This window comes from Trichomycterus rosablanca, chromosome 13 (genome assembly GCF_030014385.1).
Source record: "Trichomycterus rosablanca isolate fTriRos1 chromosome 13, fTriRos1.hap1, whole genome shotgun sequence".
In the NCBI taxonomy this organism is placed as follows: Eukaryota; Metazoa; Chordata; class Actinopteri; order Siluriformes; family Trichomycteridae; genus Trichomycterus; species Trichomycterus rosablanca.
Window position 1 is genome coordinate 38,065,331 of NC_086000.1, and position 71,063 is coordinate 38,136,393.

At 45.3% G+C, this 71,063-nt stretch overlaps 3 protein-coding genes across 7 annotated transcripts in view; 2 read left to right on the forward strand and 1 right to left on the reverse strand.

The window, feature by feature from the left end:
- Positions 1-25,691: 25,691 nt before the first annotated feature.
- On the reverse strand, positions 25,692-44,067 carry exo1 (exonuclease 1). The gene is made up of 13 exons (XM_063007271.1): positions 43,789-44,067; positions 42,725-42,844; positions 42,506-42,629; positions 41,326-41,463; positions 41,021-41,233; positions 40,746-40,933; positions 38,458-38,560; positions 37,640-37,862; positions 32,895-33,081; positions 30,822-31,290; positions 29,849-29,941; positions 28,863-29,050; positions 25,692-25,931 (listed from the first exon to the last, which is right to left on the reverse strand). Exons 1-13 carry the CDS (start codon positions 43,947-43,949, stop codon positions 25,862-25,864), a joined length of 2,277 nt encoding a protein of 758 aa, XP_062863341.1. The 5' UTR covers positions 43,950-44,067; the 3' UTR covers positions 25,692-25,861.
- A 1,819-nt stretch (positions 44,068-45,886) lies between these two features.
- yipf4 (Yip1 domain family, member 4) lies at positions 45,887-54,649 on the forward strand. Its single transcript, XM_063007214.1, has 6 exons — positions 45,887-46,080; positions 50,073-50,226; positions 50,382-50,553; positions 51,463-51,540; positions 52,259-52,372; positions 53,981-54,649. The coding sequence occupies exons 1-6, from the start codon at positions 46,023-46,025 to the stop codon at positions 54,116-54,118; spliced, it is 714 nt and encodes a 237-aa protein (XP_062863284.1). The 5' UTR covers positions 45,887-46,022; the 3' UTR covers positions 54,119-54,649.
- Positions 54,650-61,941: 7,292 nt separating this feature from the next.
- birc6 (baculoviral IAP repeat containing 6) overlaps positions 61,942-71,063 on the forward strand; it is a 145,469-nt gene continuing 136,347 nt past the window's right edge. For all 5 annotated transcript variants that reach the window (XM_063006839.1, XM_063006842.1, XM_063006843.1 and 2 more), the window contains exons 1-2: positions 61,942-62,312; positions 67,740-67,921. In XM_063006839.1, coding sequence (XP_062862909.1) covers positions 62,102-62,312; positions 67,740-67,921 — 393 coding nt within the window. In that variant the 5' untranslated portion in view covers positions 61,942-62,101. The remainder of the gene's footprint in view (positions 62,313-67,739; positions 67,922-71,063) is intronic.

The following is a 71,063-nucleotide window of genomic DNA, read 5'->3' on the forward strand; positions in this document are numbered from 1 at the left end:
ATTCTGTGTATAATTCTGTAATTCATTACAACATAATAAGCAAACTATGATATGAACTGATTGGTTGGTTATATTTGTCCTGGAGGAAGCACATGTCGGCCTCACCCACCCACACACAAAATAAAACGGGACATTTGTACGGAACTTATTCTTCATCAGATCGGGTCAGACCGAGCATGTTGTTCAGACTCAGCGAGAGTTTCCTTTGGTCGCCGTCAGCGTCCACGACCGAATAGTCCCTTTCTGCATCGGGATTGGTTATCTTAAACGTCCCTTTCTTCACTTTCATGGAACTGTCTGGAAGGTCGAGGCTTCCTGTGGACAGATCGTTGGCAGAACGTGCTGTAAAAAGCTGGAGCCTTTCTTTGATGTCGACGGGCTGCTTCTGTCCGTTCGGACTGTCGGTACTGTCGGGACCTGGGGATGTCTTCCACGAGCTCTTGTAGCGGAGGATGTTGGCGATCGATGAAGGGCTTTCTGCCTGTGGGTCCTTGGGGTCATAGCTTAGGCCGTCGTGGCGCTGCGAGGCTTTGTTCAGGAGGTTGTCGATGCAGCTGGTGGGGAGTCTGTGCGTTTTGAAGACTGGTATGTTTCCCGGAAGCTCCACCTCTGCATCAGCGTCGACGTCTTCATCGTCAAAGTCCGGTACATTGACCGCGTTTATACCCACTTCCTTCGGGGTTTTAATTTTTGGAGTTTTGCCTTTTTTAAAAGTGAAGAACTTAAACTTTCCAGATGAAGTCTCTAATTCTGGAGTCTTCACGTTGACATCAGCTTTGGGTGCTTTGACATCAACGTTTGGTGCCTTGATTTCTGCCCTCGGTAGTTTCACGTCAAAATCTGGTGTGTTTAGATCACCTTTAACCTTGGGAACAGAAAGGTTTAAATCTGCACTGGTATTTAGATCAGGCTTATTATATTCTGGCCCAGAGATACCAAATTTGGGACTATTTATGGTCGGCATCTTCCACTTTAGAGAGGGTGCATCAGCATCTAAGATGTCTAGATCCACATCAGGGCCTTTCAGACTTCCCTTGGGCAGGTTTACATCAAGGTCAGGTGCATTCATGTTAAGATTGGGTCCTTTGAGGTCTGCGTCAAGATCAACGTTTGGGCCCTTGACTTTTGGCCCTGACATACCAAATTTGGGCAGTTTTAGGTTTGGGCCCTTTATCTTTCCAGACGGTCCATTAATATCTGGGATGTCTAGATCCACATCAGGGCCCTGGAGACTTCCCTTGGGCAGGCCTACCTTAAGGTCGGGTGCATTCATGTTAAGATTGGGCCCTTTGAGGTCTCCCTGTAGGTCTGCATCAAGATCAACGTTTGGGCCCTTGACCTTTGGCCCTGACAGACCAAAATTGGGAATCTTCACATGTGGCATTTTCCATTTTCCAGATGGTCCATCAACATCTGTGATGTCTAGATCCACATCAGGGCCTTTCAGACTTCCCTTGGGCAGGTTTACATCAAGGTTGGGTGTATTCATGTTTAGATTTGGTCCTTTGAGGCCCCCTTGTAGGTCTGCATCAAGATCAACGTTTGGGCCCTTGACTTTAGGTCCAGAAATACCAAAATTGGGAATCTTCACATGTGGCATTGTCCATTTTCCAGATGGTCCATCAACATCTGGGATGTCTAGATCCACATCAGGACCTTTCAGACTTCCCTTGGGCAGGTTTACATCAAGGTTGGGTGTATTCATGTTTAGATTGGGTCTCTTGAGGCCCCCTTGTAGGTCTGCATCAAGATCAACGTTTGGGCCCTTGACTTTAGGTCCAGAAATACCAAAATTGGGAATCTTCACATGTGGCATTGTCCATTTTCCAGATGGTCCATCAACATCTGGGATGTCTAGATCCACATCAGGACCTTTCAGACTTCCCTTGGGCAGGTTTACATCAAGGTTGGGTGTATTCATGTTTAGATTGGGTCTCTTGAGGCCCCCTTGTAGGTCTGCATCAAGATCAACGTTTGGGCCCTTGACTTTAGGTCCAGAAATACCAAAATTGGGAATCTTCACATGTGGCATTGTCCATTTTCCAGATGGTCCATCAACATCTGGGATGTCTAGATCCACATCAGGGCCCTTCAGACTTCCCTTGGGCAGGTTTACATCAAGGTTGGGTGCATTCATGTTTAGATTGGGTCCTTTAAGATCTGCATCAAGATCAACGTTTGGGCCCTTGACTTTTGGCCCCGACAGACCAAATTTGGGCAGTTTTAGGGTTGGGCCCTTTAGTTTACCAGACGGTGCATTAATATCTGGGATGTCTAGATCCACGTCAGGACCCTGGACCCTTCCCTTGGGCAGGTTTACATCTAGGTCAGGTGTATTCATGTTTAGATTGGGTCCTTTGAGATCTGCGTCAAGATCAACGTTTGGGCCCTTGACTTTAGGTCCAGAAATACCAAAATTGGGAATCTTCACATGTGGCATTGTCCATTTTCCAGATGGTCCATCAACATCTGGGATGTCTAGATCCACATCAGGGCCCTTCAGACTTCCCTTGGGCAGGTTTACACCAAGGTTGGGTGCATTCATGTTTAGATTGGGTCCTTTGAGATCTGCATCAAGATCAACGTTTGGGCCCTTGACTTTTGGCCCTGACAGACCAAATTTGGGCAGTTTTAGGGTTGGGCCCTTTAGTTTACCAGACGGTGCATTAATATCTGGGATGTCTAGATCCACATCAGGGCCCTTCAGACTTCCCTTGGGCAGGTTTACATCAAGGTTGGGTGCATTCATGTTTAGATTGGGCCCTTTGAGATCTGCATCAAGATCAACGTTTGGGCCCTTGACTTTTGGCCCTGACAGACCAAATTTGGGCAGTTTTAGGGTTGGGCCCTTTAGTTTACCAGACGGTGCATTAATATCTGGGATGTCTAGATCCACATCAGGGCCCTTCAGACTTCCCTTGGGCAGGTTTACATCAAGGTTGGGTGCATTCATGTTTAGATTGGGTCCTTTGAGGCCTGCATCAAGATCTACGTTTGGGCCCTTGACTTTTGGCCCTGACAGACTGAATTTGGGCAGTTTTAGGGTTGGGCCCTTTAGTTTTCCAGACGGTGCATTAATATCTGGGATGTCTAGATCCACGTCAGGACCCTGGACCCTTCCCTTGGGCAGGTTTACATCTAGGTTGGGTGCATTCACGTTAAGATTGGGTCCTTTGAGGTCTCCCTGTAGGTTTGCATCAACCTTTGGGCCCTTGACTTTTGGCCCTGTCAGACTGAATTTGGGTAGTTTTAGGTTTGGACCCTTTATCTTCCCAGATGGTGCGTCAACGTTTGGGATGTTTAGATCCACATTGGGACCCTGGACCCTTCCCTTGGGCAGGTTTACATCTAGGTTGGGTGCATTCATGTTAAGATTGGGTCCTCTGAGGTCTCCCTGTAGGTCTGCATCAACTTTTGGGCCCTTGACTTTTGGCCCTGTCAGACTGAATTTGGGCAGTTTTAGGTTTGAGCCCTTTATTTTTCCAGACGGTGCATTAACATCCAAACCAGGGCCCCTAAGATCACCTTTTGGAAGGTTAAGGTCTACATTTGGGGCGTTGACGTTTGCTTTCACTTTAGGTGCAGACAGGTTCACCTCTGGAGTCTTAACATCTGCATCGAAGTCTCCTTTGTTTTTCCTAAATTTGGGCCACTTGATTTTACCAGATGGGGAGTCCATGTTGAGTTTTGGAGCATCAACGTCAAGTCCAGGACCTTTCAGGTTAACGTTAGGTGAATTTATACCAACATTGGGGGTCTTGAGGTCTGCCTTTGGCAAAGAGAGGTCAACCTCTGGTGTGTTGATGCTCGGTGACTTTACCTTAGGCATTGAGAGTCCCCATTTTCCTGCACCAATGTCAGCATCAGGAACATCTACCCTCAGGTTTGGGGCTTTCAGCTCTGCATTGGGTGCTTTGAGATCTACACCAGAGGCACTGCTGAAGCTCGGCATCTGAAACTTTGGGGGTTTAAAGGAAAGATCGGGCCTCTGAAGGTCTGCCGAGACGTCTGGAGAAGAGATGGTACCATCGAGATTAGCACCCTTGAGTTTGGGACCGGACATGCCGATGGTTGGCATTGAGAACTTGCCACTGTCCCCAATCGACAGGTCGGGGTGTCCTAGCTCAGGTGTGGAACCCTTCAGGTAAACATTTGGAAATTCTCCATTGATTGACGGAGCTGAAAGGTTCCCGCTCAGCCCGTTGAGTTCCGCTGATGGTCCTTGAAACGCTGGAGCTCTTCCTTTCAGAAGTAAGTCGGCAACGCTCTAAAGGAAGCAAACAGAGGAAGAGGTCACGGGAAGAAGGTCAAGTCGAGTCAGAAGAAACATTAGAGAACCTGTTTCAAGCTAAACAAGCAAGCCAAGGGTGACGATGCCAAGAACATCTCCCTAATGCTGAGACTCAGCCTGGACCTCCATCCTTTTTGATCTAATTTCACATACACAATTCAGAGGTTTATAAACGTCTCATGCTGACAAATTCACTGGCTGGTTTTAGCACCATCACTGCCAGGTTACCACTTTTGGGAGCCTAAGCAAGGCCCTCACTTGCAATAGTTGCATTTAAGTTGGTTACAACTGTAAGGTACAGGGCTAGAGAGGAGAAGGTTGCTGTTTCAAGCCCCATCACTGCCAAATTTGTCACTGTTGGGCCCCTCAGCAAGGCCCTTGACACTCAATTGCATTTTATTTGTCTTTAGTTATTATTTATTTGTCTATAAGTCTTTAAATAAAAGTGTCTGCTAAATGCTCTAAAATACGTCCATTGGGTTAAAGGAACCATGGAGCCTGTGGATTTCCCATCAATTTCTCATCAATTTTCCATTAATTTCCTATAAATTTTCCATCAATTTACTATCAAGTTCCCATCAATTTCCTATCGACTTCCTATCAATTTCCCATCAATTTTCCATCATTTTCCCAATTTCCTATCAATTTTCTATAAATTCCCAATCCATTTCCCATCAATTTACCATCAACTTCTAATTGATTTTCCATCAAATTCCCATCGATTTCACATCAATTTCCCAGTACTTTCCCATTTATTTATTTTTAGATCAATTTCCCAATGATTTCCCATCAATTTACCATGGATTTCCCATCAGTTTCCCTACAATTTCCCATCAATTTCCCAATTATTTCCCATAGATTTCTAGACATGCAATTCTACTGCTTGACCAACAACATGAACATGAATGGCAGGGCAGTTGCTTAGGGTCCCTAATCCACCTGGGGGGCAGTTAGTAATCAAACCTTCATTCAGTTCATCTCCCTCATATATTAAACCTCAGGATTTATTAGTGAGCCTGAAGATCTTTCAGAAGTTTCATTATAAGCTCTGGTGCGTGTTGGAAGCGTGTTCAGATGTTGCGTACCACGTTGGCCTGCGCTCCGGTCTTGGTCTTCAGTTCGAGGTTCTTGTCATACGGCTGAATGATCTCAAAGAACTTCAGCTGATCTTCTTTACTCAGCTGATCCAGTTTGATGGTGGCGGCCACGATCTGATCATCTGAAAAGCAGGCGGAGACATTCGGTGAGTGACGGGAACCACGTGGTACAGTACCGTGATAAAGCTGAGGTGTGATGGTTACCCTCGCCCAGGCTGACTGCTGACTTCCTCATTCCCATGTTCAATAAGTCGCTGGCTGAAAGGCCCGAGGTTCGAATTTCCCCGTTCTGTAAGAGAAAAGAACAGAATAGAGCGTCTTTATTTCTCATGTATAGAAATATACTCATGTTCAGTACTATAGTACTTTTACCACATGTACCAGCTTGTTTGGAAGCTGGGGTCAGAGCGCAGGGTCAGACATTAGATTACAGGGTTAATGACTGAATGAATTAATGCCTTTATTGTCATTGAATATAGAATACAATCAAATGTTCTGTGCAACTTCTTGCACACGACAATTAGGTCCTTAAATATTAAGGTCTTAAAGTATAAAAAGAGAAAGTATATAAAAAAAAGGGCGAGGTTTTGCATGATTTGTAAAGTTATTGCACTTTAGTTTTACTATGATATTGAAGTAGGGGGGTAGTAATTATTTAATACAACAATGGCACTTGGAAAAGCAGGAACCCTGTAGCGCCTTCCAGTGTTTCAATGGTTTTGCTTAAAAATCTAGCAGTGGTCAGAGCTGGGATTTAAACCCACAACTTTTCGATTGATAGCCCAAAGTTCTATCCACTGAGCTCGTACTGTCCAGCGTAATAATGAATTAATACAGCGTAGAATGAAACATTGGATTACATTTACATTTTCAGCATTTACAGTTGTGACAATATACAGTCTAAGCAATTGAGGGTTAAGGGCCTTGCTCAAGGGCCCAACCGTGGCAACTTGGCAGTGGTGGGGCTTGAACCATTGACCTTTCGATTACTAGTCCAGTACCTTAACCAGTAGGCTACAACTGCCCTGGATCAATGACATAGACGTACTTACCATTTTCTTTTAATTCTGTTTACATCTGCATATCACACAGGGAAGGTCCAAAAGCACTCTGGGAAAAAAATATAATAAAAAAGACTTTTAATTTAAGTACAAGCACCAAAATGCAAAGTCATGGTGCAGTAATCATGAATTTACTGTGGTATTTTAATAGATAGATTCGCAGTATATTTAATTGTTTTATTTGTAGTCTTGATGATTTAAACACAGTTAGAAAGTCTTACGGCGATCCCTATATTATACACAGATGAGCCAAAACATTAAAACCACCCCAAAAATACCCGTGTCCATGCCTATCCTGTCGCACCGCACCGGTGCACGAGAGTATGGAGAGGGATCAGCGGCAAATTAAAATGCAATACACACGTCGTTGCTTTTCCAAGGACACGTGCCAAAATGACAAACAAAATCCATCCTGTAACGTCGCCCAAGCTCTTAACTGAAAAACCACACGTGTAGGTTTGTATTTAAAAGAACGAAACGCTGAATTGGGGTCAGAATTGAACACAAAGCAGCTTAAAATGGTCCGACTCGATTTCAATGCAGTAAATTCATTGTATTTTAGTCCAAGCAGTGCTGTAACCAAGTATCTGTGCCATAATGACAAGTAACTGCTGTCCAGTCTTAATCCTAGATGGACATGCAATTCTGCTACTGGACCAACGATAAAAAAAGACTTTTAATTTGAGTACAAGCACCGAAGTGCAAAGTAATATCGAAAGATTCATAAATAGTTCAAAACTAAACCCTAAAATCCATTTTTTTTATACAAAATTAAAATTAAAATCTTCTACATGAACATGAAAGGCAGGGCATTTCCTAAGGTCCCCTGTCCACCTGATGGGCAGTTAGTAATCAAATAAAAAAGCCAAAACCCCAAATCCTGTAACTGCCCCGTATATTAAACTATAAGCTACGATGCGTGTTGGAATCAGCGTGTTTAGTTGTTGAGCACCACATTGGCTCCTGTTTTGGTCTATGTAGTATTTTACTGGGTATTTTAGTCCAAGCAGTGCTGTATTCGTGCCATAATGAAAAGTAATCACTGTCTGATTGCAATCCTATAGATTAATGGCCAAAGTCTGATGGACATGCAATTCTACTGCTCATGTAGCCAACATGACAAGATGGTGCCGGTTCCTCCTCTACATCAAGAAGTTTCGTCCATTTCTCTCCATGGAAGCTCCTCAGATTCTGGTGCAGTTACTTGTAATCTCACGGTTGGACGACTGCAACTCCCTCCTGGCAGGAGCTCCCACGTCCACGATTAAACCCTTACAGCTCATTCAAAATGCAGTTGCTCGCCTGGTCTTTAACCTAAACACTGCCACATCACCCCACCGCTGCCACCTCATCACCCCACCGCTGCCACATCACCCCACCGCTGCCACCTCATCACCCCACCGCTGCCACATCATCACCCCACCGCTGCCACATCATCACATCATCACCCCACCGCTGCCACATCATCACCCCACCGCTGCCACCTCATCACCCCACCGCTGCCACCTCATCACCCCACTGCTGCCACCTCATCACCCCACTGCTGCCACCTCATCACCCCACCGCTGCCACATCACCCCACCGCTGCCACCTCATCACCCCACTGCTGCCACCTCATCACCCCACTGCTGCCACCTCATCACCCCACTGCTGCCACCTCATCACCCCACCGCTGCCACATCACCCCACCGCTGCCACCTCATCACCCCACTGCTGCCACCTCATCACCCCACTGCTGCGTTCTCTACATTGGCTTCCTGTAGCTGCACGCATTCAGTTTAAAACTCTGATGCTCGCCTACAAAGCCAAAAATGGAGCCACCCCAAGCTACCTCCGTGGTCTAATAAAGCCCCGCTCTGTACCGCACAACCTCCGAGCCACTAGTCTCGCTCGACTTGATCCTCTACCCAGGACTAAAGGAAGACGAGCATCAAGGCTCTTCTCTGTTCTGGCACCCAAGTGGTGGAACGAACTTCCTTTGTCTGTCCGAACATCTGAGTCTCTCGCTGTTTACAAAACGATTAAAAACCTTCATCACCTTTTTACTGAGCACTTACACTGACTTGTACTTACTTACTAACACTCACTAATACTAATTCATTTCTTGCAAAATAAATAAATAATACACGTTGGTTCTAACAGGTTTTAGCAGATTTGTGTTCTTGGACTGTTGTACTTAAACTAGAGACGGGAATGTTTACTATGGAAGCACTTCTGTAAGTCGCTCTGGATAAGAGCATCTGCTAGATACCGTAAATGTAAATGTACTGCTTGACCAATTCTACATGAACATGAATGGCAGGGCATTTTATAGGGTTCCTAATCCACCTGTGGGTGTTAATAATCAAACCTTCATTCAGTTAAACCTTAATTCCACAAAAAATCCAAAACCTCAAATCCTGTAACCGCCCCGTATATTAAACTATAAGCTACGATGCGTGCTGGAATTACATGTTCAGCTGTAGTAGTATTTTACTGGGTATTTAAGTCCAAGCAGTGCTGTATTTGTGCCATAATGAAAAGAAATAACCGTCAAATCACAATCCTCTACCAGATTTGGGGCGCGATTAAGAAACCAGGCAGAAGTAATCGCTCAAAGCTGTAACCATTTTCTAATACAGAGAAAATGTCTTATTAGGACGGAGCGAACAAGGAAATAAAGGGTTGGTTTCCCAGACAGGGATTAAGCCTAGTCCTAGACTACACAGCATTTTGAATGGAGATTCTCCATTTAAAGCAAAATGTAGTCCTGGACTAGCCTTAATCCCTGTCTGGGAAACCAACCCAAAGAGTTTAATTCAACACGTTGAGGACGGTTCAGTTTCAGACGACTGAGAGGCGTTTAGAGAGCTGCAGAGGATTTTAATCCTGATGATGAGGTGAATGTGGCACAACAACTGGCATCAGAACTACTCATCAGAGCAACAGAAGAACGTTTAATGAGTCCTATTTTCTCCAAAACCTTAAGGACAGCAGGGAAACGGCAGCACCAGGACGTACAGCATGATGATCCCTAATATCAGATACCACAGGAACCCTGGAGACGTCAGCCTCAGTCCGTCCATGTGTAGGTATTTTGGGTGGTAGAGCAGGTTTATTCAGAACTTGGTGGCGTGTTCAGCTCTGGTTTGGAGTGAATCATTCAGCAATGCTGCACAGCCAGTTATAAAAATGCTGCAGGATGGATTCCTCACCCTTTCACCTCTCACATTCCTCTACAGCAGAAGGAACGTTTACACTATAAAAAAGCACCCAGTGCTCAGATCAGATCAAGTAGAACTAACAACAACTACCACAGATAAACAACCGGGTTCAAACCGAGCAGCAAACGTGGACTCGTACGTTATACATCCAAACATACACACGCTAGCATAGGTACTGGGCACTCAGGTGGCATTAAACCCACTACTGCTGAGATCTGAGCATCCAGGGTTCCAAATCTCAGCTGTGCTATCTGCCAGTCGGGCGTCTACATGGATGGACATGATTGGATGTCCGAGGGAGAGGATGGTGGCTGAAACGGTGCACTTGTCAGTGCTCTCAGTGCAGGTCCCAAGCCCAGATAGGACGAAATAGGACGGCATCGGGTATAAAAACTGTGCCGAGTCTGATATGAGGATCAGATCCACTGTGGCGACACCTAAATACAAGAGCAACCAAAAGAAAAATGTAAATGTATAGATATATACACCGATCAGCCATAACATGTTTCCACCTCCTTGTTTCTACTCACTGTCTATTTTATCAGCTCCACTTACCATATAGAAGCACTTTGTAGTTCTACAATTACTGACTGTAGTCCACCTGTTTCTCTACATACCTCTCCAATGATCAGGACCCCCACAGAGCAGGTATTATTCAGGTGGTGGATGATTCTCAGCACTGCAGTGACACTGACATGGTGGTGGTGTGTTAGTGTGTGTTGTGCTGGTATGAGTGGATCAGACACAGCAGCGCTGCTGGAGTTTTTAAACACCTCACTGTCGCTGCTGGACTGAGAATCGTCCACCAACCAAAAATATCCAGCCGACAGCGCCCCGTGGGCAGCGTCCTGTGCCCACTGATGAAGGTCTAGAAGATGAGCGACTCAAACAGCAGCAATAGATGAGCGATCGTCTCTGACTTTACATCTACAAGGTGAAACCGACTAGGTAGGAGTGTCTAATCGAGTGGACAGTGAGTGGACACGGTGTTTAAAAACTCCAGCAGCGCTGCTGTGTCTGATCCACTCATACCAGCACAACACCCACTGACACACCACCACCATGTCAGTGTCACTGCAGTGCTGAGAATCATCCACCACCTAAATAATACCTGCTCTGTGGGGGTCCTGTGGGGGTCCTGACCATTGAAGAACAGGGTGAAACGGGGTTACAAAGCATGTAGAGAAACAGATGGACTACAGTCAGTAATTGTAGAACTACAAAGTGCTTCTATATGGTAAGTGGAGCTGATAAAATGAACGATAAGTGTAGAAACAAGGAGGTGGTTTTAATGTCATGGCTGATCAGTGTATATAAATATATACAGTATATATACTGTTTACTGTTTATGTTGATGTTGTTTGTATTTGGTTTGTTTGTTGGTTTGTTTGTTTACAGGAACCTGGTCACTGCTGCTCAGTTTCAGCTGAAAGTTCATCCAGATGTTGGAATAAATCAGATGTTACTGACACATTCATACAATATCAACCGAGAGCTGCAGATCCAAACCCCGGTACTAACAAAAACACTCATTACACCCTCAGTTCTTACCTTTAAACACTAATTATACTGCGTGTGTGTGTGTGTGTGTGTGTGTGGGGATCATGCTGATGGAATGTGAGGTATGAATGTTGGGTGTTGTGTTGGAGGTAAAGGGGTAAAACTTGCCCGTGTAGATTATTGTGTAGAGTCCTACTGCATATTTTACACACACACACATTCATTAAAACTCGTTTATATAGAATAAAAAGGGTGTGGCTCATCACATCTCAACACCTGAGATACTTTCAACCATTGAAGACACGAACCGAGGCGCTGAAGCAGTCAGGTGGAAACGTAATGTTTAGAATGTGGAAGGAATATAAACAAACAAGCTGCTCCGGCAGTAAACAACAATGGACGTGTTAAGAGACGTGTTTACTGCAGCGTACAGTCAAGCTCTCGGGTTAAATATCACGTCCTCCACAGTGCACATCTGGGTTCGAATGGACCCTAGACATGATTGGCTGTGTGTGGGGGATGTGGGGGTATGGTCAAATCCCTATGATGACCTAGCGCCCAGTGTTCCTGGGGACCAGGATAACCAGTGGTGGTAAAATAATAAAATGGAAATGAAAGGCGCATTTTCACTGATCCCAAGGCAGCAGTGAGTTAGGTACTGGACTAGTAATCAGAAGGTTGCTGGTTCAAGCCACACCAACGCCAGGTCGTCTCTGTTGGGCCTTTGAGTGAGGACCTCAATTACCAGGTGGAACAGTAGCTGTAGGGTAACAAATACACACCAACCAATCCAACTTCTGCATGTTTTGGGAGGACTCACAGTGACCCGAGGTGAGACTCCAACCCGTGCCACCACGCCCTTCCGTAAACCGACTCTAACGTTCCATTATTGAACTGCTGTGTGAGCTGGTGTGGGTGTGGCATAATCCTTAGAGCTCCAGGGGTTCTAATCTCCAGTTGGGCACCTTTAGTGTTGCTCCCCGCCCAGATAGACAGGAGGGTCACGCCAGGAAGAGCCAAATTAAAAATGCGGACAAACATTTACATTTTCTGCATTTAGCAGACGCTTTAATCCAAAGCGACTTACAGTATACAGGCTGAGCAATTGAGGGTTAAGGGCCTTGCTCAAGGGCCCAACAGTGGAAACCTGGCAGAGGTGGGGTTTGAACCAGCGACCTTCTGCTTACTAGTCCAGTACCTTAACCACTAGGCTAAACTACAAACGATGAGCTGTGGCGACGCTTAACATGAGCAGTGGGATGTTTTTGAGTGCAAAACGTCTTGAAAATGATGAAAGTTCTACAGAAGAACTAGAAACCTTCTGATTCTGTGCGTCTCTAATTATTCATTCTTTCTGTATGGCCCGGTAATAAATGACCCACGCACTGGTACCGGTCCACGGCGCGGTGGTTGGGGACCACTGGTCTGAATCACTTTTGCTGGGGGTGTGGGTGGGCGGGGTGCATTTGTAAGATGAGATAAGATATCCTGTATTTGTCATATATACATGTGTACAGTACAATGAAATTCCTTCTTCGCATATCCCAGCCTGTTTGAAAGCTGGGGTCAGAGCGCAGGGTCAGCCAACGTACGGCGCCCCTGGAGCAGACAGGGTTAAGGGCCTTGCTCAAGGACCCAACAGTGGCTGCATAGCGGTTGACAGCCCAAAGCTCTACCCACTAGGCTACCACTGTACATACATAGTGAGCAGGACTGGACTGATGATGTCCCTCAGGTCCTTATGTGAGGTTTCTATCATGTCTGCTGTGTGTCAGAATCTTTCGCTTTTAGGGCGGAGCCTCCACGGTGTAAATCCACTGCCGACTACAGTAAAGATGGTGTGTGCCAGCCTAAGGGCACTCCTCGGCCAGCGTAGACGTTAAGCTTCAGACAGAGGTCACCGGAGAGTAGATGGGAATCGAGTACGTCCCAAAGTTGGATGCAAAAAGTGAAAAAATTGTGTTAAACTTGATAAAAATCATTAGAAAAGTCCCAGATTAGTCCTGATTGTCCTTCAATGAGCCCTAAACTCAACAAATACCTGCTGCAATCATAATCGTTCATTATAATTCATTATAATTGTTCATTAATTATAATTACATAACGTATGAATGCATGTCAATCATTTTTATTGTTTCATTTCTCCTAAATTTATATAATCATTTCCTCCTCCTCATTATAATTATCATCTCGCTGTGCTTTGGCTTTCCTCACCTCCCTTCTAAGAGGTGCACATGCAGAAGGTGGATTGGCTGCTCTAAACTGCCCTAGTGTGCCTGTGTGAGTGTGTAAATGGGTTGTGATGATTGCGATTCCCTCCAGCCGGTGTTTTTAGGTGTATTACGGCTGGTGACTTTGTGCTGATGTAAATAGGGCTAGTTTGACTGCAGCTCTATGTGGAACAGTGGTTTCACAGCGACCAGGGTCAGCATGTTCTTATTAACCCGTCAGATTGTCGGAAAATGAAAGAAGAGAGACGTTCGTAATACGATCGTTCAGTCACAGAAACCGACGCGCTGCAGCAATCACTCCAGTAACAAGAGTGCACGGATACTTAATCATATACACTGTATGGTCAAAAGTATCCGGACACCTGATAATAAGCTTTGTTGTTCCAAAACTACTGGTATTCATTCACTCTTTACATTTTTAGGAAGATTTTGTAGAGGGAGGAGTGTGCCTGTGGGAATCTCTGCCTGTTCAGTCAGTCATGTTAAAGGTCAGAGCTCTGTTTAATATCACCACACCAAACCTATTAAACCAAACCAAACCAAACCACGTCTTTATGGAGCTACTCTGTCATACTGAAGGAATGGGAAACAGCCTTCCCCAAACTGTTGCCACTTATTTGGAGGCGTATCATTTATTTTATAGAATTGATTTTATACACCTGATAGGACTGGGTGTGTTTGAAATATCTGAAGTGAATAATTAGGAGGGCGTCCCAATACTTTTGTCCATGTGGTGTGTAATAATAATGATATATATTAACAACAATAATAAAAATAATGATTAAATAATTATAGTAATTATGATAAACAATAGTAATAATTATCTGTAATTATAGTAATATAATAATAATGATATATAACAATAATAAAGCTATATAACAGTAGTAATGATATATAAAGGCATGGGTCTGACCTGGTGGTGCTGATGTTGTGAGCAGGTTCCTCAGCAGATCTTCTCCTCTCTAAACTCCTGCTGGTTCTGATTCAGTCCCTCAGATCCTCGATCACTCATAGTGCTGCAGAGCGAGCGACCAAACAGGTTCTACTGCGCGCACACACACACACACACACACACACACACACACCTACCGAAACCCAACACACACACACACACACTGAGACTCTAACAGGCTTTACGAGCTTCACTCTGTGTAACACATTCGGAATGAAACACATTTATTTGGTTCATAAATATACGGACGCCATTTAAGGAGCTCAAATGTCCATTATCTTCCAGCCCCGCCCCACCCCGCCCCCTTTCAATTTACCCAAACTGGTTCTGGTACCGGTTTGATGCTTCTGTACAGTCTCTCTTGGTTTTTTGGTGGGTTTTGGGGTTTACCTTTTATTGAGTAAGGTGAAACATGTTTTCTGAGATCTGTTCAGAGCTCCATAGACTTCTGGCTCAGTCTGACAAGTGCAGTCAAACTAGCCCTAATTATGTGGACACAAAGGAGAACTGTATTTAAACCTGATCACTGGTGAGGAATCTGGAGGCTTTCAGTGAATCAGATGGAGCTAAATCAGGACTATAAGCGTCTCTCAGACACGGGCAATTACTACGGAACAGAACCGAACAGAACAGAACACAATAAAACAGAACAGAACCAAACAGAACACAACCAAACAGAACGGGACTAAACAGAACAGAACCAAACAGACTAAACAGAACCAAACAGAACACAACCAAACAGAACCAAACAGAACAGGACCAAACAGAACAGAACCAAACAAAACAGAACCAAACAGAACATAACCAAACAGAACCAAACAGAACAGAACAGCACCAAACAGAACAGAACCAAACAGAACAGAACCAAACAGAACCAAACAGAACAGAACCAAACAGAACAGAACCAAACAGAACAGAACAGAACCAAACAGAACAGAACCAAACAGAACATAACCAAACAGAACATAACCAAACAGGACCAAACAGAACAGAACCAAACAGAACAGAACAGAACCAAACAGAACATAACCAAACAGAACATAACCAAACAGAACAGAACCAAACAGAACATAACCAAACAGAACAGGACCAAACAGAACAGAACCAAACAGAACAGGACCAAACAGAACAGGACCAAACAGAACAGGACTAAACAGAACATAACCAAACAGGACCAAACAGAACAGAACCAAACAGAACAGAACCAAACAGAACAGAACCAAACAAACTCGCCCTACTTATATGGACACAGAGAGGAACTGTATTTAATCCTGATCACTGATGAGGAATCTGGAGGCTTCAAGAAGATCAAATGAACTCTTTTATTTATGAACCACAATTCCAGAAAAGTTGAGACGTTTGTAGAGCTCAGTAAACAGAAGAATCAGAGGCGTGTTCATTCTCAGTGTATTTTATTGTATTTTGTTAATATAAACACATCAAGAATTTAACTTTACAAAATGTCCCAACTTTAATGGAAATTCTATATGTTTTGGGACACTTTCGTTCATTTAGATGTTTGAAATCTAAGGACTGATGCACGTTTGCATGTGATGTCACAGCACTGTAAGGCACTTTGAATAAAAGCGTACTGGTGCAATAATCAGAAGGTTGTCTGTTCAAGCCCCACCACTTTGCCTTCCCCGTGTGTGTGTGTGTGTGTGTGTGTGTGTGTGTGTGTGTGTGTGTGTGTGTGTGTGTGTGTGTGTGTGTGTGTGTGTGTGTGTGTGTGTGTGTGTAAAGTAGGCAGTTGTAGCCTAGTGGTTAAGGTACTGGTCCAGTAATCAGAAGGCTGCCGGTTCAAGCCTCACCACTGCCAGGTTGCCACTGTTGGGCCCTTGAGCAAGGCCCTTAACCCTCAATTGCTTGGACTGTATACTGTCACAGTACTGTAAGTCGCTTTGGATAATAGCGTCTGCTAAATGCTGAAAATGTAAATGTAAATGTAATGAAAGTACAGAATTGGGAGGCAGATGGGACGTCCCATCACTGTTGGCCCTTAAGCGAGGCCCTTAACCCTCAATTGCTTAGACAGTATACTGTCACAGTACTGTAAGTCACTTTGGTTAAATGAAGGAAAGGTCGATTCAAAAACGTGAACATTGGACACCGGAAACTCAGTGGTTAAGGTACAGGACTAGTAATCAAAAGGTTGCCAGTTCAAGCTCCACCACTGCCAGGTTGTCACTGTTGGGCCCTTAAGCGAGGCCCTTAACTCTCAATCGCTCAGACAATATACTGTCACAGTACTGTCAGTCGCTCTGGATAAAAGCATCTACTAAATGAAGAAGAGTTTGGTTGAAAGGAACGTGAACATTGGACACTGGAAGCTCAGTGGTTAAGGTACTGGACTAGTAATCAGAAGGTTGCCAGTTAAAGCCCCACCACTGCCAAGCTGTCACTGTTGGGCCCCTGACAGTCATAATTGTAAATCACTTTGGATTAAAGCTTCCATTAAATGCAGCAAATGTAAATGTAAACAAGAACTTGATGATAAACGTATGTTTAAAAAAAATCTGATTCTGGGTTCCGATCATCGCGGGTCAAGAGAAGTTCATGATCAGAATTCAGGAGAAACATCACGCCCATCCTGGTTCATCCGGTTCACACAGTCGTCCTGTTTATGAGAAATATCACTCATGCCTTCCAGGCTCAGATTTTAATACGGAGCACCATCAGCGCTCCCGTCCTGATGAGTGAAGGTGGAGGAGAACATGGATGAGACACACGTGTTCCTGCACGTTCATGCTCGGCGCTCAGCTTTAGCCTCCAGCTACCTCCCGAGCATCAAAGCTCCGGCGTCCTCGTCTGTCTGATCTCACGTTCGGGTCTGAGCGTCTGGAGATCAGGTTCTAACCTGCCCGCTGTACAGATGATGCCATGAAGTATCAGGTGTGAACGCGCAGGTGAGCAGGTGGAGGATCCACCACGTGAGGGTCAGATCGATACCATCATGATACAGTCTGATCATCGGTCCACAGAGTATCACAGCTTAATCTGACGTGCACAATAGGGCACATAAGTATGTGGACACCTGACCATGAGCTCAGACAACACATTTCGTGGAAGGCACTTCACAAAAAATTGGAGTGTGTCTGTGGGGATTCATGTCCATTAAAAAAAAAGAGCACCTCAAGTGTCAGTCACTGATATTAAACAAGAAGGCCTGGCTCACAATCATCGTCCCAATTCATCCAACCAAACTGTTCAAACCCTATTCACGGGGCAATGTTGGCTGGATATTTTTGGTTGGTGGACTATTCTCAGTCCAGCAGTGACAGTGAGGTGTTTAAAAACTCCAGCAGCGCTGCTGTGTCTGATCCACTCATACCAGCACAACACACACTAACACACCACCACCATGTCAGTGTCACTGCAGTGCTGAGAATCATCCACCACCTAAATAGTACCTGCTCTGTGGGGGTCCTGTGGGGGTCCTGACCATTGAAGAACAGCATGAAAGGGGGTAACAAAGCATGTAGAGAAACAGATGGAGTACAGTCAGTAATTGTAGAACTACAAAGTGCTTCTGTATGGTAAGTGGAGCTGATAAAATGGACAGTGAGTGTAGAAACAAGGAGGTGGTTTTAATGTTATGGCTGATCGGTGTATATATATGTATGTATATACACGTATATATATATAGTTAAAAGAAGACCGCATTTGTACGGCTGGGCGCTGATTTTTAGCAACTGATGTGGCTAAACCATATGAATTCAGTAATTAGAAGTGGGTGTCCTAATACTTTTGTCCATATAGTGTACATGAACCATATGTATGACATCCTACCGTTCGTGTTTCTCACATTGATCAGTTGTGCAGAAGTATCTGGACTCTTGTGGTTACGAGTTCCAGTAAATAAAAGGTTTAAACCCACAATGACGCCACCAAGAACAGAATTAGTCACAACCGATGGATTATAACCAACACACAGTCCAACACACCACAGGGTCATTAATAATGAAAGTAAAAGTTTATGGACACCTGATGTCATTTTAAAACCGTGGGTGTTAACATGGAGTTTCCTCCCCCTTCTTACCACAAGAACTTGGGTGTCAAATTGGGCACTGATGTTGGACACTGATGTCTTCTAATTCATCCTAAATTGGTGTATTCGTGTTGGTGTGAAGGTGTGAAGTTTGGTGTGAAATTCGGTTTGGTTTCATACACCCGAAAACAACGAACGTGACAGAAATACCCTAAAGTGTCCATGTACTTATATTAGATTTATATTTTGGGAAGCTGATGTTGTACGTTTCTTTATTTACTCTAGCGATGGTGGAGAACGTCAAGCTCGACGACCTGATGTCCATCAAACCCCCCGTGGAGGATCTCAGCAGTATGTATAGAAGTGCTGTCATCCAAAAAGAAGGTTTGCAGCACGGGGTGCACCTATACACGCCTGCAACACATTCCCAAAAAGTTGGGACAGAGGTGAATACGTAACAAGTGACGCCAATCCACATTCTGCACGTGTAACAACTAGGGATGTAACGATGCACCACAGGAGAGTTAAATATCGATTCACGTCGGTTTACATGTACAATTAATCGATATTCACTTTAAACAGCAGAGGGCGCTGGCGCTATTCACCTTGCCTGGTTGACGTCACTGCAGGGTTGCCAGGTTCTGAATTTTCCAGCCAAATTTATTTGTGCAGCACTGTTTTGCATAGTTTGCACCTACTTCAGAAATAAAAGGACATTCATTATTTAGATAAATAAAAGATAAGCACAAACACAGGACCCCCCCCCCCCAATTTTATCCCCTAATCTAGTCGTGTCCAGTTCCCCTGATTGCTCCTCTATACTGATTCGACCCTTCACCGCTGACTGAGGACGCCTCTCGACTGACATACGCCCCCTCCGGCACGTACAGTCAGTACAGGCTGCATTTTTCACCTGCACGAGTCAAGTTCATACACTTGACGGGCACTGTGTACGGAGGGCCACACCCCTATCAGCATTATTCCTCAGCCCTGTGCAGGCGCCATCAGTCGCACCAGTTATGAGGACCTATGATCCGACTTTCTTACCCTCTAACCCTGAACAACAGCCAATCGTTGTTCATGCAGCCGCCCCGCCCAGTCGGAAAGCAGAGCTGAGATTCGATACGATGTATTCGAAACCCCAACTCTGGTGCACTAGTGTACTTTACCGCTGTGCCACCTGAGCGGCTGTATTTTATTTTTTTAAAGAGAAAGAATTAAAGGAAACTTGGTCTAATTTGTCTTTAATTTAATTTTTCTTTTTAAATTCGGGAAAAAAATCGTATCATGAATCGCATCACATCGCATCGTGGGTAGAGTGTATCATTACATCCCTAATAGGCGTGTGTGTAGCACTGTCGCCTCACAGCAAGAAGGTCCTGGGTTCGAACCCCAGGTGGGGCGGTCCGGGTCCTTTCCGTGTGGAGTTTGCATGTTCTCCCCGTGTCTGCGTGTGTTTCCTCCGGGCGCTCCATTTTCCTCCCACAGTCCAAAGACGTGCAGTGAGGTGAATTGGAGACACTAAATTGTCCAAGACTGTGTTCGATATAATCTTGTGTAATGAGTAACTACCGTTCCTGTCATGAATGTAACCAAAGTGTAAAACATGATGTTATAATCTTAATAAACAAACAAACACACATCCTTAATAACAACTGTGTGGTTTTGTAGTGGAAGAGTAGAGGTGGTGTAACACTTTGGTGAACACGTCCCTGTCCCATATTTTTGGAAACATGTTTATATACTCAAGTGTTGAATATTTGTTTATTATACTTTATTATTAAGGTTTGTGTTTAGTGATTTAACGTTTTTTATTCGTGCAGCGTTCAAGTGCCTCACATTTACTGGTTAATCTGCACTATGAGGCATCCTAGCAATCCTACAGCAATTCAGTTAGCAATCGTTCAGTCAAAATGTTCAAGATGTGGAAGTGTAAAGCAGCTAAAAACACGACTCGGGGGAAATGAGATTGGAAAACTAACGGCCAATTGTGTGGATGCAGTGGGGGGTCAAAACACGGAGGAGTTTTTTAGTATTTGGGAACATGAAGCCTCGAACTGTCGCTGGATGTTCTAGGTTTACATTCAACTATTACTGTAGCTGTGCTGGTGAAGTTGAGTAGGGGATTGGACCTCGTTGCTATCGATCCTTCCAGCCTCGTGGCCGACTGTTGACTGATAGGAATCACGTAAGACAGATTTTTGGAATTGCGCCTGTGGACGTGCTCCTCTGAGATGCTGCCGGTCCGGTTATTGTGTCCCCACATTGTTGAGACGATCCCTGTGTGTGTCTGTAAATCAGAATGTCAAGAATGTCTCATATTTATGTGAAATCTGTGCAAGCAAACGGTGATAAACTGCTTTCTGAGGAGAACACACGTTTCACATTGTGATTAGGGCCGCCACTAACGACGATTTTTCTATCCATTAATCTATAGACAATTTTATCGATTAGTCGATTAATCTAAACGATTCATTTTTCTTCAAAACATATAATTCAGAATCTCATTTAATCTTCTTTTATTCTAACACTAAACTGTAGATGATAATAATCTAACCCAGAACTAAATGTAAACAGGGTTTATGTTCATATCATCACATTCTCCAGCGCTCCATATTAAACAGAGTGCAGCTCGTGTTAATGCTGTTCTGTACACACAGCAACGTGCTTCACCTTATAGCAGAGATAAAATAGTTAGATGTAGCCGCGTCTCATTAAGTCCAGCGTACGGTAACGACAGAACGATCCCAGATTCTAACCTCCACATTCACTCAACACTCACTGCACATTTTAAACCATGTAAACACGGTGCTGAGTGTTACGCTGTTACCGGCGCATTCACATGAGAAGATTTATGTGCTTTGAGCTCCACAGCAACCGTAAAAATCGCAGCTGTAAGGAATACGGTAATATAGACGTGCAGCACGGCGCCGGTGCTGCTGTGGTACCATCAAAGCTTTACACAGTGAACAAACCAGCTTTTAGTTCTGTACCAGTTTTAAGTATTACCAAACTTTGGATGATTTGGGTCGTGGAAAACTTTGATCTTTTATTTGAAAGCTCTACAATTGTCCTCTGACGGCTGCAGACGGTGTTTTTTAAGACGGCGCTTAATGCCGCCAACCAGTGACCGGAGCAGATACGACTGAGGTCCTGCACACGGCGAGTAGTGCTGAGGGAATCATATGAACGCTTATATGTGTGGAAATGAAAAAGGATAATTTATAAACATAGTTTTAAAACAATGCATCGACTAGATCAACCAATCGCGGCAGCCCTACTTATGATGTCCGTCTGACGCTCTTAGTGACTGTAAAGAGTAAACGAACGTGTCCCAAAATTACTGAACATCGCAAAGTGTGCTCGGATGAAGCAGATTTTCTACTCTTGGATCAGTGCACAGTTTTACAACCCAATTTAAAAAAAAGTTGGGACAGTAAGGATGTACAGTATATTTAAAGCATAATAAATTCACAGATTTCAGGGATTTTTAAAGAAAAGAGCCACATTTCACGTGTCATTAAATTATGCTTATAGATTAAATGATAGAATAAATTAAGCCACGATACACAGCACAGCTCCCTTACTAGATGCTTTACTTCCACATCTTGTACATTTTGACTAACCGATTGCTAACTGAATTGCCGTAGGGTCGCTGGTGTTACCGAGCGTCTTTAGAGTGGCCGAGTTACAGAAAACTTTACTGCTTTGTTCTTTTGAGGTGCAGCACAGAGACGATCACGTGTGAAGAGAAACACACCTTCATATTCATTATGGATCCACAAAGGGACAAAATTCTTCAATATGTAAACACACATCAAACACTACAGCACAGAATCGTCTGTTACACTAACTTCATTATCGTATGATCGCTCGGACGCCTCATACTTATTAAAAATGTTAAATCACTAAACACAAACCTTATATTTTGAATTTTACAGCAAATTGCTCATTGTGAATTAGGCTGTGAATTAGGTAGGGCCCTAAACATGGCTAAACGTTTCTAGGAATTGAGCTCGGGTGTTTCAGCCACACCCGTTTATTTATTTTATATCTATAATTTTGAGGCAACAGTTTAAGGAAAGTGCTTTCCTGTTTCAGCAGAATCCGTATTTACACATTTCCAGCATTTGGCGGACGGTTTTATCCAAAGCGACTTACACAGTATGAGCAATTGATCAAGGGCCCAACAGTGGCAACCTGGCAGTGGTGGGGCTTAAACCAGCGATCTTCTGATTACTAGTTCAGCACCTTAACCAGAATGGCGCAGTGCAGTACCATTTATCCAGTGTCCCCGGACAGGACGCCAATCAATCCCACATTCTCCAGTTACATTCCGATATATCAACCTTCCGTGTGATTTGGGACACGTCCCGGGTCGGTAACCGCGCTGACTTGGGCGTGGTCGCGACTGGAACGTGAACGTATGCGAACACACTGCGATGGAATGTCGCCGGGTCGCATTGCGATGCCGATGGTTCTCCCGACACCCAGACACAATCGTATCGCCCCAGTGGAACATCGGCGCACCAGCACTGAGCTGATACTGGTTTACAGGACTGGTTTACAGGACTGGTTTACATCCGTCACCACAGAGATCTACGTGCTGTGATAGAAAGTATGTGGACGCCGGAGGTTAGCGGGCGTCCTGGTCCGAATCAGTGAGCGAAGACGTCCTCCTTTCTTCTGCAAAGGGTTCTGTGCTTGGTTACTTAAAAGGGCCTCAGGACGGTCAGGTAGTGAAACCCTGGCTCACAGTCAGCATTCCAATTCTTCCCAAAAGTAGTAACCAGGCTTAAGGTTAGAGCTCTGTTCAGGTTATTCAGGTTCCTTCATACCGAACTGCAAATGACGTTGTTGTGGAAGCTGGAAGCATGTGATTAGTTATGTAATTCTCTGGTCTACTTGTGGGTGTGGTGTGCACCAAGAAAACAGTACAGGCCTGAATGATTGACCCCCTACTGTACAGCAGTAAATCTGCTACCCATCATGCTTTACGTCCACAAATCAATCCAGAAATATTCAGCCTGATCGCCGGATCAGTACGCTGTAACGTTTCTGTTTTGATGGGAGTGGTTTCATTCTTTCCTTTTTATTTTTGATGGAGTATAAACCAGCAGTTTGAGTGATCTCTAGACTTGACCTTTAGCTCGCCCTGATCCCCCCCTGACTTTTTCTTTCCGAAGGTGAAGTCTCGGGTTTGTTGTGAAACTTGTGGTGGAACGAGATGAAGGAATTCGTGGAATCTGTGAGGTCACCGCATTGTTTCAGGTAAGAGGAGAGAAGATAAGCATCACGCCGACTGATAAGAACGCTTCCTCTGAACCGCCAACAATGCAGCACTGACACACACACACACACACACACACACACACACACACACACACACACAGAGAGTTTTCTGTAAACATTCATTACTGAAAGTATTCTGCAGACGCCCCTTTAGCAGCAAATACAGTCCAAGTCTTCTTTCATCTTCTTCTCTGCAGGCCTGGATTTAGGCAGTTTATCCCTCTCTTCATGGCAGATCCTCATAACCTCGGTCAGATTGGACAGTGAGTGTAAACGGTACTCTTGAGGTCACAAGTCCAGACTTTAGCTAACCACTGTTGTTTTGGCTATTAAAGGGTCAACCGTCACCCCAAACTGAGTGTGTGTGAGTGTGTGTGAGTGTGTGTGTGTGTGTGTGTGTGTGCATGGTAGTAAAAGTAAAAGTGTTCCTGTATTTGGCAGGGATCATCCGCCCCCCAGGTTGTACCCCCAGGGACCGCCCTGCCACTGAGAAGCGCCTCTATAACCCCAGCAAATCTGTATGATCATCTTCAGTGCAGTCCACAAGGGCCGTTACACCAAACTGGTACCATTTGCATGCAGTAACTGGATGTAATGAAGCTTAATTTTTTTTTATCTTTGTTCAACGCTGACTCTAGTTACACGCACACTTAACTACTCAGAAGGTGTTTGGGTCGAATCTCAGGCACCTTTGTTTCATTTCTACAAGGTTTCTAAGTGGAAGATGAGCTGTACACTGATCAGCCATAACATTAAAACCACCTCCTTGTTTCTACACTCACTGTCCATTTTATCAGCTCCACTTACCATATAGAAGCACTTTGTAGTTCTACAATTACTGACTGTAGTCCATCTGTTTCTCTGCATGCTTTGTTACCTCCTTTCATGCTGTTCTTCAATGGTCAGGACCCCCACAGAGCAGGTATTATTTAGGTGGTGGATGATTCTCAGCACTGCAGTGACACTGACATGGTGGTGGTGTGTTAGTGTGTGTTGTGCTGGTATGAGTGGATTTAAACACCGTGTCCACTCACCGTCTATTAGACACTCCTACCTAGTCGGTCCACCTTGTAGATGTAAAGTCAGAGACGATCGCTCATCTATTGCTGCTGTTTGAGTCGCTCATCTTCTAGACCTTCATCAGTGGTCACAGGACGCTGCACACGGGGCGCTGTCGGCTGGATATTTTTGGTTGGTGGACGATTCTCAGTCCAGCAGTGACAGTGAGGTGTTTAAAAACTCCAGCAGCGCTGCTGTGTCTGATCCACTCATACCAGCACAACACACACTAACACACTGCAGTGCTGAGAATCATCCACCACCTAAATAATACCTGCTCTGTGGTGGTCCTGGGGGGGTCCTGACCATTGAAGAACAGGGTGAAAGCATGTAGAGAAACAGATGGACTACAGTCAGTAATTGTAGAACTACAAAGTGCTTCTATATGGTAAGTGGAGCTGATAAAACAGAAACAAGGAGGTGGTTCTAATGTTATGGCTGATAACACATGAGTAACAGGACTGAGAATACCTAGAATTAGTAAATAGATGAAATACGTATTTGTGACATGGGTGCCACTGTGTACAGTCGAGCCAGCTTTATATCACTATGGGTTAAAGCACTCTCAGACAGACGGAATCTCACAGAGAGCAGCATGGCGTACAGAATCACTAATCGCTATCCGTCAATCAACCATCTCTCGTGCAGACGCCTCGACCAGCCAGCAGAGGCCGCTGCTGCATCAGGAACCAAATCGTGTGTGTGTGTGTGTGTGTGTGTGACGTCAGCAGTCCATTTCTCAGCCGCCCTCATTCTCATTCCAGATGGAATCAGGCTAACCTGGATCATTAGCGTTCCTAGATAACTGTTAGCGCTTTAGCCCCGGATCTTCATGCCTGAGGTGCGGGTGACCAAACCAAAACCGTGTGCTGTTCATGCGACCAGAACGCAGACCTGGATCAGCCTGCTGCTGGATTTAATTCTGTGATCCAGGGCTCCACCTCCTGACCCTGCCTGGCTCACACACGCCTCGATGGGGGGAGCTACAGGATCAGAAGAACGAGAACGAGACGCCCGTGAGAAATAAGAGAGACTTTATTATTGAGTGATAAAAGAGTCCTGTACAGCAGTAGGAACATACACGGTATGTTCAGTAGAGAGAGAGAGAGAGAGAGAGAGAGAGAGAGAATGCAGAGTGATGCTCGCTCCACCACTCGTCCTCATCCTGAGCTGGTCCGGTCCGGATCTTACAGAACGTTCTCCTTCACGGGCGACATGGGTTCTGCTTTCTTACACCCGTTTAACTTCGGGTTCTCCCTGTACGAGAAATAAAGTCACATTAGTATCACCAACTTACACTACCAACTCAGTATCGAGCGGGGATCTATTAGATGGTGTGTGAGGGTGAGGGATCTATTAGACGTGGATCTGATGGTGTGTGTGAGGGTGAGGGATCCATTAGATGTGGATCTGATGGTGTGTGTGAGGGTGAGGGATCTATTAGCTGTGGATCTGATGGTGCGTGTGAGGGTGAGGGATCTATTAGATGTGGATCTGGTGGTGTGTGTGAGGGTGAGGGATCTATTAGATGTGGATCTGATGGTGTGTGTGAGGGTGAGGGATCTATTAGATGTGGATCTGATGGTGTGTGTGAGGGTGAGGGATCTATTAGCTGTGGATCTGGTGGTGTGTGTGAGGCTGAGGGATCTATTAGATGTGGATCTGATGGTGTGTGTGTGAGGGTGAGGGATCTATTAGATGTGGATCTGATGGTACATGTGTGTGAGGGTGAGGGATCTATTAGATGTGGATCTGATGGTGTGTGTGTGAGGGTGAGGGATCTATTAGACGTGGATCTGATGGTGTGTGTGTGAGGGTGAGGGATCTATTAGATGTGGATCTGATGGTGTGTGTGAGGGTGAGGGATCTATTAGATGTGGATCTGATGGTGCGTGTGAGGGTGAGGGATCTATTAGATGTGGATCTGATGGTGTGTGTGAGGGTGAGGGATCTATTAGATGTGGATCTGGTGGTGTGTGAGGGTGAGGGATCTATTAGATGTGGATCTGGTGGTGTGTGTGAGGGTGAGGGATCTATTAGATGTGGATCTGATGGTGTGTGTGAGGGTGAGGGATCTATTAGATGTGGATCTGATGGTGCGTGTGAGGGTGAGGGATCTATTAGATGTGGATCTGATGGTGTGTGTGAGGGTGAGGGATCTATTAGATGTGGATCTGGTGGTGTGTGAGGGTGAGGGATCTATTAGATGTGGATCTGGTGGTGTGTGTGAGGGTGAGGGATCTATTAGATGTGGATCTGATGGTGTGTGTGAGGGTGAGGGATCTATTAGATGTGGATCTGGTGGTGTGTGAGGGTGAGGGATCTATTAGATGTGGATCTGGTGGTGTGTGTGAGGGTGAGGGATCTATTAGATGTGGATCTGATGGTGTGTGTGAGGGTGAGGGATCTATTAGATGTGGATCTGATGGTGCGTGTGAGGGTGAGGGATCTATTAGATGTGGATCTGATGGTGTGTGTGTGAGGGTGAGGGATCTATTAGATGTGGATCTGGTGGTGTGTGAGGGTGAGGGATCTATTAGATGTGGATCTGGTGGTGTGTGTGAGGGTGAGGGATCTATTAGATGTGGATCTGATGGTGTGTGTGAGGGTGAGGGATCTATTAGATGTGGATCTGGTGGTGTGTGAGGGTGAGGGATCTATTAGATGTGGATCTGGTGGTGTGTGTGAGGGTGAGGGATCTATTAGATGTGGATCTGATGGTGTGTGAGGGTGAGGGATCTATTAGATGTGGATCTGGTGGTGCGTGTGAGGGTGAGGGATCTATTAGCTGTGGATCTGATGGTGCATGTGTGAGGGTGAGGGATCTATTAGATGTGGATCAGATGGTGCGTAAGAGGGTGAGGGATCTATTAGATGTGGATCTGATGGTGGGTGTGAGGGTGAGGGATCTATTAGATGTGGATCTGATGGTGCGTGAGAGGGTGAGGGATCTATTAGATGTGGATCTGATGGTGGGTGTGAGGGTGAGGGATCTATTAGATGTGGATCTGATGGTGCGTGTGAGGGATCTATTAGACGTGGATCTGATGGTGTGTGTGAGGGTGAGGGATCTATTAGATGTGGATCTGGTGGTGTGTGAGGGTGAGGGATCTATTAGATGTGGATCTGGTGGTGTGTGTGAGGGTGAGGGATCTATTAGATGTGGATCTGATGGTGTGTGTGAGGGTGAGGGATCTATTAGATGTGGATCTGGTGGTGTGTGAGGGTGAGGGATCTATTAGATGTGGATCTGGTGGTGTGTGTGAGGGTGAGGGATCTATTAGATGTGGATCTGATGGTGTGTGTGAGGGTGAGGGATCTATTAGATGTGGATCTGGTGGTGCGTGTGAGGGTGAGGGATCTATTAGCTGTGGATCTGATGGTGCATGTGTGAGGGTGAGGGATCTATTAGATGTGGATCAGATGGTGCGTAAGAGGGTGAGGGATCTATTAGATGTGGATCTGATGGTGGGTGTGAGGGTGAGGGATCTATTAGATGTGGATCTGATGGTGCGTGAGAGGGTGAGGGATCTATTAGATGTGGATCTGATGGTGGGTGTGAGGGTGAGGGATCTATTAGATGTGGATCTGATGGTGCGTGTGAGGGATCTATTAGACGTGGATCTGATGGTGCGTGTGAGGGTGAGGGATCTATTAGACGTGGATCTGATGGTGCGTGAGAGGGTGAGGGATCTATTAGATGTGGATCTGATGGTGGGTGTGAGGGTGAGGGATCTATTAGCTGTGGATCTGATGGTGGGTGTGAGGGTGAGGGATCTATTAGACATGGATCTGATGGTGTGTGTGAGGGTGAGGGATCTATTAGACGTGGATCTGATGGTGGGTGTGAGGGTGAGGGATCTATTAGACGTGGATCTGATGGTGCGTGTGAGGGATCTATTAGACGTGGATCTGATGGTGCGTGTGAGGGATCTATTAGACGTGGATCTGATGGTGCGTGTGAGGGTGAGGGATCTATTAGACGTGGATCTGATGGTGCGTGTGAGGGTGAGGGATCTATTAGATGTGGATCCGAGAGTGTTTATCCTTAATGTATCCGGGCTTGGGACCAGCACACGGACAAGTGCACCTCTAAATGCTTAGACATATCCAGTCATGTCTGTGTGCACGCCCAGTTTAATAGGGAGAAATGCCAACAGCTAAAAAGCTCTAGACGTTCATACACACTTGTTGAAGCTGAAGTTCCTCCAGAGGCCGCTGATAGTGGCCTGCAGTCCTGAACTGTTCTCATTGGTCACGCCGCTTTTCTTCCCCTGCGGTTTCTTCCTCAGGCCGCTGGGCCGGGCCGCGGCCGAGGCTCCGATCCTGGCGCCCTTCTCCTGCTCGCCGGGTCTGATCCGGGACAAACCCGACACCTGTGGGAGGAAAAGGAGGCGATCAGGAACGTATATCACAGACTCTAGTAACCCAGACAGGGTGCGAGGACACACTGAGTCATTATGAGCGCATGATAGGTAGTGGGGCTGCCCCCTCCCACCCACGCAGAGTTTGTGTGTAAATTCGGGGGCTTTCCCTGAAATCGGAATGTACACAACGTTCCACACGTTCAAATATAGCCGAGTCACGTCTGATCACCGTCGCCGCACGAGAGAATCGACTCGGACAGGATCCTGCACCCTCAGGAAGCAGTTACAGACTCTACAGGTTCACCTGTCAGCAGCAGCAGCAGCAGCAGGGAAAAAAAGCTCCATACCTTCCTACCTGATCAGCTGCCTCAGTAGAGAGGATTCTAATCATCAGATTATTTAGACGCTCTACTTAGAAAGTAGTTTTAGTCCGGCTAACGTCTCCCTCCGTGTACCGAAAACGCTTAAACCGTCCCTGACGCCCCAATTTACAAATAAACCCACACTCGTATATAATTACACTTTTATACAGATTACACATCAATGTGAATTTATCTACATTTATATGGAACTCCGTTGGTTGCTCCGCATCGATTCATCATTCGCCATGTCTGTAGTTTAGTGAGAAAAGTCGTGCCGCACTGAATGCTGGGATTGCCCTCGGCGCTCCCTCGTCATTCGGTCGGATCGTCACTCGGAATCGAGGCGCCTCAGTAGGAGCATTTTAAGGCATCTGAGGATTTAGACACGCCCTCTTCTCGGAAATGTGTGTGTAGAGAGAATAAGAGCTAGGGGTTTCACACGGACCTTGGTCCTCATGGGTGTGGGCTTGATCTCCTCGGTTACCATAGCGTCGCCGGGTGCCGCCGAACAGCCCGAGTCTCTCCACCGATCGTCCTCCTGAACATCGAACAAAGAGAACACGATGAGGAAGGGCGAATTTGGGTTGGACGCCAGTCAGGTTCAGTACCACACACGGTTCCTTGGACCATCTCTGTACTTCGTCTATTCGATTCATGTTCCAGACGCGGGTTTGGGTACAAATACCAGCTGATTAAGTGGCCGGTTACATCCATGACACAAGCAAAGTGTGCCAGAGGTCAAGGGGTGTGAATACTTTCTGTATCCGCTGTTCTGTATGAACAGAATTCAGTACACGACCCTGTACATCATTTATGGACGCCCCCCCCAATTTTCCTCCTAATTTAGTCATATCCAATTATCCAATTTCAGCATTTAGCGGACGCTTTTATCCCAACTATACTGTCTAAGCAGTTAAGGGTTAAGAGCCTTGCTCAGGGGCCCGACCTGGCAGTGGTGGGGCTTGAACCAGCGACCTTTCGATTACTAGTCCAGTACCTTAACCGCTGGGCTACACCTGGCCCTCTACACACACACCCTGTGCAGTACCAACCGCTTCTTTTCAGCTGCACCGGGGTTCATAGCGCACCGATCTCCATTATCCCCCGTCTCTGTGTAGCACCATCGATCAGCCAGCAGAGGGCGTCACTGCAGGCCTCCTCGAACAGAGCTGAGATACGAACTCAGACCCATTCGCTTCCCACTTACACCACACTACGAGAGGCGATGCAGTTTGAAGCTTGGGGGGGGGGGGGGGGGGGGAAAGTCACCCTCTCTGGGCGGTGGTAACTCAGTGGTTGAGGTACAGGACTAGTAATCAAAAGGTTGCTGGTTCAAGCCCCGCTGCTGCCAAGTTGCCACTGTCGGGCCCCTGAGCAAGGCCCTTGAGCAGCATAACAGTCATTTGTAAAACCGTCACCTCTGAGCGGGCGCCGCCGGGCGACTCCTCGGCTCCCGCCGCCACGCTGTTGTTCTGCGAGAAGTACGCGCTGTCCTGAGAGGGAGGAGAACCGGGAGGTGTTTCGACATCGGCGACCGGCTCCACCGGAGAGCGCTCGGGAGATTCCCCTCGCTCCCAGGACGCGCCCTCTCTCTTCCTCTGGAAGTGCCGCAGGGCCGAGAGTCCCGAGGGCAGGCCGGGGGTCCTGGGTCGCTCCGACGCTCCCGCTCTGATCCCGGAGTGGTCGGAGGAGCCGGAGCCGGAGCCGCCGGACCAGCCGAAGACTCCCGGTCTGGGACGGCGGGGCGTCGTCCGAGTCTCGGGGCTGGCTTCTCCGGGTTGCGAGGAGTCCGTGTGGTCGGATTTGTCCGAGTCTTTTGGTTCTTCCTGCTCCGAGGGTTTCGCTCGCTTCGGTCCGGCTACGCGGGGGTCGGAGTCGGCGAAAAACCTAAAGCGGGAGGAAAAATAAGATATAAAGATATACGTTTATTTGCTGATATATTAAGTATATTTGCGTCTGGATGATTTTAGACGTCGTGCTGCGTATTGTGGAATTTGTGTTTGTCTGGCAACCCGAACACAAGGGTTCATATCACAATATTTAACATCGTGTCGTTAATCCATTGTTTGTGTTCATTTGGGGTTTTTCGATGCATGTCTGTGGGAATTTGTGGCCATTCGGTAGTACTTTGAAGTGCGTCTGTGGGGATTTGGGCGCTTTATGCTCAGTAAAGCTGATCGATCAGTCGGTGTTCCGGTTCGTCCCAGAGCCGTTGAGTGGGGCTGAGGTCAGCGCTCCGTGCAGGACACACGTCTCTATAGAGCTCGCTCCTTCTGGAACGGTAGAGGGCCTTCCCTAAACTGTTGCTGCTTTATATGATGGATGTATTTTACCTGTTAGGATTCGTTGGATCCGTTGTTTGTGTTCATTTGGGTTTTCCGATGCATGTCTGTGGGAATTTGTGACCGTTCTGTAGTGCACAAGACTTTCTCACAAGACTCTAAAGTGTGTCTGTGGGGATTTGTTCCGGTTCGTCCCAGAGCTGTTGATTGGGGCTGAGGTCAGGACTCTGTGCAGGACACTTTCTTCATGTCATGCTGGAACGAGTGAGGACCTTCCCTAAACTGTTTCTGCTTCACATAATGGATGTATTTCACCCGTTAGGATTCATTTGGGTTTTTCGATGCATGTCTGTGGGAATTTGCGGCCATTCGGTAGTACTTGTCGCTTCTCACAAGACTTTGCAGTGCGTCTGTGGGGATTTGTGCCCTGTGTCTTCATAGAGCTCGCTCATGCTCGCTGGGACGGGACAGGACCTTCCCTAAACTGTTGCCGCTTCATATGATGGTTTTATTACACCCGTTAGTATCCGTGTCGGCTGATCTGACGGCGTACAGCCGACTCACCTCGGCTCTAGCGGCGCCGCCGGCTGCGTTTCCTGCGCCACATCCTGGATATAATCGCGGGTTCGTCTGAGCGATCGCATGTAAGCCGAGATGTGGCGCTGATAAACCCTGTTCGTTTCGCTTCGGGTATATTTTCCTCTCCCTTGAGCCGTGACGCACGTGGCGGCGCCCCTACAGAAAAAGTCCTGCCACCGGTAAAGATATTTATTATTACCGCGTCACGTTCCCATGCGCCTAATAAGGTCGCGCGTCGCGGTCACGGACCTCGCTCTTAAAAAAATCACAGATTGCACGGCGGAGCGGCTCGTTCCACGGTCCGTTTATTAGGCAGGGCCTTAGAGAGGATGCACAACGGGGCCAAAAGTACGTGGACACCCCTGCATTCATGGGTGGGGGCTGAAACACCTGACTAACAGGTGTATGAAATAAAGACGTGGTTTGATGGGATCGGTGTGATCAGCATCCTGAATGTATCCTCGTGGTTAAGGTACTTGACTAGTAATCAAAAGGTCGCAAAGCTCGCCAGGTTGCCACTGTTGGGCCCTTGACAAAGGCCCCTAACCCTCGATTGCTTAGACAGTATACAGTACTATCCAAACACTAAGTCGCTTTGAGTCCGTTTTGAATCAGAACACCCGACTCTACCTGCTGCGCGTGCCCTGATCGTCAGCGCTCTCCTCCGATTGGTTCCTCCGCTGAAGCAGGGTGGCGAAGCGGTTACGCGCTCGAGGCCGCTCGGACTCACTGGGAATGACGGGCGGGGCCTCTGTGCGCTGTCTCTTGGGGCCCGATGAGTACTGCTCCAGCACGTCCTCATCGGAGACACCGGAGTCTGACAACAGACATGAAACCATCAGATCCACATCTAATAGATCCCTCACCCTCACATGCACCGTCAGATCCACATCTAATAGATCCCTCACCCTCACATGCACCGTCAGATCCACGTCTAATAGATCCCTCACCCTCACATGCACCGTCAGATCCACGTCTAATAGATCCCTCACCCTCACATGCACCGTCAGATCCACGTCTAATAGATCCCTCACCCTCACACGCACCGTCAGATCCACGTCTAATAGATCCCTCACCCTCACACACACCATCAGATCCACGTCTAATAGATCCCTCACCCTCACACACACCATCAGATCCACATCTAATAGATCCCTCACCCTCACACACGCACCGTCAGATCCACGTCTAATGGATCCCTCACCCTCACACGCACCATCAGATCCACATCTAATAGATCCCTCACCCTCACACACACTATCAGATCCACATCTAATAGATCCCTCACCCTCACACACACTATCAGATCCACATCTAATAGATCCCTCACCCTCACACGCACCATCAGATCCACATCTAATAGATCCCTCACCCTCACACGCACCATCAGATCCACATCTAATAGATCCCTCACCCTCCCACCATCAGATCCACATCTAATAGATCCCTCACCCTCACACACACCATCAGATCCACATCTAATAGATCCCTCACCCTCACACGCACCATCAGATCAACATCTAATAGATCCCTCACCCTCACACACACCACCAGATCCACATCTAATAGATCCCTCACCCTCACACACACCATCAGATCCACGTCTAATAGATCCCTCACCCTCACACACGCACCGTCAGATCCACGTCTAATGGATCCCTCACCCTCACACGCACCATCAGATCCACATCTAATAGATCCCTCACCCTCACACACACACCATCAGATCCACATCTAATAGATCCCTCACCCTCACACACGCACCGTCAGATCCACGTCTAATGGATCCCTCACCCTCACACGCACCATCAGATCCACGTCTAATAGATCCCTCACCCTCACACACACCATCAGATCCACGTCTAATAGATCCCTCACCCTCACCATCAGATCCACGTCTAATAGATCCCTCACCCTCACACACACCATCAGATCCACATCTAATAGATCCCTCACCCTCACACACACCATCAGATCCACATCTAATAGATCCCTCACCCTCACACACACCATCAGATCCACATCTAATAGATCCCTCACCCTCACACACACCATCAGATCCACATCTAATAGATCCCTCACCCTCACACACACCATCAGATCCACATCTAATAGATCCCTCACCCTCACACACACCATCAGATCCACATCTAATAGATCCCTCACCCTCACACACGCACCATCAGATCCACGTCTAATAGATCCCTCACCCTCACACACACCATCAGATCCATGTCTAATAGATCCCTCACCCTCACACACACCATCAGATCCACGTCTAATAGATCCCTCACCCTCACCATCAGATCCACATCTAATAGATCCCTCACCCTCACACACGCACCATCAGATCCACGTCTAATGGATCCCTCACCCTCACACGCACCATCAGATCCACGTCTAATAGATCCCTCACCCTCACACACACCATCAGATCCACGTCTAATAGATCCCTCACCCTCACACACACCATCAGATCCACGTCTAATAGATCCCTCACCCTCACACACACCATCAGATCCACATCTAATAGATCCCTCACCCTCACACACGCACCGTCAGATCCACGTCTAATGGATCCCTCACCCTCACACGCACCATCAGATCCACATCTAATAGATCCCTCACCCTCACACACACTATCAGATCCACATCTAATAGATCCCTCACCCTCACACACACTATCAGATCCACATCTAATAGATCCCTCACCCTCACACACACCATCAGATCCACATCTAATAGATCCCTCACCCTCACACACACCATCAGATCCACGTCTAATAGATCCCTCACCCTCACACACACACCATCAGATCCACATCTAATAGATCCCTCACCCTCACACACGCACCGTCAGATCCACGTCTAATGGATCCCTCACCCTCACACGCACCATCAGATCCACATCTAATAGATCCCTCACCCTCACACACACTATCAGATCCACATCTAATAGATCCCTCACCCTCACACACACTATCAGATCCACATCTAATAGATCCCTCACCCTCACACACACCATCAGATCCACATCTAATAGATCCCTCACCCTCACACACACTATCAGATCCACATCTAATAGATCCCTCACCCTCACACACGCACCGTCAGATCCACGTCTAATGGATCCCTCACCCTCACACGCACCATCAGATCCACATCTAATAGATCCCTCACCCTCACACCATCAGATCCACATCTAATAGATCCCTCACCCTCACACACACCATCAGATCCACATCTAATAGATCCCTCACCCTCACACGCACCATCAGATCAACATCTAATAGATCCCTCACCCTCACACACACCATCAGATCCACATCTAATAGATCCCTCACCCTCACACGCACCATCAGATCCACGTCTAATGGATCCCTCACCCTCACACGCACCATCAGATCAACATCTAATGGATCCCTCACCCTCACACGCACCATCAGATCCACATCTAATAGATCCCTCACCCTCACACACCCACCATCAGATCCACATCTAATAGATCCCTCACCCTCACACGCACCATCAGATCCACATCTAATAGATCCCTCACCCTCACACGCACCATCAGATCCACGTCTAATAGATCCCTCACCCTCACACACACCATCAGATCCACGTCTAATAGATCCCTCACCCTCACACGCACCATCAGATCAACATCTAATGGATCCCTCACCCTCACAATCAGATCCACATCTAATAGATCCCTCACCCTCACACACCCACCATCAGATCCACATCTAATAGATCCCTCACCCTCACACGCACCATCAGATCCACATCTAATAGATCCCTCACCCTCACACGCACCATCAGATCCACATCTAATGGATCCCTCACCCTCACACGCACCATCAGATCCACGTCTAATAGATCCCTCACCCTCACACGCACCATCAGATCAACATCTAATGGATCCCTCACCCTCACACGCACCATCAGATCCACATCTAATAGATCCCTCACCCTCACACACCCACCATCAGATCCACATCTAATAGATCCCTCACCCTCACACGCACCATCAGATCCACATCTAATAGATCCCTCACCCTCACACGCACCATCAGATCCACATCTAATGGATCCCTCACCCTCACACGCACCATCAGATCCACATCTAATAGATCCCTCACCCTCACACACCCACCATCAGATCCACATCTAATAGATCCCTCACCCTCACACGCACCATCAGATCAACATCTAATGGATCCCTCACCCTCACACGCACCATCAGATCCACATCTAATAGATCCCTCACCCTCACACACCCACCATCAGATCCACATCTAATAGATCCCTCACCCTCACACGCACCATCAGATCAACATCTAATGGATCCCTCACCCTCACCATCAGATCCACATCTAATAGATCCCTCACCCTCACACACCCACCATCAGATCCACATCTAATAGATCCCTCACCCTCACACGCACCATCAGATCCACATCTAATAGATCCCTCACCCTCACACGCACCATCAGATCCACGTCTAATAGATCCCTCACCCTCACACACACCATCAGATCCACGTCTAATAGATCCCTCACCCTCACACACCCACCATCAGATCCACATCTAATGGATCCCTCACCCTCACACGCACCATCAGATCCACATCTAATAGATCCCTCACCCTCACACGCACCATCAGATCCACATCTAATGGATCCCTCACCCTCACACGCACCATCAGATCCACGTCTAATAGATCCCTCACCCTCACACGCACCATCAGATCAACATCTAATGGATCCCTCACCCTCACACGCACCATCAGATCCACATCTAATAGATCCCTCACCCTCACACACCCACCATCAGATCCACATCTAATAGATCCCTCACCCTCACACGCACCATCAGATCAACATCTAATGGATCCCTCACCCTCACACGCACCATCAGATCCACATCTAATAGATCCCTCACCCTCACACACCCACCATCAGATCCACATCTAATAGATCCCTCACCCTCACACACCCACCATCAGATCCACATCTAATAGATCCCTCACCCTCACACGCACCATCAGATCCACATCTAATAGATCCCTCACCCTCACACGCACCATCAGATCCACATCTAATAGATCCCTCACCCTCACACGCACCATCAGATCCACGTCTAATAGATCCCTCACCCTCACACGCACCATCAGATCCACATCTAATAGATCCCTCACCCTCACACGCACCATCAGATCCACGTCTAATAGATCCCTCACCCTCACATGTACCAGATTTAATGTAAGGATATAAATACAGTATTAATGATGTAAAGTAGATTTTGACGTTTATTCTGCATCACTGTTTCCAGCTCTCGGCTCTTTAAATCCACCTTCCGGCGTACGTGCTCACCTGGGTGAGATCTCTTGACCTGCGTCTCTCTGTGGGGAAGTTTGAGGCCACGCAGGGGAACAACTCTTAATTTACCAAGAGTCTGAGTAGGCCGGTGTGGGGAGGAAGTCGTCTGGCGCTGGGCGACGCCCACCACATAGTCTCTGCTCCAGATGCTGGCGTGGGAGGACCTGCTAACCGCAGGACCGTCGCCCCACCCTCGACTGCGCGGAGCTTTCACAGGCTGGGGATCGGAAGAGGGTGCGAGCGAAGGTACTCATGAGAAGTGTGAATCTGGATATCGGAATTAATTTTATGCATCTTCATATTGTTTAAAAGTAAACATACAGTTAGATTTCTGTCTAGTTATTGGTAATTCTAGCCTAAATATTTATTTATAAAATATTAATATACTGTATTCTAATTCTACTAGTCTCAGCATATGCAGTTCCACCATCCGCCACCAGATGTCACCAATAGCACAGCATTTACATTTATCAGGCACTTCAATTCACAGTGACTTACAATTGTGATTTAATGCATTACAAGCAATTGAGGATTAAGGGCCTCGCTCAGGGGCCCGGCGGTGGCTGATTAAACCAGCTACCTTTATATAAATATCCCAGTAACTTAACTGCTGGGCTAATCACATGGTCATACATGGTGCACTATATGACTATACCATCAACATAGAATCTAGGTGTTGTATACCTCAAACCTTTAATGACTGTCTGTGAGGTTTGGCATGTTCTCTGTTCGCATGTTTTAGCCAGAACTGAGTGTATACGTGTGTACAGAAGCTTATCGCACACAGTAGAGCGAGCGGTGCAGGTTCGTACCTGTGCCGGAGGAGCGTCGGGGTTGAAATTGTCGATCCTGTCCATGGTGTTAATGTCCAGGTTTCCCAGAGCCATCTGCAGCCCCTGCTTGTCCCCTACGTTCCTACAGTCGCGCGAATCAAGGAACGTTCTCCACACGGACGCACCAAGAGGACAGGTGAAAGAGGTAAAAAAAAACACCCTAACCTAAATCGATAGATAGATGTTGAGGACATTACAGCACCGGGACGTATTTACAGATTGGAGCCCTGGTGTCTAACGGGCAGAGCCGGTCGTTCCTGAGGGAGGGAGGGAGGGACGGAGGATTCCTCAACGCTGCAGCAAATACGACTTGAGCCACCTGCACAAGGGGTGGATCATTCATGGAGGGCATAGCGTGACTCTCATAGCGCCTTTCCACCAAAAGAACTCTGGTTCTTGAACCGGTTCTGCTGAGTTTTTTTTTTTTAAAGCAGCGTTTCCCAACCGTTTGTTCACCACGGACCGGTTTCATATTGTTGATGGATTGATTAGTTTATAGCGCCGTACCGACACACTGGGGTCGTTTATACGGCGGTACTCAAGTTGCTCCGTCACTTTGTGTCATTTAAAACGAATTATAAAAGATGTTTTACATTTAAATATGTTAAAAAATGCATTACTTTCCCTGGTGCTGTAGATTTAAGCCCGGTTTCATATAAGATATCATTTCAGGGATCGTCGGGGGCGGGAGGATTTAATAATATTGCTCACAAACGGTGTAAAATCAGCTTTTTCCGCTGCAGCGACACTCTGCTCCCACCTAGGGGTGATATGAGACAATAACACCCGAAACAGAAGCAGTGAAAACTGCTTTTCTAGCCATCTCTAATTATTCGTTCTTTCTGTCCGGTGTTGATCCGCGGCTCGCTGGTTGGGGAGCCCTGTTTTAGAGAACCGACCACGTTTCTACCAGTTTTTGGGAGCCAGGCGTGTCTCATCGATGGTGGGCGTTAAATAAAGAAAGTTTGTTTGTTTATTAGGATTATAACGTGATGTTTTACACTGTGGTTACATCCATGACAGGAACGGTAGTTACTCATTACACAAGGTTCACCAGTTCTAGTTTAAGTCACGGACAGTTCACCTCACTTGCACATCTTTGTACTGTGGGAGGAAACCCACTCAGACAAGCCCCGCCTGGGGATCGAACCCAGGACCTTCTTGCTGTGAGGCGACAGTGCTACCCACTCACCCACCGTGCCGTCTAAATAAAGGAAGTAAAGAGTAACATGATAATGGAGCGTGTAGATTACCTGTGGGGATTTGTGCTGCTGTTACAGGTGTTTGTGTTTATTATGGATCAGCTCTCTGTAGTGCGTCACGCAGCACAAATAGCCGATTTGCTCGGCGCTCGACTTGATCGATAAAGCATCACGAACGTTCCACGACACGAACACCCGTCTGTGTGTAATAACCATCAAACCCAGTCTAAAACACCACATGTATCTGTGTTTAGCTGGATTTACGTTACTGGGTGGTTAGGGCTGGGTGGTATATTACAAATATCGATATATTTGATAGTATTTTTACACTATACTGAACAATAAATAACCAGAGGTGGAAAGTGACCAGTTACATTTACTCGCGTTACTGTAATTGTGGAGTTTTTTTGTGTACTTGTACTTTTTAAAGTAGATTTTACAGCCTGTAATTTTACTTTTACTTAAGTATGTTTTGTATTAAGAATTGTAATAAAAACGCTAAAGAAAATCACGTCTGGGAAACTGCTGCAGTAAATTCTGCGATGGAGAGTCGGATCTTTTGTCTCGGTTCCTTTTAAAGAGCCGTATATGTAAATATAAAACGACTCCCAGAAGCGCGACTGGGTTCCTTTGTTTCATTTTAAAGGGCCGCTAAATAGAATCGAATCATTCTACGACACATCACTGGTGGTTATACAGTTTGAAAAGTTTTATGGGACTAAAATGACACATGACACATCCCTAAATGTTTTAAATGTTGTATCAACATGTTTCTTCTATTATATTTGAATTAAAAACAACTATTGTGAGATTTATATCCACTTGTCCTGTTTGCATTACACAGAAGAGACCCCCCCCCCCCCCCCCCCCCCCGGCTGTTAAACAAGTAACTCAGTAAAGTTTACTCTGAGTACATTTTAAACGAGTTACTTTTTACTTGAGTAGATTTTTAGACTAGTAATTTTACTCGCACTTAAGTAAAAATTCATTCAAGTAATAGTACTTTTACCTGAGTACAATATTTTAGTACTCTTTCCACCTCTGGTTGTTTGTGTGAAAGGATACACTCCGGCGTAGCCGAGCGCGGCGGGGTCGATGTTCTCCGGGTAGGGGTTAAGCGGCACCACTTTCCTTCTGACGGGGTCGAAAACCAGCTGATACAGGAAGGTGTTGTTGGCTTTCACGAAGCCCTCCACGTACTCGTCAGGTACGCTGATGTTCATCTTCAGGTACTGCCCGATCTTCCGGATCACCTGAGCAAAACGACGCGGGCGTCACCTTAACGCCACGTCCAGCCGGAACATTTATTTGTTTTTTAAATGCACGGAGCCTTATCGTACCTTGAGAATGTCCGGATTGTTGGCTATCTTCAGCAGCTTGCAGGCTTTGCCCAGGCCGATGCCGTACAGCGAGGCCAGGTAATCGCAGCCGGACAGGATGCACATGTAGCGGAACTTCTCCTCCGTGAAGACGTCGCCCAGCGAGCGGCAGCGGCCCAGGTGGCACTGCGCGACCTCCAGGCCGTTCCCCTGCTTATCCATCTTCAGGATCACCTGCAGACACCAGAACTCCTTACAGCCGCGTTTTTCGAACGACGGCATCATAAACCCAACGCGCCACCTCGGCCGCGCCGCGCCCCGGTTACCTTCTTGCAGCCGAACGCCAGCAGGTCCGAGTCCTCGGTGATGACGGCCTGAGCGACGTCCGTCTTGTTCAGGAAGGCCAGCTGGGCGTCCGCTTCGTACGGCGCCACGATGCAGTCCACGCCGCGCGCCCTTGCAGCCTAAATACACGGGTTATAGGATCAGAGAGACGCATGATAGGTTAGGAGGTCATTTTTAATTCACTATTACTGCTTGCACCACTCTGGTCATGTGACCCCCTTCAACATGCATGCAGTCTTACAGAGGGTCACGCTATGCCAAGAGTATACAACAATACTCTTTCTTCGCACAGGGTCAGCCATAGTAAAGCGTCCCTGAAACAGAGAGGGTTAGGGGCATCGCTCAAGGGCCCAACAGTGGCAGCATGGCAGAGCCGAGATTCAAACTCTCAACCTTTTCATTAAAAGTCCAAAGCCCTCCTGTTAAATAGAATAATAAAATAATCAAAGTAATGAACATTGATCATGATTTTGGTCCTGAACAAGGTGGACGTTATTAAAGACGTAGAAAAACACAAATTCGACGTTTGAGTTAAGACGTGACGGACCAGGCCACCCAAGAAGGACGACGGGGGTCCCTGCTGAGTCCGGTTCCTCTCAAGGTTCCTTCCTCTTGTAATTTTAAGGGACTTTTTCCTGCCACTGTCGCCCTCGGCTGCTCAACAGGAGGGTTTCTGGTCTGTCGGTCCTGGATTCTGTAAAGTTGCCTGAAAACAACGTTCGCTGTAAAAAGCGCTATAGAAATAAATTTGACTTGATTTGACAGAATGTGAGAGATTCAAGATCTGAAGGTTCAGGACCTTGATCGAAACGGGAACCTATTGATCATCAGTCCAATACCCTAGACACCCAGCTAACACTGCTCTTTCATATCGTTATCAATGTGAGAACACGGTCCAGACGTTCCCGGTTGAGTGATGGTTGGAACGCAGCACGCCGAGCGACAATAAGAGTAAAATCTCTCAACAGCAAGCCGTAGCCTAGTGGTTAAGGTGCTGGACTAGTACCCAGAAGGTCGCTGGTTCAAGCCCCTGCCAGGTTGCCGCTGTTGGGCCTTTGAGCAAGGTACTTAACCCTCAATTGCTCAGACTGTGACCACTATGACCAATGTAATTCGCTTTGGATAGAGGCGTAACGTAACGCAATCCCGTTCATCGTTCACCTTGACGAGTTCGTGAGCCATGGAGGGGGTGATGTTGACGCATCGCGTGAAGCACTCCCGAGCCTCGGCCAGCTTGCCCTCGCGCAGCAGCCGCTTCCCTCTCTGCAGGTTCGCCTGGCGTCGCCTGGGCACGTTACAAAAAAAAAAAAAGGTCACACTGAGAAAACGACTTCGTGTGCACGTAAACCCGTAGCGGTTTGGGATATCCGGAGCGCTTACTCTCGCCGGGCTTTTTCCACCTCTTGCTTGGACGGGAGGTTCCGTCCGTCGAACACCAGGATGGGTTTGATGTCGTAGGACAGGAGCATTTCTACGAATTTCATACAGTAGGACACGTACCTGTAGGAGAACAGAAATAGGAAGGTCATTTCCTGCCAGCTGTAGCTGGTTGATGGTCTTCTTGGGAAGTCCGGAAAGTTAAGAGACCATTACAATACACCACCCTACTTCAGCCATAACATTAAAACCTATCAGCTCCACTTACCATATAGAAGCACTTTGTAGTTCTACAATTACTGACTGTAGTCCGTCTGTTCTTCAATGGTCAGGACCACCACAGAGCAGGTATTATTTAGGTGCTGGATGATTCTCATGGTGTGTTAGTGTGTGTTGTGCTGGTATGAGCGGATCAGACACAGCGGCGCTGCTGGAGTTTTTAAACGCCGTGTCCACTCACTGTCCACTCTATTAGACACTCCTACCTAGTCGGTCCACCTTGTAGATGTAAAGTCAGAGACGATCGCTCATCTATTGCTGCTGTTTGAGTCGCTCATCTTCTAGACCTTCATCAGTGGTCACAGGACGCTGCCCACGGGGCGCTGTCGGCTGGATATTTATGGTTGGTGGACTATTCTCGGTCCAGCAGTGACGGTGAGGTGTTTAAAAACTCCAGCAGCGCTGCTGAGTCTGATCCACTCATACCAGCACAACACACACTAACACACCACCACCATGTCAGTGTCACTGCAGTGTTGAGAATCATCCACCACCTAAATAATACCTGCTCTGTGGTGGTCCTGATCATTGAAGAACAGACGGACTACAGTCAGTAATTGTAGAACTACAAAGTGCTTCTATATGGTAAGTGGAGCTGATAACATGGACAGTGAGGGTAGAAACGAGGAGGTGGTCATAATGTTATGGCTGATCGGTGTATATGTGTGTTACACTCACTGTATATGTAAACAGTGTGCATATGGCCATTATAAGCACATTATAGTTATGACAGTATAATGATACTATAATAAGATGATAGTAGAGTCATGTTATGATTATTTACTCACTGATCTGTCGGTTCTCCTTTAGCCAGTTTCTCAGCACAGCTGAAAGCTCCTTTATGCAGCCAGCAGTAAGTATCTACAGCCACACTCTGTCCTCTGTATTTCCCTACATGCACTGGTTCTCCTGCATCTTTTATAAACTGTAATAAACCCTGAATACCCATCCTGACCTGATCTAATCTGATCCAGCTACAGGTATCTATGCTAAGCTAACCTGATGAAGCTAAGCTAATCCAGTCAGAATTACCGTTAGTTCATAACAACCGTCGTTTCTCCAACACCTTTACACCAACTACACTTAAAAATAACAAAAAGTCACCAATTCATCTCTTAGTTCATTATTTTTTTGTTGTACAAAGTGTAAATAATCAGTAAGAAAAAACCTAAATGTACAAATGAGCCGAATGAACAGCAACCCCTCACTACGAGTACAGTTCGACTTTAGCGGCTAAATCGAACGTCACATAGTAACGCGAAGCTCATTGGTCGGTCAGCATCACACAGCCAATCAGCGAGCAGCAAGACGCGGGAAGAAAATAAATGGGACGTCAATACGTTACAGCATTGTGTCGACTCCGAAAATTTATGAACCGATTCTGAATCCCAGCCTACATTTCGAAGGCAAACTAACTCGATTCTGTGAGTCGGTTGAGGAATCGGTTCCTAAAATGCATTATTTGACCGCGCAATTTAGAATAGTGTTGTAGTGGAAAATGTTTAACACAGAGAAACAGTTTTATTTCAATTCCATTCCAAAATATTCCTTTAGATGTTAATGTATAGTAATAACATGAGTGATGATTATGCTTATTATGCTTTTATCAACGAGCAGCAAGACGCGGGAAGAAATTGAATGTGATATAAACGTCACACACAGAATTGTGTCGACTCCGAAGGTGCATGAACCGATTCTGAATCCCAGGCTATATTTCTAGAGAAAACTGACTCGAACCTACAAGTCGGTTGAGGAATCGATTCCTAAAATTCATTATTACAAAATTGCTGTACTAGAAACTGTTTAGTAAACAGAAGCAGTTTTATTTCAATTCCTTTCCAATAATATTTCTTTGTCAATGTCACACAGAATTGTGTCGACTCTGCAAATGCATGAACCGATTCTGAATCCCAGTCTACATTTCAATGGCAAACTGACTCAATTTTTTCGAGTCGCTTAAGGAATCAATTCCGAAAATTCATTGTTTGACGGCACAATTTATAAATTGTTTAATGCACAGAAACTGTTTTATTATAATTCCTTTCCAAAATATTTCTTTATTTTCTTTAGATCTAATCTGATCCAGCCACAGGATACCTATTCTAAGCGAACCTGATGAAGCTAATTCAGTCAGAAATACCGTTAATTCATAACAACTGTAGTTTCTCCAACACCTTTACAGTTTAAAACGAATAAAAAGGTCACCAAACAGTCACCTATTTTTCGGTGTAAAAAGGTTAAATAATCAGTTAAAAAAGAAATAAATTGTAGTCAATGTCACACAGAATTATGTCGACTCCGAAAATGCATGAACCGATTCTAACTCCCAGTCTACAATCCAAGGGCAAACTGACTCGATTCTTCGAGTCGGTTGAGGAATCGATTCCTAAAATGCATTATTTGACCGGGCAATTTAGAAAATGTTTAATGCACAGAAACTGTTTTATTTTAAATCAATTCCAAAATATTTATTTAATTTCTTTAGATTTTAATATATATCGTTAACATGAGGGATGATCGCGCGTTTGTATTGGACTTTATATTACAAATAATCTGGAATGCAACACACATGCATGTCACTCTAATAAAAGCTGTAAATAAAACCATAGTTTTGAATATAATTCATCTTTCTGTGTCCGATTTGTTTTGTTTTTAAACATAAAGGCGTCAAACAAAAATCTGGAAAAAGTTTGTGAACCCCCTGCTCCGCTCAATCTCGGTCGCACGAAGAACTGGCCAATCACAGCGCGTTCTGACCTGGTGTGGGCGGGACTATATATAAGGGAACGTTTGATGTAGGTGGGGGTACCAAAGTTGCCCGGATATGAGGTGTCACGTAATTTTCTGCTCCGCCCTGATTTCTGCTCCTGGCTTCCTACTTCCTGTTTGGTGTTGTGTGTTGACGCGGTGGAGAGTAAATATCGATTAAACGTGGCAATGATCTGATTTATACAATAACAACTAATAATCTCATTTGTTTATGATTTATTACTGATTAATAACACTAATCACACCAGCAATCATGCAGTTTTCTCCCACCAACGGTGATTTTACCTTCGTTTCCTCCTCTGGAGCTGAAGGTAAATACAACATCATTCTTTTATTTATTAAATATAATAATAATGAATAATCTACATTACAGCTTTCTGTTTCTTTACTTTATTCTCTTTTCTTACTGGATATCATTAGATGTTCTGCTTATGCAAGACATGTATTATAGGGGAACAATATACATACAGTGAATATAAAGAAAGAAAATATAAAACTAAAACCTCACATCATATTTATAATCGTTATAATAATAATATTTAATTATATTGTGGTCAAACAGTGAGAAAGGGGGTGTATTTATTACACTATACTGAACGGAACCGTGACAGTATACAGTCTAAGCAAATGAAGGTTAAGGGCCTCGCCCAAGGGCCCAACAGTGACAACCTGGCAGTGGTGGGGCTTGAACCAGCAACCTTCTGAATACTAGTCCAGTACTTTAACCACTAAGCTACAGCTGTATAACATCGATACCTGTTCTGTACAGTGGTGCATTTGCACTGGGACAGTGGGAGCCTAGTGGGTAGAGCTTTGGGCTATCAACCGGAAAACTGGCGGTTCAATTCCAGGCTCTGCTATGCAGCCACTGTTGGGCCCTTGAGCAAGGCCCTTAACCCTATCTGCTCCAGGGGCGCCGTACGATGGCTGACCCTGCGCTCTGACCCCAGCTTCCAAACAAGCTGAGATATGTGAAGAAAGAATTTTATTGTACACGTGTATATGTATATACAGTGTATCACAAAAGTGAGTACACCCCTCACATTTCTGCAGATAATTAAGTATATCTTTTCATGGGACAACACTGACAAAATGACACTTTGACACAATGAAAAGTAGTCTGTGTGCAGCTTATATAACAGTGTAAATTTATTCTTCCCTCAAAATAACTCAATATACAGCCATTAATGTCTAAACCACCGGCAACAAAAGTGAGTACACCCCTAAGAAACTACACCCCTAAATGTCCAAATTGAGCTATGTCCTATGGTCTGATGAGACCAAGATTAATTTGTTTGGTTCAGATGGTCTCAAGCATGTGTGGCGGCAATCAGGTGAGGAGTAAAGTGATAAGTGTGTCATGCCTACAGTCAAGCATGGTGGTGGGAATGCCATGGTCTGGGGCTGCATGGGTGCAGCAGGTGTTGGGGAGTTACATTTCATTGAGGGACACATGAACTCCAATATGTACTGTGAAATACTGAAGCAGAGCATGATCCCCTCCCTCCGGAAACTGGGTCGCAGGGCAGTGTTCCAGCATGATGATGACCCCAAACACACCTCTAAGACGACCACTGCTTTATTGAAGAGGCTGAGGGTAAAGGTGATGGACTGGCCAAGCATGTCTCCAGACCTAAACCCAATAGAACATCTTTGGGGCATCCTCAAGCGGAAGGTGGAGGAGCGCAAAGTCTCGAATATCCGCCAGCTCCGTGATGTCGTCATGGAGGAGTGGAAAAGCATTCCAGTGGCAACCTGTGAAGCTCTGGTAAACTCCATGCCCAGTAGAGTTAAGGCAGTTCTGGGAAATAATGGTGGCCACACAAAATATTGACACTTCAGGAACTTTCACTAAGGGGTGTACTCACTTTTGTTGCCGGTGGTTTAGACATTAATGGCTGTATATTTAGTTATTTTGAGGGAAGAATAAATTTACACTGTTATATACAGTGTATCACAAAAGTGAGTACACCCCTCACATTTCTGCAGATATTTAAGTATATCTTTTCATGGGACAACACTGACAAAATGACACTTTGACACAATGAAAAGTAGTCTGTGTGCAGCTTATATAACAGTGTAAATTTATTCTTCCCTCAAAATAACTCAATATACAGCCATTAATGTCTAAACCACCGGCAACAAAAGTGAGTACACCCCTAAGAAACTACACCCCTAAATGTCCAAATTGAGCACTGCTTGTCATTTTCCCTCCAAAATGTCATGTGATTTGTTAGTGTTACTAGGTCTCAGGTGTGCATAGGGAGCAGGTGTGTTCCATTTAGTAGTACAGCTCTCACACTCTCTCATACTGGTCACTGAAAGTTCCAACATGGCACCTCATGGCAAAGAACTCTCTGAGGATCTTAAAAGACGAATTGTTGCGCTACATGAAGATGGCCAAGGCTACAAGAAGATTGCCAACACCCTGAAACTGAGCTGCAGCACAGTGGCCAAGATCATCCAGCGTTTTAAAAGAGCAGGGTCCACTCAGAACAGACCTCGCGTTGGTCGTCCAAAGAAGCTGAGTGCACGTGCTCAGCGTCACATCCAACTGCTGTCTTTGAAAGATAGGCGCAGGAGTGCTGTCAGCATTGCTGCAGAGATTGAAAAGGTGGGGGGTCAGCCTGTCAGTGCTCAGACCATACGCCGCACACTACATCAAATTGGTCTGCATGGCTGTCACCCCAGAAGGAAGCCTCTTCTGAAGTCTCTACACAAGAAAGCCTGCAAACAGTTTGCTGAAGACATGTCAACAAAGGACATGGATTACTGGAACCATGTCCTATAATCTGATGAGACCAAGATTAATTTGTTTGGTTCAGATGGTCTCAAGCATGTGTGGCGGCAATCAGGTGAGGAGTACAAAGATAAGTGTGTCATGCCTACAGTCAAGCATGGTGGTGGGAATGCCATGGTCTGGGGCTGCATGAGTGCAGCAGGTGTTGGGGAGTTACATTTCATTGAGGGACACATGAACTCCAATATGTACTGTGAAATACTGAAGCAGAGCATGATCCCCTCCCTCCGGAAACTGGGTCGCAGGGCAGTGTTCCAGCATGATAATGACCCCAAACACACCTCTAAGACGACCACTGCTTTATTGAAGAGGCTGAGGGTAAAGGTGATGGACTGGCCAAGCATGTCTCCAGACCTAAACCCAATAGAACATCTTTGGGGCATCCTCAAGTGGAAGGTGGAGGAGCGCAAAGTCTCGAATATCCGCCAGCTCCATGATGTCGTCATGGAGAAGTGGAAAAGCATTCCAGTGGCAACCTGTGAAGCTCTGGTAAACTCCATGCCCAGGAGAGTTAAGGCAGTTCTGGGAAATAATGGTGGCCACACAAAATATTGACACTTCAGGAACTTTCACTAAGGGGTGTACTCACTTTTGTTGCCGGTGGTTTAGACATTAATGGCTGTATATTGAGTTATTTTGAGGGAAGAATAAATTTATGCTGTTATATAAGCTGCACACAGACTACTTTTCATTGTGTCAAAGTGTCATTTTGTCAGTGTTGTCCCATGAAAAGATATACTTAAATATCTGCAGAAATGTGAGGGGTGTACTCACTTTTGTGATACACTGTATGACAAATAAAGTATATCTTTCTATAGATATCTATCTTACGGTGAGGGATCTATTAGATGTTTATGTGTTAAACGCAACAAATATGATCAGCATCAAGGCCTGAGGGACTTTGATAAGGACCAGGTTGTTATATATACATAGTCACACGACTGGTTTGAAGTATCTCCCAAACAGCAAGTGGTCCGACTAGAGGACATGAATCGAAACTGGACTTCGAAGCGATAGTAGAAGATACTAAAGGTCCTCCAAATCCTGTTTACTCCGAGATCATGTGGAGACCCGGGCACGTGTGTATCGTTTACCTGCTGAAGAGATGGAACCTCTTAAAGCTCGTATTACATAAAGAAAATATAATAAAATCTTCAGTAAACTGCACCTGGTTTCATTAGAACACTAAAGTCACAGAGCTGCAGCAAACACCTTCAACATCACTCCATCATCCACAAGTGGAACCGTCACGGAGCAGCACACAGGATCACACAGACTCCTGATAAGAAACACAAGATAGAAGCCGGCGGTCAGACGAAATGAGTTGCAGGACGAGCTGAAAGCAGCAGGAACAACATCAAAGCTCCTCTGCTAAAAAAAAACAAGCACAAATATGAGATGATTTTTAGTCAGAACCTTGCTTAGATGAAACAAAAATAAAAGCATTTTGTGATCATTCCGCTGCTCATGTTCGACACTAACAGCGCTGGTTTCTGTGTGCAGAGCTGAGCGGGACGATCGATACCCCAGACGTTAAACTCAACATGGGTGGCGACAGCTCCAAAGACGCCTACGCTGCCAGCTTCCTCCGACAGAGGGGTTACGGCTGGCTGCTGGAGGTAGAGGAGGACGAGGCCGAAGAGATGAAACCATTACTGTGAGTACTGGAGCTTCTGTAAAGATCTTAAATAGATCTAATAGATCCCTCACCCTCACACACACACACACCAGCGCTACAGTACAGGAGCGTTTTGAGGGTTGGTAGATCAGCAGTGTGTGTATTTTGACGTGTTTGTTGTGTGTTGGTACCAGGGAGGAGCTGGACATCGATCTGAAGGACATCTACTATAAGATCCGCTGTGTGCTGATGCCCATGCCCTCGCTGGGATTCAACAGGCAGGTGGTGAGAGATAATCCCGACTTCTGGGGGCCGCTGGCCGTCGTTCTGCTCTTCTCCATGATCTCCATCTACGGACAGTTCCGGGTGAGCGCTCACTAACATACAGACACAGGCAGAGCTGGGATTGAAACACAGCCCGTTGGGGAGTTAGGGAGGTTTATCATGTGAAGCATGGGCCAAAATCCCAAACACAGCAAAAACCATCATAACCGCTGCTTACCTTAGCTTCTGTTCTTCCAGATGCTATTACATTTATAAGCGTGCGTCCCATTAGGAACAGAATCCGTTATTTTGTAAATGTGCTTATAATTAAAAACCTCCAAACTTTTCCCGGTGGTGAAGTAAAACAGGAAGTGGTTAGAAAGCCGATCGAGCGTTTCATTACCACGTCATCTGTGTGACGCAAACCGAATAAATGCAAATAACAGCATTTCTTACTAACAATTACAATCAGAAGCTCTGATTGGTTCAGAAAGCGTCTTTCAACCATCAGCACCGATTCTGTAGGAGCGTTCCGTTCACCCCGGTCGTTCCTGTGAAGTGCACTACGTAGGGTACTCCACCATTTTAAGTGAGATTCTGATCCAAAGGTAACGAGAATGTTCAAATGAAGTGAACTTCAGACTGTGTAGGGAGTAGGGAGCGACGCTTCATCACTACACCGGAAGCTGCTGGAACATTTACACATTGTGTGTGTTGTGGGTTAAGGCGGCCGGAGCGTTATTATTATTATTATTATTATTATTATTATTATTATTATTATTAGAGAGCAGAATATTTATAATAATATTGTATATAATTGTCACACGTAACTAATGTTAACACATGCTGATGGAGAGACTCTTGTTGTTTACGAGTCGAGTCTGAAGTCACTGTGTGGGACGCAGACTCGAGTTCCCATCTCTGGTGTCTGTGTGTGTGTGTGTATGTGTGTGTATGGAAGCTCGTTTTGTTTCACACACTATAATCAGATCTTTTGGTTTCACCCTCCAGGTCGTGTCGTGGATCATAACCATTTGGATATTCGGCTCTTTGACCATTTTCCTCCTGGCGAGGGTGCTCGGTGGAGAGGTAATAACCAGATTTATGTAAAGCACCTTTAACATTTCACTATTCTGTCTCCGTCCCAACTTTTTCGGAAACATGGTTTGTACCATGGAAAACGAATCTTTTAAAGCAAGAAGTTTCACACAGTAGAAGAAAAACAGGTCATTTTTCTTTTCCTTTTCATGTCTTGTGAATGCTTTATTGTGGTCAGGGCCGTGGTGGGTCCCCTTATTCGGGAATGATTGGACACTATCACAATGATTGTGGTAACACATTCCAGACAGGACGCAAGTTCTCAAACACAGATAATCGCATGTCTCTATTTGTAGGCAGTCGTAGCCCAGTTGTTAAGGTACTGAACGAGTAATCAAAAGGTCGGTAGTTCAAGCCCCACTACTGCCAGGTTGCCACTGTGGGGCCCTTGAGCAAGGCCCTTAACCCTTAATTGCTTGGACTGTAAACTGTCACAGTGCTGTAAGTCACTTGGATAAAGGCGTCTGCAAAAGGCTGAAAATGTAAATGTAGACGCCCGACCGGAGGGTAGCAGCACTGGGGATTCGAACCCTGGACCCAGCTCCCGAGAACATGTTATAATGTATAGAATTAAGATCGGGGTGCAGCCCCGCCCTCCCTCAGTCACAGCCGGATCACAGGGACTTTACAGGGTTTGTGGTGTGAGTGCAGCTTCACCTGAATCAGTTCTAAACACGACGTGGCTGATGAGCTCTCTGTTACTGTGCAGGTTTCTTACGGTCAGGTTCTGGGTGTGATCGGGTACTCGCTGCTCCCCCTCATCGTTATCGCTCCGGTCCTGCTCATCATCGGAGGATTCGAAATCGTCTCCACGCTTATAAAGGTACCGATACAGATAACAATCATTTTATTACTGTTGTTGCTATTATTATTATTGTTATAATAATAATAATAATTTGTATTATTATAAGTATTAGTTTTGTTATATTATAATTTTATGATTACTATAATAATAATAATAATAATAATACGTTTTAATAATATAGATTATTGTTGTAGATTATTGTTATAGTTGTTAATAATTGTATTACACTTGTTAAATTTCTTTTAATTGTATTTCTTAATTTAGATAAAGTAAAGGTATTTTTTTATTATTATTATTATCTATCATCATCATTATTGTTATATTTTATCATTATTATTATTATTATTGTCATATTATTTATTTATTATTATTATATCTACTAGTGTTACATTTATTATTATCAATTTTATTAATGTTTATCTTTATTATTATTATTATGTTAAATTAATTTATATTATTTATATTATTATTATTATTAATATTATTATTATTTTGAATTATTTATTTACATTATTATTAATATTATGTTGAATTATTTGTATTATTATTATTATTATTATTATAATGTTGAATTATTTATATATTATTATATTTATCATTATTATTATTTAGAATTTTTTATTTATATTATTATTATTATTACTATTATATTATTTATTTACATTTTTATTATTATTATATCTACTAGTGTTACATTTATTATTATCATTTTTATTAATGTTTATTTTCATTATTTTTAGTATTATCACTTATTATTATTATTATTATTATTATTATTATTATTATTATTATTTATCCAAAGGAACTTACAGTTCAAATACTATCTTATACAATACAATGCAAGTTGTTGTGTTGTGAGTTAAGGGCCTCGCTCAGGGGCCAAACAGAGGTGGGGATTAAACCGGCGACCTTCTAACCAGTAACTTAACCACTGATCAAGTCTTCAGCTGAGCACCCGTACAGTTTTAGAGTTTTATTCTCCTACATTGTGTTTTATCAGTGGTAGAGAGGTCTGTACTGCAGGCAGGTCGGTCTAGCACCTGATAACAGTCTCTGAGTATGCAGACATGCTCCTGTAACGAGTGCAGAAGGTGGCTTGGGGTTGCCAACACGTGTTTCCACTGTGTACTTGTCCATTATGGAAATCAGCACCCCCCTTAATTTCCTTCCTAATTTATATTTATATCCAATTCCCTGATCATATTTCTCCTGTACTGATGAAGACCTCCACTCATGAGAGAGGAAGGTCGTAACTAATGTGTGCAGCACGGACCGCTTCTTTTCACCTGCACCAGGCGGATTCATATAGAGAGCCGTATCATGCACGGAGAGTCACGCATCGATCTCCACTATCCCCCGATCAGCCAGCAGAGGGCGTAACTGAATCCCTTTCTGTGCTCCGTCCCGCGGATGAGCCGATCATTGTCGTTATAGGTGCCCGCCTGGCTGGTAGTAGAGCACTGATTTTTTTTGATGATATCATGCACTGTAGAGGGCGCGATACCTAAATAGTTCGGGATGCTTCTTTTATACTTGCGGATGATTTCGTCACCTGATTTGTGTTATAAGGTTTATATTGTCTGTGTTTACTGACCCTGTGCTGATGTCTGGTTCTCTCTCTTCCAGCTGGGCGGGGTGTTTTGGGCGGCGTACAGCGCCGCCTCGCTGCTCGTCGGGGATGAATTCAAAACGAAGAAGCCGCTCCTGATCTACCCCATCTTCCTCCTGTACATCTACTTCCTGTCCCTGTACACCGGCGTCTGATTGGCCGGCGGGACGTGGATTTTTAACGTGTTCGGACACTGACTCTGAGGGACACTACAGGACGGAGCATGGATTCCTTCTTTCTTTCATTTTTATTCGACTTTTATTTGAGTAGCGACCTGTACAGAGCTCCTATATTTAACGGGATACCGAGAGCCGCTCGGACGCGGGGCGTGCTCCCCGCACAGTCGTGTTTAGATGTTATGGAAGCTAGATGTATGTACGTCCTCAGACAGGATTCTGTATCTCTGTAATATTTCCAGGTTTCTGAGGTTTGGCTTTAGGTTACACGTGTACGTTGGAGGAGAAGGGCGGAGTCGGACACTGAGCGTGCCTTTAACGATGGTTTGTATCCGCCGCTGGTTTGTTTTACTGGACTGTGTGTAAACGTGTAGAACTCGCAGTCGGAAGCGGCTTCCCGAACGCACGGCGGGATCGTCATGAGTTCCATCGATGTGATCCGGGCCAGACATCGTGATATCGTTCATATACAGCTCATAAATATGATTAAAAAGCATTAACGTCTCAATACGCTTCATTGTGCAGACTCAATTTATGACCAAACCAAGTAATTAAAGTTTGTAAACCCTTTAGAATGACCTGGAATAATTCCTCCTAAATACCACGTCATGTCAGTAATTCACCACAGATTAATTATTTACAGTCATGTGAAAAAGTTAGGACACCCCATGAGAACCTTTGTCTTCTTGAACATATTTAAACATGTGAACATTTGAGCTTATGTGAACAGTACTGAGAGACAGAGCTTATATAACTAAACTAATAAAACTGAAAAAATTACTTTTAAACACAAGTTGTGAAAAGTAATAAACAAAAATATGCTCTAATAGCTGGTGTTTCCCCCTTTGGCTGAAATAACCTCAATGAGACGTTTCCTGTAACCATCTACCGTCTCTGACATCAACCGGGCGAAAGTTCTTCCCACTCCTCCATGCAGAATTTCTTCAGCTGTGTGAGGTTTGAGGGGTTTCTTGCATGCACAGCCCGTTTCAAATCTCCCCACAGCATCTCAATAGGATTAAGATCCGGGCTTTGACTCGGGCATTCCAGAACTCTCCATTTCTTTCTATTGATTCATTCCTTGGTGGATTTACTGGGATGTTTTGGGTCGTTGTCATGCTGCATGGTCCACCTCCGCTGTAGCTTCAGTTTTTGGCTTCAGCTTACATTTTCCTCCAGCGTCCTCTGATACAGTGAAGAATTCATCGTGGATACTATAATGGAGAGCTTGCCACGCCCTGCTGCTGCAAAGCAGCCCCAAACCATGACATTTCCACCTCCATGCTTCACAGTTGGCATGAGGTTCTTCTGCTCAAATGCTGTGTTTGCTTTGCTCCAAACATGTCTTCTGTTACTGTGCCAAATAATTCAGCTTTGGATTCATCTGTCCAGAGCACATTGTTCCAGAAGTCCTGGTCTTTGTCTCTGTGTTTTCTGGTGAACTTTAGTCTCCTGATGTTTCCTCCTCGCTCACCTCCCATTAAAATCAAACTTGTGCAGTCTCTTTCTGATGGTAGATGCATGAACCTTGACATCAACTGTGGCAGGAGCTCCCGTAGGTCCCGTGATGACATTGTAGGATTATTGGAGACTTCTTTACGTATCTTGCGCTCTGCTCTTGGGCTGAACTTGCTAGGACGTCCTGACCTGGCCATGTTGGCAGTTGTTTTAAATGTTCTCCACTTGTAAATGATTTTCCGGATAGTGGAACGGCTGATTTCTAATTGTTCTGAGATCTTTTTAAATCCCTTCCCAGACTCATATGCATCTACAAGCTTCTTTCTGAAGGCCTGAGAGAGTCTTTAGATCTCACCATGGTGATACCACTCACTGCAACAATCGAGAGCAAACCAAACTAACGTCTGAGGTTTAACTAAAACTCCAGTGTCCTCTAACGATGCTCTAATCACTGCAGCTGATGTGGTGAAGTAAGTAGTAATAAATGTGTTTAAAAGTAATTTTTTCAGTTTTATTAGTTTAGTTATATAAGCTCCATCTCTTGGTACTGTTCACATGAAGCTCAAATGTTCACACGTTTAAATATGTTCAAGAAGACAAAGGTTCTCATGGGGTGTCCTAACTTTTTCACATGACTGTATATCACGGGATTTAAAAAAAATATGAATATTTCATAACAAATAATATTTTCTGAATGAACATCCCCCCTTAGGTTGTGCCACACCATCTTACCTGGGTTAAACATACACTACACTGTCAAAAGTATTGGGACGTCCCTTTGATCACTGATGTCTTTCAGGTGTAATAAATCAATTATATAAAGAAAACAACAGTTTAGGGAAGGTCCAGCATGAGCACTATAAAGACTGGAAGAAAAGCAGCTCTGGGGTGAACCGGAACATCGACTGATTTATTAGCGTCCCAGACAGACTAATAAAAATGCTGCCATCTTTTGTACTACTGAACGGGCACAAATTCCCACACACGGACACACCTCAAAGTCTTGTGAGAAGCTTGAGGTCTCTCTGTTTTACATCCAACAAGCTCATGGTCAGGCGTCCAAATACTTTTAGATATGAAGTATATTTATGAAAGGGGATAATAAGAACAACGTTTGAAGTTTGGTGTCAGAACTTCAAAAAGTATCTTTCAGGTTTCCGAGGGATGAACATCTACAACCCCAAATCAGAAAAAGTTGGGACAGCGTGGAAAATGCTAATAAAATAAAAACACAGAGTTTCTTACATTGACTTTGATGTTTATTTGATGTCAGACAGGATGAACCTGAGATATTTCATCTTTTATCTGCTCAAATTCATTTTATTTATTAATAAACATCCATTCCTGCAATTTAGACCTACAAAACATTTCAAATAAAGTTGGGACAGGGGAATTTAGAGCCAGTAATGAGGTGAAAAAACTAAATAATGATGTGATGTGGACAGGTGATTGTGTTCATGGTTTGGTACAAAAGCAGCATCCAGGAAAGGCTGAGAGTCTCTGATGAGTAAAGATGATCAGAGGATCCAGTTTGTCCACAAATGTGTGAGAAAATGATTGAAATGTTTAACAACAATGAACCTCAAAGAAAGATTGGAAGGGATTTGCATGTTCTCCCTCTACAGTGCAGAATATCATTAAATCATTCAAGGAATCAGGAGGAATTTCAGTATGTAAAGGTCAAAGTAAATGTAAGGAACACTGCATTTTTATTATTTGCATTTCCCATACTGTTCCAACTGTTTCTGATTTGGGGTTATACTTCACAGTCTGCATTTTCAGACCCTCTATTAAAGGTCTGATGGTGATATAACCTGGTGATGGAAGGAGATCTTCTTCATGCAGGAACTCATCAGATTTGATAATTCTTGAATAACTTGCAGCAGTATGTGTAGTTTTTTTTATTATATTAAGAAAATATGGTAACATAGAAATGAAAGTCTGCGCCATAGGGTGCGCCTGATCTAGCACAATGGCATCATATTTGTTGGGTTTCATACAAATATGGAAAACAATTATTGGACCTTGTGATTCTCTCCAGACACTGGAAATCCAGTGTATTGCTGAGGATCCTTTACTGTACTAACCAGTTTAAGCAGAACATTGTGGGTTAAGAAAAAAACATTATTATTATTTTGATCCAGCAGCTGAGGTACGCATGAGAGTAAGGGATCTATTATTATTATTATTTTATTTATTTATTTATTGCTAGTTATAACTTTTTATTTAATTTAATTTTGTGTTTGTATGATTTGTGTGGATTCTGCTCATTTAAGTTGTTCTCCAGGCCACCCAAGAAGGACGATGGAGGTCCCTGCTGAGTCTGGTTCCTCTCAAGGTTTCTTCCTGTAATTTTAAGGGAGTTTTTCCTGCCACTGTCGCCCTTGGCTGCTCAATAAGGGTTTTTGGTCTGTTGGTCCTGGATTCTGTAAAGTTGCTTTGAGACGATGTTCATTGTAAAAAGCGCTATATAAATAAAATTGACTTGACTATTACATGTGGATTTGATGGTGTGTGTGAGGGATCTGTTAGATGTGGATCTGATGGAGATTCCTCATAGTTTATGAGTTGAATGCCACAGATCCGATCAGCATAAAGAACAGAGGGACTCCTAAACAGCAAGAGGTATCACAGGCAACATTGGTTCCCACCGGCAATGGTCTGAGGAAGGACAAACCATTAACTGCTGTCAGGTTGTTGGGCGACCAAGACTCAGAGGCCAGACAACATGAAAATATGACGTCCTCTTGTTAATGTTCTGGTACCAGATACCAAAGGACTCTTGTCTTGATGTCTTGTGGAGCCCATGTTTTGTTGAGTCAGAGCTGTTTTAACAGCATATTATGCGAATGGTCCTAATGTTTTGGCTGATGGGTGAATGACAATAAAATGACATGAAACTTAGCCTGTGCATTTGAAATAACCAGACACCTATGTGTGTTAAGATGTATGTACAGTGTATCACAAAAGTGAGTACACCCCTCACATTTCTTCAAATATTTCATTATATCTTTTCATGGGACAACACTATAGACATGAAACTTGGATATAAGTTAGAGTAGTCAGTGTACAGCGTGTATAGCAGTGTAGATTTACTGTCTTCTGAAAATAACTCAACACACAGCCATTAATGTCTAAATAGCTGCAACATAAGTGAGTACACCCCACAGTGAACATGTCCAAATTGTGCCCAAAGTGTCAATATTTTGTGTGACCACCATTATTATCCAGCACTGCCTTAACCCTCCTGGGCATGGAATTCACCAGAGCTGCACAGGTTGCTACTGGAATCCTCTTCCACTCCTCCATGATGACATCACGGAGCTGGTGGATGTTAGACACCTTGAACTCCTCCACCTTCCACTTGAGGATGCGCCACAGGTGCTCAATTGGGTTTAGTCCATCACCTTTACCTTCAGCTTCCTCAGCAAGGCAGTTGTCATCTTGGAGGTTGTGTTTGGGGTCGTTATCCTGTTGGAAAACTGCCATGAGGCCCAGTTTTCGAAGGGAGGGGATCATGCTCTGTTTCAGAATGTCACAGTACATGTTGGAATTCATGTTTCCCTCAATGAACTGCAGCTCCCCAGTGCCAGCAACACTCATGCAGCCCAAGACCATGATGCTACCACCACCATGCTTGACTGTAGGCAAGATACAGTTGTCTTGGTACTTCTCACCAGGGCGCCGCCACACATGCTGGACACCATCTGAGCCAAACGAGTTTATCTTGGTCTCGTCAGACCACAGGGCATTTCAGTAATCCATGTTCTTGGACTGCTTGTCTTCAGCAAACTGTTTGCGGGCTTTCTTGTGCGTCAGCTTCCTTCTGGGATGACGACCATGCAGACCGAGTTGATGCAGTGTGCGGCGTATGGTCTGAGCACTGACAGGCTGACCTCCCACGTCTTCAACCTCTGCAGCAATGCTGGCAGCACTCATGTGTCTATTTTTTAAAGCCAACCTCTGGATATGACGCCGAACACGTGGACTCAACTTCTTTGGTCGACCCTGGCGAAGCCTGTTCCGAGTGGAACCTGTCCTGGAGAACCGCTGTATGACCTTGGCCACCATGCTGTAGCTCAGTTTCAGGGTGTTAGCAATCTTCTTATAGCCCAGGCCATCTTTGTGGAGAGCAACAATTCTATTTCTCACATCCTCAGAGAGTTCTTTGCCATGAGGTGCCATGTTGAATATCCAGTGGCCAGTATGAGAGAATTGTACCCAAAACACCAAATTTAACAGCCCTGCTCCCCATTTACACCTGGGACCTTGACACATGACACCAGGGAGGGACAACGACACATTTGGGCACAATTTGGACATGTTCACTGTGGGGTGTACTCACTTATGTTGCAGCTATTTAGACATTAATGGCTGTGTGTTGAGTTATTTTCAGAAGACAGTAAATCTACACTGCTATACAAGCTGTACATTGACTACTCTAAGTTATATCCAAGTTTCATGTCTATAGTGTTGTCCCATGAAAAGATATAATGAAATATTTGCAGAAATGTGAGGGGTGTACTCACTTTTGTGATACACTGTATGTACGTGTAAGGGTTTTGTATTTTCACCTTCCAGTGGTAGTGTATTAATTTTAAAACAAATGTACAAACATACAAAATAGTTTGTTTATTAGGATTATAACGTCATGTTTTACACTTTGGTTACATTCATGACAGGAACGGTAGTTACTCATTACACAAGATTCATCAGTTCACAAGGTTATATCCAACACAGTCATGAACAATCTAGTGTCTTCAATTCACCTCACTTGCACGTCTTTGGACTGTGGGAGGAAACCCACACATACCCCTTTTCCACCAACGCGGTTCTGGTTCCGTTCTGGTTCGATTTTGAACCGGTTCCGTGTGTTAACACCGAAAAAAAGAGGTTCCTGACAGTGAACTTGGGTTCTAGTCTGGCACCACAGAATACTGGGTTCTTCAGCGCGAACCGTGACGTCCATCTGTGGGCGTGTCACCGTGTAGAGGTTTGGAGTGGACGTTTTTACATGAGACATTATAACGTTATATGTAGAATTTAAACCACTTTTATCTTTTAAAGTTCACCAGATTACATTTTGAGCCGGTTTGCGCTGATATTTTTAAAGTGATGAACTGTGTGATGTAACGTGGTAAAAGTGATCCGGACTGTATAAACACTTACATAAAGCGTAACGTGGCTTCTTGTACTAAAACAATGAGCGATGAATTTGGGCAGTACAGAGCGCTTATAACCAGTAATAACAGAGAGGTTTAGTTCCTGTGCGGTACTGTTAGTACATTCAGACACGTTACTCTTTATTTAGTTGAAGCTTTTTGTGGATTCAGAACCTGGAGCTGCAGAACCAGCACACGTGAAGTAAATCCAGTTAAACACAGATACATGTGAAGCTGTTAGACTGGGTTTGATGGTTATTCCACACAGATGTTTGTTCGTATCGTGGAACTTTAATGATGTTTTATCTCTCGAGTCGAGCGCTGAGCAATTCGGTTATTTACGCCGAGAGTCGCGGTGAGAGTGAAGCACAAAACGCTTCTCACGTCAACGAACTAAAGAAAACAACAACTGAGACGAACACGTCACGTCTTCTTATCACCGACAGCTGATCCATGCTTTATACATCAAAATCAACATCTGTAACAGCAGCACAAATCCCCACAGATGATCTACACGCTCCACCATGATGATACTACTCTTAACTTTCGCCCACCGCTGATGACGCAGGCTTGGTTCCCAAAAACTGGTGGAAACGAGGTTCGGTTCTCTACAGAACACCAAGGTTCAAAGAAACCTGAACAGAACCGGTTCAAGAACCATGGTTCTTTTGGTGGAAAAGTGCTGACAGACACGGGGAGAACATGCAAACTCCACACAGAAAGGACCCAGGACCTTCTTAGCCACTTAGCCACCGTGAACAATACAAAACAGAATTACAACTTTTAATTTAGAAATAAAATGACTATATAGCTGACACTTCAGAACACGAGACAAAATATCGACAGAATTCGAAATCGAAACTAAACTGGTTTTAAAATAAAAGCTGTGGGTAAAATAAAAGTGAAACTTAATGCGAAAACTGAAGATAAAAAAAATCGCTAATTTGAATATCCGGATATTTGTAAGTAGTCATTAATACTACCTAGTACGCTAGTGTGCGATTTTACACGTGCTAAGATGCATACTTCGGCTACCTAGTATGTTAGTATGCGTATGTAGAAGTAGGCGGAGCCGCTGCGCTGTTCGCGTATCTGCGCCGCGGCGCTGCCGTGTTTATACGCAGATCCGTCCGTGAATCGCGCCGGACGCTCCGCAGCGCTTCAGAGGAGGAGGAAACACAAGAGAAGCGGCGGAGTGAGGAGAAGGAGAGCCTCAGTCGTACTGAAGCGCTACTTTTCTTTCAATAATTCGCCGATTTGAGTGATTTTTAAACACCCGTCTTTGTCAGCGGAGACACCAGGAGGGCAGATCGGGAGGAAAGTGAGTGAACCGAGCGGAGAAATGGCCGCGGCGGGCGCTGCGGCCTGCGGCTCGTCCGAATCCTCGGAGTGGATTTTGGTGAGAGACGGCCGGCTGCGCTGCGACGACGCCGGCCTCAGGAGCCTCTCCTACCACCCGGGCCTGAACGCCATTCTGGCCGTGACCAGCCGGGGAAGCATTAAAGTCATCGACGGAACCTCGGGGTCCATCCTCCAGGCCTCTGTGCTGCACGGTGAGGGTGTTTTTCGGCCGCATTTACATTCAGGGTAACAGTGATCCGTACGTTCGAATGTCGGTACACACAGGGCTGAGCGATACCGCAGGGTGGTGGCGGCGGTATATCGCGATATTTTACTGCTAAATTTATCCACAAGCGGTGAGTATCGAGTGTCAGCGCTCTTGGAATCATCTGGTATTGGCTGTCACGTGTAGAAAAGGCCGATCATGCTGTGATAGTTTTGATATTTTTGGTTATTTACATAGCTGAATAAGTAGGTGAACTTTGCCTCACATTCACTGTGCTCCTGCCTGGACCCTCTGTGACCCTGACCAGGATAAAGCGCCTGTTTAACAACAATATTAATAATAACAATGATGCCATCTTGGACCTGGAGTGTCCCGTCAGCACTGACCCCGAGGCGGGGTACCCGTCCGTCCGTCACGGCCATCACATCATTCATTCGTGAAGTTACACCCAGGGGCAATTAGGAGCAGGTCAGGATGAAGCAATTACCCAAGAGGAATGAGGTGCGATTATAGGAATCCGCTAGAACTGTAGGTCACGGTTTTTAGATGTTGCCAGTTCCCCTATCTGCAATTCGGCGTGTAGTCACGTCTAGGGTCGCATCCCCAAAACCCCAAACGGCATTAGTGCATGTCGCATCTGTGCAGGAGCAGTGAAATAAAACTCAGTCGACCCTCCCTCCTTCAGGCACGGCCGGTTGTGCCTGTCAGACGCCCGGCCAGGTCGACAGCACCCGCTGAGATCCACACGTTTAGTGGTCGTTTCTACTGCCGGGTGATCCGTACCTCAGTATCATTTACCATCAGAGTCATTTGCTACTGGACTAGTCATCAGAAGGTCGCTGGTTCAAGCCTCACCACTGCCAGGTTGCCACTGTTGGGCCCTTGAGCGAGGCCCTTAACTTTCAATTGCTTAAAATACTGTATACTGTAAGTCTCTGAGGGAATCGTGAGTCTGGGTGGCTCGGGGGGTAGCACTGTCGCCTCACAGCTCCACTGTCGATCCCCAGGCGGGGCGGGGCCAGGTCCTTTCTGTGTGGAGTTTGCATGTTCTCCCCGTGCCTGTGTCTGTGTGGGTTTCCTCCGGGAGCTCCGGTTTCCTCTCACAGTACAAATACGTGCAACTGAGTCAAGTCAAATGTGTTTATACATCGCTTTTTACAATCGACATCGTCTCAAAGCAACTTTACAAAATCCAGGACCGACAGATACAAAAACCCCTGATGAGCAAGCCGAGGGCGACTGTGGCAAGGAAAAACTCCCTGAAAATTACAGGAAGGAACCTTGAGAGGAACCAGACTCAGCAGGAGACCCCTGGGTGGTCGGGAGGATCATTTAAATGAATAAGATTTACACAAATCATACAAACACAAAATTAAATTAAACTAAGAGTTATAACTAGCAATAATAAATAAATAAATAATAATAGAGTTATTATTCAGTCCAGTCTGTAATAAAGTCTGTAGTGAGGTGAACTGTCCTGTCATAAATGGAACCAAAGTGTGTGAAGCATGACGATAAATACTAATAAATAATAAATAAAGTCTTCGTAACATAAAGTGATGGTGGAGGAAGGGTGGTGGGAATAACCCGTCCTGTATGAGGCCACAGTGGCACCAGAAAGCCGTACGACCGCGGCGATGCGTCCAGCACGTATTTGCGATTTGTGACGATGATATTTATTTATTTATGTCCTCCTTTAACGCCACATCCGGATGTTAAAATTAGAAATCGGAACCGGGATCCTCCCTTCTAACGGCGTTTAAGGTGAAACCAGACCCGAGAGACCTTAAATGGAACTAAACGTAGACACCAGGGTGGCGCGTGTTTGATGTTTTTATGCTTTATCGCACTTAACGTTTGACGTTTCCGGCGTGTAGCAGACTTACAGTTGTCTGTGTATACATGGCAACATGGCAGATGTGGGGCTTGAACCAGCAACCTTTTGATTACTGATCCTGTACCTTGACTGCTGAGCCACCTCTGCCCACTTAAATGTGGGGCGTAGACTGTGTAGACTACTGTGAAATGGTCCTGGGTTCGAATCTCGCCTGTGCTGACAGACATTGTTATGAGCCATGTCTGGGGGTCAGTGATATGGCTGAACAGTCTAGCTTTTGGAAGTTGGACTTGTCGGTGCACTCTAAGTGCTGGTCCCAAGCCCAGATACACGAAGGAGAAATGATGCCCGTGTAGACGCCTGTCCGGCCACCCGAGCGCCCTTCGGATGCAGGTCTAGTGGCGTAATTGTGCCATGGTTTGCAGGCTAACCACTGGTTCCGGTTAAAAGCTAAGTAAGGGCTTTGCTCAGGAGACCAACAGTACCTTGACCACATGATACTACAGTCCACGCATGTGTTTGTGGTCTCGGTTTTCCAGAGCTGTCTGTGCTAACCTGGTTCGGTCTGATGTGACATAAAATACGGCGGGCGAACCATGTGCGTTTGAGACACGGCCGACACGCCCGGGTCCGTGTTGTGGTTCCGGGCGCCCGGGCCGCTCTGCCAGTGTAAAATATTCGTGAGCAGAACACGCGTGGGCTTCTGCGATTTGCACGCTCGTGAATATTCACGTTTTCGGCTGCCGGTTTGCTCGACCTGTTTCGAAACCTCTGAGGGGTTAGAATTGCTCCAGAGAACGGTTCAAACCCGGTGGCGTGAAGTCGTCACCTCAACGTGTTAGGCTCTAAGCGGTTGATTGTTTTCTTTGAGTACAGGGCGGTTGTAGGTCGGTTGTTGAGGTACCGGACTAGTTTAAGGCCCAACGATGCCAAGGTTTTACCGTCGGACCCCTGAGCAAGACCCCTGTATTCTTTAACACCGCTGCAACAGCGGCCTCTGCTGGCTGCTCGAGGCACCGCACAGAGACTGTGAATAATGGAGAGCAGTGCGTGAGTCTCTGTATTGGGGGGGAAAAGAAGCGGTTGGCCACCACACACACACACACACACACACACACACACGTGTCTGGGGGGGGTGGGGGTTAGGGACGGGTTTCCTCGGTCAGGGTTCACACCATTTACCGGCCTGGTCGGGCGCTCAGCAGACACAATCGCTCGTGTTCTCATTCCTCAGATCGGTGCAACGGCGACCCCTGCTGTCCGGTTCAGGCGCTGACATGAGTAGTGGGGGAGTAAACGGAGCATAGTGTGACTCTCCGTACGTACACGACGCTTATTAGATCCTGCTTGCCTGCAGTTCCATAAGCCGGAGTTCCATAAGCTCGGGTCTCAGTCGAGATTCCGGTTCATCCCAAAAGTGGTCAGACGCAGTAGGAGCGCTGATGGTCGTGTTCCGATTTGTCGTGTGTATCTGGATCGGGACGCAGCCGTAGATGCCCCTAAGCTGTGAACTGGATACACAGAATGAGTTCCCTTTTAGAACCCTAGTTCCATAAGCTCGGGTCTCAGTCGACGTTCCAATTCATCCCAAAAGTGGTTAGTAGGGTTGAGATCAGAGTTGTGAGCAGGCCACTGATTTGAGTTCCTCAACACCAAACCCCTCAAATCGAGTCCTGATGGTCCTCATGTTGTGATCTGGAAACCTGGGCCTTCCCCAAACTGTCTCTCCAGAAAGTTAGACACATAGAATAAATGTTATATATTTTATTTTATTTAATGGCAATTGAATTTGGAACCAGTCTGATAGTCTGATAGTCTGTGAACTGGAACAATGGGAAACTGGTCTGATACAATTGGAATTGGAACCAGTCTGATAGTAGTCTGGGAATTGGAACCAGTCTGATATAATGGGAATTAGAATTGGAACCAGTCTGATAGTCTGTGAAATGGAATTGGAACCAGTCTGATAGTCTGGGAATTAAAATTAGAATTGGAACTGGAACCAGTCTGATAGTCTGAAAATTTATATTTGAACCAGTCTGATAGTCTGGGAACTGGAACCGGTCTGATAGTCTGGGAATTGGAATTGGAACCAGTCTGATAGTAGTCTGGGAATTGGAACCAGTCTGATATAATGGGAATTAGAATTGGAACTGGAATTGGAACTGGAACTGGAACCAGTCTGATAGTCTGAAAATTTATATTTGAACCAGTCTGATAGTCTGGGAACTGGAACCGGTCTGATAGTCTGGGAATTGGAATTGGAACCAGTCTGATAGTAGTCTGGGAATTGGAACCAGTCTGATATAATGGGAATTAGAATTGGAACCAGTCTGATAGTCTGTGAAATGGAATTGGAACCAGTCTGATAGTCTGGGAATCAAAATTAGAACTGGAACTGGAACCAGTCTGATAGTCTGAAAATTTATATTTGAACCAGTCTGGGAACTGGAACCGGTCTGATAGTCTGGGAATTGGAATTGGAACCAGTCTGATAGTAGTCTGGGAATTGGAACCAGTCTGATATAATGGGAATTAGAATTGGAACTGGAATTGGAACTGGAACTGGAACCAGTCTGATAGTCTGAAAATTTATATTTGAACCAGTCTGATAGTCTGGGAACTGGAACCGGTCTGATAGTCTGGGAATTGGAATTGGAACCAGTCTGATAGTAGTCTGGGAATTGGAACCAGTCTGATATAATGGGAATTAGAATTGGAACCAGTCTGATAGTCTGTGAAATGGAATTGGAACCAGTCTGATAGTCTGGGAATTAAAATTAGAACTGGAATTGGAACTGGAACCAGTCTGATAGTCTGAAAATTTATATTTGAACCAGTCTGATAGTCTGGGAACTGGAACCGGTCTGATAGTCTGGGAATTGGAATTGGAACCAGTCTGATAGTAGTCTGGGAATTGGAACCAGTCTGATATAATGGGAATTAGAATTGGAACCAGTCTGATAGTCTGGGAATTGAAATTGTAACCAGTCTGATAGTCTGGGAATTAAAATTAGAACTGGAACTGGAACCAGTCTGATAGTCTGACAATTGATATTTGAACCAGTCTGATAGTCTGGGAACTGGAACCAGTCTGATAGTCTAAGAACTGGAACCAGTCTGATAGTCTGGGAATTGGAATTGGAACCAGTCTGATAATAGTCTGGGAATTGTAACCAGTCTGATATAATGGGAATTAGAATTGGAACCAGTCTGATATAATGGGAATTAGAATTGGAACCAGTCTGATATAATGGGAATTAGAATTGGAACCAGTCTGATGGTCTGGGAATTGAAATTAACACCAAACCCCTCAAATCGAGTCCTGATGGTCCTCATGTTGTGATCTGGAAACCTGGGCCTTCCCCAAACTGTCTCTCCAGAAGGTTAGACACATAGAATAAATGTTATATATTTTATATATCAATCTTGGACGGTGGGGAAATGAAGCTGAATCACCCTGAGCGAATCGTTTAAGAGGGGCGTCCACATACTTCGGACCACGTGGTGTATTAATGACCGTGTGTGTGTGTGTGTGTGTGTGTGTGTGTGTGTGTGTGTGTGTGTGTGTTACAGCGAAGCCCGGTGGCCGTGTGAGGTGTCAGTACTTCCCGGCGGTGGATAAAGTTCTGTTCGTGGACGATTACGCGGTGGGATGCAGGAAGGACCTGAACGGCATTCTGCTCCTGGACACGGCGCTCCAGGCCCCCGTGTCCAAACCGGAGGACATGGTCCAGCTGGAGCTACCGGTCACTGAGGTAGGTGGGACCCACCCTAGGGGGGGCGTCTGATCTAACATGAGAGTGTAGTTTCCTTCTCGGTGCGTGAGTCTGGTGTTCCGGTTCGTCCCAGAGCTGTTGAGAGCTCGCTTTCACGCTGGGACGGGACAGGACCTTCCCTAAACTGTTCCTGCAAAGTCAGAAGGATGTAATTCCCTGTATATGATTGATTTATTACACCTGTTAGCACCGGTGATTCCGTGAATATCTGGTGGTATTCGGTGCATCATCATCACCGCGTGTCCCTGTTACCCCGGACACAAAACCTGCTCGGCTGAGGCAGCGTGAGAACATGACCGCGGGCACGGAGGTACAGATCAGCCTCTGTGTAACGCTTACACAACAGCGCTGCTCTGCTATGTTGAGGAACTGGTTGGTCGTGGTGCCACGCCCTCGTCCCAGTTTCACATCAGTCAGGGTGTCAGTTCGGGAAACGTCTACGCCGCTGTCAGCACGGAGCGGAGACTGTGCACGCTGCAACGGCTGCTCCAAACCACGATGATCTGGGAATTAGAATTGGAACCAGTCTCATAGTCTGGGAACTGATATTGGAACCAGTCTGAGATTTGAAGTCGGAACCAGTCTGATAGTCTGGGAACTGGAATTGGAACCAGTCTGATAGTCTGGGAATTGGAACCAGTCTGATATAATGGGAATTGGAACCAGTCTGATAGTCTGGGAATTGAAATTGGAACCAGTCTGATAGTCTGGGAATTAAAATTAGAACTGGAATTGGAACTGGAACCAGTCTGATAGTCTGGGAATTGGAACCAGTCTGATATAATGGGAATTGGAACCAGTCTGATAGTCTGGGAATTAAAATTGGTTGGAATTGGAACCAGTCTGATAGTCTGGGAACTGAAATTGGAACCAGTCTGATTGTCTGGAAATTGGAACCAGTCTGATAGTCTGGGATTTGAAGTTGGAACCAGTCTGATAATCTGGGAATTAAAATTGGTTGCAATTGGAACCAGTCTGATAGTCTGGGAACTGAAATTGGAACCAGTCTGATCGTCTGGAAATTGGAACCAGTCTGATAGTCTGGGATTTGAAGTTGGAACCAGTCTGATAATCTGGGAATTAAAATTGGTTGGAATTGGAACCAGTCTGATAGTCTGGGAACTGAAATTGGAACCAGTCTGATCGTCTGGGATTTTAAGTTGGAACCAGTCTGATAGTCTGGGATTTGAAGTTGGAACCAGTCTGATAATCTGGGAATTAAAATTGGTTGGAAATGGAACCAGTCTGATAGTCTGGGAACTGAAATTGGAACCAGTCTGATCGTCTGGAAATTGGAACCAGTCTGATAGTCTGGGAATTAGAATTGGAACCAGTCTGATAGTCTGGGATTTGAAGTTGGAACCAGTCTGATAATCTGGGAATTAAAATTGGTTGGAATTGGAACCAGTCTGATAGTCTGGGAAAGGAAATTGGAACCAGTCTGATCGTCTGGGATTTTAAGTTGGAACCAGTCTGATAGTCTGGGATTTGAAGTTGGAACCAGTCTGATAATCTGGGAATTAAAATTGGTTGGAAATGGAACCAGTCTGATAGTCTGGGAACTGAAATTGGAACCAGTCTGATCGTCTGGAAATTGGAACCAGTCTGATAGTCTGGGAATTAGAATTGGAACCAGTCTGATAGTCTGGGATTTGAAGTTGGAACCAGTCTGATAATCTGGGAATTAAAATTGGTTGGAATTGGAACCAGTCTGATAGTCTGGGAACTGAAATTGGAACCAGTCTGATCGTCTGGAAATTGGAACCAGTCTGATAGTCTGGAAATTAGAATTGGAACCAGTCTGATAGTAGTTTGGGAATTGGAACCAGTCTGATATAATGGGAATTAGAATGGGAACCTGTCTGATAGCCTGGGAACTGAAATTGGAACCAGTCTGATAGTCTGACAGTTGGAATTGGAACCAGTCTGATAGTCTGGGAACTGGAATTGATTGGAACTGGAACCAGTCTGATAGTCTGTGAATTAGAATTGGAACCAGTCTGATAGTCCGGGAATCGGAACCAGTCTGATAGTCTGGGAACTGGAATTGGAACCAGTCTGATAGTCTGGGAATTGGAACCAGTCTGATATAATGGGAATTGGAACCAGTCTGATAGTCTGGGAATTGAAATTGGAACCAGTCTGATAGTCTGGGAATTAAAATTAGAACTGGAATTGGAACTGGAACCAGTCTGATAGTCTGGGAATTGGAACCAGTCTGATATAATGGGAATTGGAACCAGTCTGATAGTCTGGGAATTAAAATTGGTTGGAATTGGAACCAGTCTGATAGTCTGGGAACTGAAATTGGAACCAGTCTGATTGTCTGGAAATTGGAACCAGTCTGATAGTCTGGGATTTGAAGTTGGAACCAGTCTGATAATCTGGGAATTAAAATTGGTTGCAATTGGAACCAGTCTGATAGTCTGGGAACTGAAATTGGAACCAGTCTGATCGTCTGGAAATTGGAACCAGTCTGATAGTCTGGGATTTGAAGTTGGAACCAGTCTGATAATCTGGGAATTAAAATTGGTTGGAATTGGAACCAGTCTGATAGTCTGGGAACTGAAATTGGAACCAGTCTGATCGTCTGGGATTTTAAGTTGGAACCAGTCTGATAGTCTGGGATTTGAAGTTGGAACCAGTCTGATAATCTGGGAATTAAAATTGGTTGGAAATGGAACCAGTCTGATAGTCTGGGAACTGAAATTGGAACCAGTCTGATCGTCTGGAAATTGGAACCAGTCTGATAGTCTGGGAATTAGAATTGGAACCAGTCTGATAGTCTGGGATTTGAAGTTGGAACCAGTCTGATAATCTGGGAATTAAAATTGGTTGGAATTGGAACCAGTCTGATAGTCTGGGAAAGGAAATTGGAACCAGTCTGATCGTCTGGGATTTTAAGTTGGAACCAGTCTGATAGTCTGGGATTTGAAGTTGGAACCAGTCTGATAATCTGGGAATTAAAATTGGTTGGAAATGGAACCAGTCTGATAGTCTGGGAACTGAAATTGGAACCAGTCTGATCGTCTGGAAATTGGAACCAGTCTGATAGTCTGGGAATTAGAATTGGAACCAGTCTGATAGTCTGGGATTTGAAGTTGGAACCAGTCTGATAATC

Bases quoted from the DNA above. Each gene is read 5' to 3' on its own strand.
- exo1 (XM_063007271.1), bottom strand. From the start codon at position 43,949: ATGGGTATTCAGGGTTTATTACAGTTTATAAAAGATGCAGGAGAACCA. The intron at 42,845-43,788 runs GTGAGTAAATAA...GTTCTCCTACAG, and splicing joins AAAGGAGAACCGACAGATCA to GTACGTGTCCTACTGTATGA. The intron at 25,932-28,862 runs GTGTGTATGAAC...TTTCTCGTACAG, and splicing joins AGGAACTTCAGCTTCAACAA to GGAGAACCCGAAGTTAAACG.
- yipf4 (XM_063007214.1), top strand. From the start codon at position 46,023: ATGCAGTTTTCTCCCACCAACGGTGATTTTACCTTCGTTTCCTCCTCT. The intron at 46,081-50,072 runs GTAAATACAACA...TTCTGTGTGCAG, and splicing joins TTCCTCCTCTGGAGCTGAAG to AGCTGAGCGGGACGATCGAT. The intron at 51,541-52,258 runs GTAATAACCAGA...GTTACTGTGCAG, and splicing joins CGAGGGTGCTCGGTGGAGAG to GTTTCTTACGGTCAGGTTCT.